The 72,089-nt window shown below is 45.2% G+C and overlaps 2 protein-coding genes across 3 annotated transcripts; both read left to right on the top strand.

The window, feature by feature from the left end:
- Window positions 1-31,936: 31,936 nt before the first annotated feature.
- Window positions 31,937-43,027, top strand: LOC112893440 (lisH domain and HEAT repeat-containing protein KIAA1468 homolog). 2 transcript variants are annotated; one of them, XM_025960769.1, is made up of 20 exons: window positions 31,950-32,362; window positions 34,498-34,650; window positions 35,191-35,369; window positions 35,671-35,778; window positions 36,152-36,322; window positions 37,838-38,374; window positions 38,464-38,538; window positions 38,617-38,745; window positions 38,824-38,898; window positions 38,976-39,185; window positions 39,368-39,520; window positions 39,600-39,823; window positions 39,945-40,062; window positions 40,146-40,284; window positions 40,364-40,565; window positions 40,640-40,745; window positions 40,821-40,961; window positions 41,044-41,167; window positions 41,291-41,407; window positions 42,377-43,027. In XM_025960769.1, exons 1-20 carry the CDS (start codon window positions 32,137-32,139, stop codon window positions 42,739-42,741), a joined length of 3,552 nt encoding a protein of 1,183 aa, XP_025816554.1. In that variant the 5' UTR covers window positions 31,950-32,136; the 3' UTR covers window positions 42,742-43,027. The 2 variants fall into 2 exon arrangements, 1 of the variants encoding a protein (XP_025816554.1); XR_003228816.1 differs by lacking the exon at window positions 42,377-43,027 and having other exon boundaries at window positions 31,937-32,362; window positions 40,903-40,961.
- A 968-nt stretch (window positions 43,028-43,995) lies between these two features.
- On the top strand, window positions 43,996-45,735 carry LOC112895119 (pentatricopeptide repeat-containing protein At5g66500, mitochondrial-like). Its single transcript, XM_025962999.1, has one exon. The coding sequence runs from the start codon at window positions 44,030-44,032 to the stop codon at window positions 45,395-45,397; it is 1,368 nt and encodes a 455-aa protein (XP_025818784.1). The 5' UTR covers window positions 43,996-44,029; the 3' UTR covers window positions 45,398-45,735.
- The last annotated feature ends 26,354 nt before the right edge of the window (window positions 45,736-72,089 follow it).

Genomic DNA, 72,089 nt, shown 5'->3' with positions numbered 1-72,089 from the left:
AGCGGTCTCTCCTCGATTCCGAGCTAGCACAGGTGCGTAAGGGGCCCTAGATGCTTCTCCACCCCTCTGTCCTCACCGCCGGCGCTCGCCATCGCCGGAGTAAGCCGGTCAACATCGTGCCTCTGCCTTGACCGGGGGAAGGACTGCGGGTTAGAAGAAATAGAAGTCTAGGGGGTTTTATGCAAAGGAGTAGACTCAGGGAAATAGTAACCGAAGGACCTCCTGTGTAAATTGTGCTGCCAACTTAGAAATGCTATATCTATTCAGGGAAAAATCATAAAAATACAAACTAAATTTTGCTGGAATCCTTAGATAAAGATCTACAACTTTACTTAAGGGATAAACTTCAGTTTCTGAATGTTTTGTGCTATACTTTAAAGGTTAATTTTAGTCACTTATAGGCTTAGAAAATGCATAGTAATTCATAGAAAAATGATAAAATTGTAAAACCAGTTGTGTTAAGTTTCTTTTAACATGAAGAATTTAAGAAAAATAATTATCCTAGTAATTAAGTATTATTTTCTTTATGTGCAAGTTTAATTAGAAATAATGTGTAGTTTACTTTGTATAATTAATATTTATACATTTAAATGTTAAAAAAAATCATGGAAATATTGTAGGGTACTGTTCTTTAAAGCTATAACCTGTTGTTAGAATTTTCAACCAAGGATTAGGTGTCAAACAAATTGGATATAATATAATTGGTCTATAATGTAATAGTAACATAAGTTTCATGTAAATAATTAATATAACAAATAACTAAAGTTATTTAATATAATTGTTAGGAACCACCCCACCTGTTGCTCCATGCCACTAGTTAGATAATTAGTGTAGCTAACCCTGTTGTTTAATGGGTTTAGATAAAACACATAATAGCCGATAAATGACTGCCCAGTACGGGATAGTCAAGTTATTTGTTTTAATGTAATATTCTTTTGTTTGGATTGCAACTTTACTGTGAAATAACATCAAAGTTTATGCATTCCATAACTTGCAACTTTGCATCTCATATAGACTCGACCACTCTCGCTGACAGAGATTATCAGCTAATCCCGGAACCAGAAGGAGGTTATTCTGAAGATCTCGGAAATCTCGTCGCGGAATTCTCTGAAGCCCCGAACCAGGGTTCGGAAGATATTAATTTGACTAACCCCAGCCCCACCAGCGAAGGCAAGCCCTGGACATAACCCCTACTTTATTACACTGCAATCTATACTATTTATATATATCTTTATGCATTAAGTTCTTAGGAGTTGTTTGGAAACCTTAGTTGCATAATTCCAGGAACCTATGTACTGAACACTAGAATTTGAGTCCGAATAGCTGCTCTGCTTATAGGACCGGTAGAAGTCGAGTGATTTCCTGTCACTCGCGCGATATATTGTAATGTTTACATCCTGTTATCAATATAAGGATGACGGACGGGAAGTTTTGTGAGGTATCATGGTTGAGATGATACCCCGTCTGTGTTGTTGAACTGGATAAGGCCGCAGTGTGTGGTAGCGGTGGTTAAGCATTTGAAAGTACTAGCCACATGCCGTGAAATATGGTAAGCGGTAAGCCTAGTAACCAATCGGCCCGAGGAGTGGACATACCCCCCACCACATGTATTTGCTTCTTTTGGTTACTTTGTTCGACGTGTAGGAATACGTGTTGCTGGGCAACCAGGAGTACGGGTTTTGTAGTCGCGCTACAGACGTACGTCCTGCACTTTGGAAGTGCGTATGGTCCTGCAGTCGCTTGTGGTGGCTCTGATCCACGAGTCGGAATGAAAGGCAAACGGTTGCTTCGGAACGACCCTTTGGTGTTCCAAGCGTGTGTGTTAGGTTTATCCTTGCAAGGTTTGAATTCGATTCAGAATCGTCCGCTTCTCACGATGGTTGAGACTGCTTGATCCCTTTACCACATAGAGTAACAAGAGCAACTATGTGATTATCAAAGATGATGTTTGATTAAAGATTCTACCATGTTTGAGTAGTTATAGGTGCTTACCTAGAATGGTTAATCAACTAGAATCTCAAAGCTAAAAGTTAAAAATAAGGATCTACTCTTTGTTGCTTTTCAACTGAAAACTTTACCCAAAACCTGAAAAGCCTGCATAAGTCTAGATACATGGCTAAATATACCATGAGACGAGTAAGCCTTGCTGAGTATTAGTATACTCAGCCTTGCTTTTGTTGATTTACCTCAGGTAATTTCACTGATGAACCAGCATTCATTACACCATAGCCCTACCCTTTGCCTGATGGTTGGCCCGTGGAGTGGGATCCGTCCCCGGTCAACTCAGATTCCGCCGAGTGATATTATGCCAGGGCTAGCATGATATCTGTAATAACGACGTGTACATTATTTACGCTTTTAAACTCCGCTGCGTTGGCTTAAAAACTTAAACCTGTTTTGTAATAATCTCCCTTCACTGGAAACTGATGATGTTTGGTGTACTGTTGTAATATAACTGCCTGTGATGTAAAGTGTAATAGCTTTTATATCTCTGGACTCGCCTTCGTGCGAGGTACCTTGTTTGATCCTGCATTCGGTGGTTTATCGGGACGTTACCCGACAGGCCAAGATATTATACCGTTTGAAGCACGAGGTAGCCCTCAAGAGAGGACTCGCGTACTTGAGCCGGTATAATTCAGGTTGGTTCTGCCACAAAAATCATTAAACAGAAGATAATACAAGGAGAAGGGAAGTATAAGTGCTTCTGAGTAGATCCAGAAGGAGTTCTATGGTTCAACGAACGTATCGTTGTACCTAAGGACCATAAGCTCCGTAAGCAGATATTGGATGAAGCCCACCTATCCAAATTCTCTATGCACCCTGGCAGTATGAAGATGTACCAGGATCTGAAACAGAACTTCTGGTGGACTCGTATGAAATGGAAAATTGCCAAGTATATCTCAGAATGTGATATCTGCCAAAGAGTCAACGCCAGTCATTTGAAAACCGCCGGTATCCTTCAACCTCTATCTATTCCTTCTTGGAAGTGGGAGGATATCAGTATGGACTTTATTGTTGGCCTACCCAACACTTCTCTCAGGCATGACTCCATTTGGGTAATCGTTGATCGATTGACCAAGACTGCACATTTTCTTCCTGTGCATACTACGTATAATGCCAAAAAGTATGCCGAGATCTACCTAGATCAAATCGTTCGTCTTCATGGAGTACCTAAGACGATCATTTCTGATCGTGGAGCACAGTTTATTGCTCGGTTCTGGGAGCAACTTCAACATGCTCTTGGAACTAAGTTAATTCAAAGCTCCGCATATCACCCTCAGAGAGACGGACAGACTAAAAGAATAAATCAGATTTTGGAAGATATGCTTAGAGCCTGTGTCCTTTAGTATGACAAGAACCTGGGACAAATGTTTGTCGCTGGCAGAATTTTCCTACAACAATAGTTATCAGACAAGCATTAAGATGGCCCCGTTCGAAGCATTGTACGGTCGCCGATGCCGAACTCCTTTGAGTTGGTCACAAACCAGCGAGCGTAAAATCTTTGGACCGGACCTTGTCACTGAAGCAGAAGAAAAGGTGAAGACTATACAGACTAATCTAAAGGTAGCTCAATCTCGGCAGAAAAGCTATGCTGATATACGAAGAAGACCATTACAGTTTCAAGTCGAAGACTTCGTATATCTTCGAGTATCTCCTACTCGAGGTATTCAAAGGTTCGGTGTAAAAGGGAAACTTGCTCCTCGATACATCGGACCTTTTGAAATTCTCAAAATCTGTGGACCTGTAGCTTACCGTCTTCAACTTCCTCCTCAATTAGCAGCCATCCACGACATCTTCCATGTATCTCAACTTAGAAAATGTGTCAAAGTCCCTACTGAGATCATCGATTCCCAAGCCATCGAAATCGAACCTGATCTAACCTATACCGAACATCCAACAAGAGTATTAGACACCAAAGAAAGGAGCACTAGAAGAGAAACCATTAGAATGTTCAAGATTAAGTGGAACCATCATATGGAAGAAGAAGCAACATGGCAAACCGAATCTTATCTTCAGCATAATTTTCCAGACTTCTTTCAAGCCAACCTCCGAACTTGATCATTCAAAATTCATTCTATTCCGGAATCTCGGGACGAGATTCTTTTTAGGAGGGAAGGCTGTGACACTCTGTTAATTAGTATTGTCACACCCTAAATTTTAGTATGATGTTGTGTGCAAAATGTGGTGAAAGTTTGTTTAAAAATTGAAATGCTAAGGAAAAATGGTTGTTTTAATAATTCTAAATTAATAAAGGTCCTTCAATGTTAAAAGGGTGAACATGAGAGGTAGAATTTAAAAGCATGAGGGTTGTTTTGTAAAAGTCAAGAACTTGTGTTTAAATCGCAAATGTAGGTGAAACTACACATGGGATGTAAATGTAGTGCAATTTTTAAATAGGATTTATGTAAAGTTTAGAAACTTTGCTAAGTTTTATATTAACTTCAAATCTTTAGCTCTTCTGTGAATGCACCTTAAAGAAAAGTTGTACATTTTGAAAAAGCCTGCATTTTTGCTTTTGGACCCATCTCCAATTGAGCACTGGTTTAAAAGTTACCAGAGCAATACAGTGGGGTCCTTGCACTTTTGAGATTTTGCAAATCTGCCCTCATCTTCTTCCTCGGGTCCCCGATCTCTTCTCTCTCTGCCCCGCGCGCGTGATCCACCGCTGCCGGCCGCTTCCCGAGCCGCTGCAGGCCTGCACCGCCCTCCTCTCGCCCACGTGTTGTCTTGCTGCCTCTCCCGCCGCCCGTGCCACCTCCGCTGCCAACCTTCGTTCTGCCACGTCGGGCTGCCGGACCCGAGCGGCCGCCACGCACCCGAAGGGCACGCCGGCGCCGCCCGTCGACCTGAGCCTAGCCCTGTCCCTGCTGTCCCTCTCCCTCTCTTCTACCGAGCAGTACTCTCCTATAAAGCCCGACTCGAACCCCATTTCCTCGCTTGATTTCCTCTTCTTCCCCCTCGCGACCACCGAGCCAACCGCTGAGCTCCTCGCCGGATTCCTCCACGGCTGCTCCACCCCGCCCAAATTCCAGCCCTCCAGCGCTCCCTCACCTCCTCCGCTAGCTCCCCGACCTGCTCTGGTCGAGCTTCCGGCCTTCCCTAGCCGGAATTGCCCCGACCGCGTGCCGCTCCTCGCTGGAGACGCCCGAGGACCGCCTCACCATCGACGACCCTCTTCCACCACTTCCTCGGCCAATTTGAGTACGGGAATCGCCCCCTTACCTCTCCCCGGTGGTTATGCGCAACTTGGTTGCCCGTGTTCACCGGCCCCTCGCCGGGAACGCCAGCACGCCGTCGCGGCCGCCGCCCCTCCTCGCCGTCGGCCATGTTCCACCCCCACTCACCGAGCACATCACCTCCCAAACAACACCCCGTGTTCCGTAGGTCATGTTGAGCCACCCCATCCTCACCGGGGACCTCGCCGCCGGTGGGAACGTGCCAGAGTAGATCGGCCGGTCACCATCGGGAGCTGGCAGGGGCATTTATGCGAATATTTTTCCTGTTCTAGGGACCCATGTGCAAGAAACTAAGGACCCCCCTTAAACGTTTTGTTATTTCATGTGAGCAAGGCTGCCGGCTTGTAAAATCGGTAGAAAATTGTAGGAAAATCCAAAAATTGCCAAACTAGTTTTGTTGGAAGCTAGAATTCAAACTCTACAACTTTTATTAATGAAGTTTGGTTTGAAACTAAATACTTTTGAATCTATTTTAAATTTAAGGTAAAATGGTATATTATGCATAACTTCTGCATACTAGCTTATTTTCTTGTGATTTTTGGTATGTAGCTTCTTTAGGTTATGTGTAAGCAAGTGTAAAAAATTTCATGCTTAGTGCTGTTTTGTAGTTTAAGTTCTTTTGAACTTGTGCAAATCAAATTTAAAAGGGTTTGAATTTAGTTAAGCATGTTCCTAAAGCTTATTTATTTAGATCTTTTTACCATAATCTAATATATTGATAATTAGTTCATAATTAGATTTTCAAGACTTTATAATCCTATTTACCTAACATTTGAATTTAAACTTGAAGTTTGAATTCAAATTCAAATGTTTTAGTTTCTGTTTTCAGTAATTCCAGTACTATAACCCTAACTTAAGTATAAACAATAACTTGAGATTAAACCCCCTTGTTTCATGAGTTCATGTGTGTTAATTATTGGATTGCAACTTTATCGTGAAATAAAATCTTTAATTCAAGCACCATCTCACTTAAATCATTGCATACCATGTAGAATCGACGACGCTCGACGACGGAGACTACGAGCTAGTCCTGGAACAAGACCAAGGGTTTTCTGAAGACCCAATAAACATCGCCGAGACTCTAACTGAAGCCCCGAACAAAAGTTCGGAAGTCTCTGACACTCCTGCCCCCAACCCCACTCAAGAAGGCAAGCCCCGATGCATACCCCAATATTTCAATTTATTACCATTTTACTTATATATTATATATCTTGCATTACGTCTAGGAGTTGAAATGAAACCCTAGTTGCATAAATCCTAGGAATCCAATGTATTGTACCCGAGTCCTTATCGCATAGACGCTCTGCTAAATAGGACGGTAAAAGTCGAGTGATTTCCTGTCACTCGCGCGATATAGGAGTTGCATGTTTACTATTCTGCAATCACTATAAGGATAATTGACAGGGTCATGTGCAGTATCATGACCTGGAGGTTTACCCCGTCTATTTTGATAAAAGTTGTTAAGGTCGCAGTGTGTGGTAGTGGTGGCTAAGCATTTGAAAGTACTAGCCATATACCTCGAAATATGGTAAAGCGGTAAGCCAAGTACCTAATTTGCCCGGCAAATGGACATGACTCCACCACTCGACTTTTATTTTATGTTTACACGCACCGACGTGTGGGAGTGCGTTCTGCAAAGCAGACGGGAATACGTCATGTAGTCGCGCTACAGACGTATGTCCTGCACAATTGGTGTGCGTACAGTCCTGCAGTCGCTTGTGGTGGCCTTGATCCATAACCCGAAATATGAGGGAAACGGTTGCTTCGGAACGATCTTTGGATATTCCAAGCGTGTGAGTTAGGTTTACCATGCAAGGGTGAAATTCGATTCAGAATCGTCCGTCTCTCACGAAGATTGAGACTGCTTATTTCTTCTGCCACATAGAGTAAGAAGTGTAACTCTTGATGGAATAATCTTGTTGAATGTTAATCTCTATCTTGCTTGTCTAGTGTAGGTGCTTACCTAGAATGGTTAATCAAGTAGAATTTGAAAGCTAAAATTTGAAAGTAGATCATACTCTTTGTTGCTTTTCAGCTGAAATTAAACCCAGAACCTTCTCAATGCCTTCATGAGTCTAGTTACCTGGCTAAGTATACCACGAAGCGAGTAAGTCTTGCTGAGTATTAGTATACTCAGTCTTGCTAGTCTATCTGTCAGGTATGACCTTCAAGAACCCCATGGATAGTTCTGCATGGCCAACTTCTGTTCCGTATGGCTGGTCCATGGAATGGGATCCGTCCCCGGCTGGCAGTGACCCTCCTGAGTGACACCAAGATTTGGGTTGAGCATAGTGTCAACCTTCGCGACGTGTAGTCTCGTGTTTATTCTCCTTCCGCTGTAAACCTGGACAAGCTGTTTAGCTTGTCGTTTTGAACACAGTTTGTATAAGTTTACATTAAGTTTGAAAAGGGTTTCTAATAATATTTACATTTCAGTAAATTAAAAGTTGATAAGTTGTGCTGTGATTGTAAACTCGCCCTCGTGCGAGGTAAAACTGCCTCGATCCTATTGAACCGTGGTTGTATCGGGCGGAGACCCGACAGACCAATGAGTTGTTCTGTTTGAAGTGCGTTGAGTTATTATCGGTTGTATAGCGATCACTAGCGCACTTGAGCCGGAACAATTCAGGCGGTTCTACCGCAGAACGCACCTGATCCACTCCATTGGACCCAAAGCTCATGTTTTGGTGCATTTCGGACCGTTTGGTTACTGCACGACAGTCGATGCAAACAGGCCGAACTGGTGCCATTAACGCACAATTTCGCTAAACATCGTTGCGTTGGAACTTTCGGAACGAACGCACCAAATCCACTCCATTGGACCGAATACTCATGTTTGGGGCGTTTGGGACCATTTTGTTACTACACGAAAGTCGATGCAAAACTGGCCGAACTGGCGCCATTACCGCACAAGTTCGCTAAACAAAGTCGCGTCGGAATTTTTCGCAACGTACGAGCCCGATCCACTCCATTGGACCCAAAAGTCATGTTTTGGGGCATTTCGGATCGTTTCGTTACTGCACGGAAGTTGATGCAAAACTGGCCGAACTGGTGCTATTATCGCACATGTTCGCTAAACAAAGTCGCGTCAGAATTTTTCGCAACGAACGTACCCGATCCACTCCATTGGACCCAAAACTCTTATTTTTGGGCGTTTCGGACCGTTTTGTTACTGCACGAAAGTTGATGCAAAACTTGTCGAACTGGTTCGATCGACTCATAAGTTCGCAAAATAAAGTCGCGTCGGAATTTTTCACAACGAACGCACCCGATCAACACCATTGGATCCAAAACTCATGGTTTGGGGCATTTCGGACCGTTTTGTTAGTGCACGAAAGTCTATGCAAAACTGGCCGAACTGGTGCCATTATCACACAAGTTCGCCAAACAAAGTCGCGTAACAATTTTTCGCAATGAACGCACCCGATCCACTCCATTTGACCCAAAACTCATGTTTTAGGAGCGTTTCGGACCGTTTCATTACTGCACGAAAGTCGATGCAAAAATAGCCGAACTGGTGGCATTGACGCACAAGTTCGGTAAACAAAGTCGCGTCACAATTTTTCGCAATGAACGTACCCGATCCACTCCATTTGACATAAAACTCATGTTTTAGGGGCGTTTAAGACCATTTCATTACTGCACAAAAATCGATACAAAATTGGCCGAACAGGTGCCATTAACGCACAAGTTCGCTAAACAAAGTTGCATCAGAATTTTATGCAACGAACGCACCCGATCCACTCCATTGGACCCGAAACTCATATTTTGGGGCATTTCAGACCGTTTCGTTACTGCATGAAAGTCGATGCAAAACTGGCCGAACTGGTGCCATTCTGGCACAAGTTCGCAAAACAAAGTCGCATCACAATTTTTCGCAACGAACGCTCCCGATCCACTCCATTTGACCCAAAACTCATATTTTGGGGCGTTTCGGACCGTTTCGTTAATGCACGAAAGTCGATGCAGAACTGGCCGAACTGGTGCCATTAACTCACAAGTTCGCTAAACAACGTCGCGTCAGAATTTTTCGCAGCGAATGCATCCGATTCACTCTACTTGACCCAAAACTCTTGTTTTGGGGCGTTTCGGACCGTTTCATTACTGCCCGAAAGTTGATGCAAAACTGGCCGAACTGGTGCCATTATCACACAAGTTCGCTAAACAAAGTCGCGTCGGAATTTTTCGCAACGAACGCACTCTATCCACTCTATTTGACCCAAAACTCTTATTTTGGGGCATTTCGGATAGTTTCGTTACTGCACGAAAGTCGATGCAAAACTGGTCGAACTAGTGCGATTGACGCACAAGTTCGCTAATGATGAGGACATCACCACAAATGATACATCCACACCTACACCAGTATCTGCTTCAACAACACCTCTTGGTCCTATTACTCGCGCTCGTGCTCGTCGGCTTACCCATCAAGTAAGTTCACTCTTAAGCTCAGGTTCATCATATTTAGAGAATTGAGACACGTGCACTCTTTTACTCAGGAACAATGGATTGGATCAAAAGGGAAGAGGCATCGCGCAGGCTGGATTCGGACTGCAGGACAGACACGAATTGTGACGGCTGCCACGACTTCATCCGGACTCCGTTTTGGTCGGTCGTGTACTTTCTGGAAAGCTTACCAAATCTACTTTCCAACAGATCCAGAATCACCTCCATATTTGTTCGGAGTCAACCGCAATCTTAGATTTACTACAGAGTCTTTTTCAGCCACGATGCTGCGTCACCCTAATTTGGCCCAACGGGCCGTGTATCAAGTTGAGTCCAAGATTGATGCGCCCTAGGGTTGGAACACGACCCCATCACCCTTGTGGTCGTTCTCCCACTTCTTTATAACCTTTAGCCGCCATCAAGAACACTCGGGTTTTGTTAGATGCAAGTTTAGCTTTTGCTACTTCCTTGTAGACGCGCGTGCTGATCCGCCGCCCGTCCACTTGTTTTCGGAACCCCATCAATATTGAGATTTGGTTTGAGACCTTCAATTACATCTCGTAATTTTAGTACTTGTTCTACTTGTTCTTTCTAGTTCTTCGATTGCTTGCAGGATGAGTGTCCTAGTGGTCGGGTGTCGCGCTCCACATGATCGCGGCAATCTAAGGTGCAGCATCCTTGGAAGGCTGTAGTCGGGCCGTGAACGTCGTCTCCTCCATCAATCGAGTTATTCCACGCCTCTCATCGAAAGATCAGGAACAAACCCTAACGGGTTCACATTAGTTGGTAATCAGAGCAAGGTTGTTCGGTGAGAGACTTCCAATCCTACGCTATTTTTATTTTCGTACAGTCCAGAAAAAGCCAAAAATAGTAGAAATTTTTTTTCCCACCGCAATCCTATAGACCCTTTTGAGCCTTTACTAGTACTGCTTAGTTAGGGCTTGTTGAGTTTTCGGCTGCATCGGTTGTGTCGAGTGGCTGGTCTTAGTTGTAGTCCTTTAGTGTTTCAAGTTCTTGTCACGTTTGGTCATGTACGCTGCCTTTTCATCACTATTTTGGCCGAATCAGAATATACTTTGGCTGTGAAGTTCGACTTGGAATCGGTTAAGCGCGTGTTGGCCGAGACCGACTTGAATTCGGGTAACCTATTCATCTTGCGGTTGCCGAATCTGAGTGTCTCTTTGTTATCAAGTCCGAGTTGGAATCGGTGCCTCTTTGTTATTAAGTCTGAGTTGAATTCGGTGCTGGTTGAATCTAAGTCCGAACTGTGCACTAGAGGCAATAACACTTCCCACATATATTTAAGTGTTCGGCCTACTCCAGAGAGAGAGAGAGAAAAAGTATGTGTGGTGACGTGCTCACTTGTATTCCTTTGTTCATGGAATCTGTTTTTGAGGTTCCCCTGAAAAAAGAAAAAAAAAGAAAAAAGGATCAGTGTTAAAAAGAAAGAAAAGAAAAAAAAGAAGCAAGGGGCTAATTCATTGCGTTTGTTTTTCCCTTCTGTTCGGAGTGGTGTTTTGTGACTTCCTTTGTGTCCAGGCTCGCATCTCTAGCACGGTCTAGACTAGGACCAGCACAGTACCACCGTTGAACGATTATTCAGCTTGCTTTTGTGACTAACATGGTGCTAGTACTTCCTTATTCCAGCCCACCTACAGCTCCACATATCCGACTACAGCTCCACAGGTCTTGTTGCTACAGCACTGATACACTTCATTCCACGGTTGTGGACTTGTTTGTTGCCATCCCCTTGTGCAATAGGTTGAGAGTGAGCGCCTTGCAGTAGCTACACCCTATTAGTTGTAGGGATTTTACTACTTCACTTGTTTTTCTTATTGTCCTTGTGTTTCTCACCATGGCAGGCTCCGAGGAGGAGGATCATAGCTTGCATCAGTCTCCACGTACCAGGGGCATCATACAACATTTTGAAAGGCAAGTGCAGCGGCACACAGAGGGACTTGATAATGATATGCAGGTGACGAATGACAAGATTGGACAATTGGAGGCTACGCAGATTGCAACCAACACCAAGCTTACGGGCCTGGAGACAGCGGTCGGCAATATTGACAAGAGTCTCGCTGCTCTTTTGCAGCGTTTTGATTAGCTCCATGCGAAGACCAACGAACAGCGTGATGATTGGGCGGATGAATATATTGCTGATACTGAACAGGGTGAACAAGACGCTCGCCATCGCCGCCAGCTACGCACTAATCGTAGAGGTATGGGTGGTTTTCGCCGCCGTGAGGTACGCAACAATGATGATGCTTTCAGCAAGATTAAATTTAAGATACCTCCTTTTGATGGTACATATGACCCTGATGCATACATTATTTGGAAAATTGCTGTTGATCAAAAGTTTGCATGCCATGATTTTCCTGAGAATGCGCGTGTTAGGGCTGCTACTAGTGAGTTCACTGATTTTGATTCTATTTGGTGGATAGAACATGGCAAGAAAAATGCTGATGACATGCCACAAACTTGGGATGCTTTGAAACAGGTCATGCGGGCTAGATTCGTTCCTTCTTACTATGCACGTGATCTGTTACATAAGTTACAACAATTGAGGCAAGGCACTAGAAGTGTAGAAGAATATTATCAGGAATTGCAAATGGGTATGCTACGTTGTAATTTAGTGGAGGGTGAGGAACCTGCTATGGCTAGATTTTTGGACGGGTTAAATAGAGAAATTCAGGACATTCTTGCGTATAAAGATTATACTAACATAACCCGTTTGTTCCATCTTGCTTGTAAAGCTAAAAGGGAGGTATAGGGACGACGTGCTAGTGCTAGGTCTAATGTTTCTGCAGGTAAATCTACATCATGGCAGCCACGCACGACTACTTCTATAGGCGGACGTGCACCTGTACCAGCTCCTTCACCGAGTCGTACAGCAGCATCTTCTCCATCCAGCGACAAGCCATGTGCTCCTCCCACCACTTCAGCAACCAAGACTATTTAGAAGCCAGCCGCTAGTGCTTCCTCGGTTGCATCCACGGGTACAACAAGGGATGTCCAGTGTCATCGGTGCAAGGGTTTTGGGCACGTGCAGCGTGACTATCCTACCAAGCGCATTTTGGCGGTCAAAGATGATGGTGCGTATTCCTCTGCTAGTGATTTTGATGACGATACACTTGCTTTGTTTGCTGCTAACCATGCAGGTAATGAGGGACCACCAGACGAACATATTGATGCAGAGGCAGCCGAACACTACGAGAGTCTCATTGTGCAGCGTGTGCTTAGTGCATAAATGGAGAAGGCGGAGCAAAATCAGCGACACACGTTGTTCCAAACTAAGTATGTCATTAAAGAGCATTCTTGTCGTATGATTATTGTTGGAGGTCGCTGCAACAATTTGGCTAGCAGTGAACTGGTGGAGAAGCTTGCACTCAGCACCAAACCACACCCACACCCGTATCACATTCAATGGCTAAACAACAGGGGTAAGGCTAAGGTAACGAGGCTGGTGCGCATTAATTTTGCAATCGGGTCATATCATGATGTTGTTGAGTGCGATGTTGTGCCTATGCAAGCTTACCATATTCTGCTCGGTAGGCCTTGGCAATTTGATACGGATTGTGTGCATTATGGTAGATCAAATCAGTTTTTGCTCTTGCACCATGATAAGAAAATTGTGTTGCTTCCTATGTCTCCTGAAGCTATTGTGCGTGCTGATACTGTTAGAGCTGTCAAAGCTAAAAGTGAGACCAATAAAATTGTCAAGTCGGTTGCTATTAAGCAAGATGAGATACGCTTGAAAAGGACTTGCTTGCTTGCTACTAAATCTGATATTAATGACTTATTGCTACCACTTCTGTTGCCTATGCTTTGGTGTGCAAAGATGCTTTGATTTCCATTCATGATATGCAGCACTCTTTGCCCCCTGCTGGCGCTAACATTTTGCAGGAGTATTCTGATGTGTTTCCAAGTGCAATACCAGCGGGGCTGCCACCAATACGAGGGATTGAGCACCAAATTGATCTGATTCTAGAAGCATCGTTGCCCAACCGTGCACCGTACAGGACCAATTCGGAAGAAACGAAAGAGATTCAGCGACAAGTGCAAGAACTACTCGACAAAGGTTATGTACGTGAGTCCCTTAGTCCTTGTGCTGTTCCGGTTATTTTAGTTCCTAAGAAAGATGGAACGTGGCGTATGTGTGTCGATTGTAGAGCTATTAACAATATCACAATTCGATATCGACATCCTATTCCACGTTTGGATGATATGCTTGATGAATTGAGTGGTGCTGTTGTGTTTACCAAAGTTTATTTGCGTAGTGGGTACCACCAGATTCTCATAAAATTGGGAGATGAATGGAAAACTGCTTTCAAAACTATGTTCAGGTTATACGAGTGGTTAGTCATGCCTTTTGGGTTAACTAATGCACCTAGTACCTTCATACGATTAATGAACGAGGTTCTGCGTGCTTTCATTGGCAAATTTGTTGTGGTCTACTTTGATGATATATTGATTTATAGCAAATCCATGGAGGCACATCTTGATCATTTATGTGCTGTTTTTACTGCTTTACGTGATGCACGTTTATTTGTTAACCTTGAGAAGTGCATCTTTTGCACAGATCGAGTATCTTTTCTTGGCTATGTTGTCACTCCACAGGGAATTGAAGTTGATCAAGCCAAGGTGGAAGCTATTCAGGGATGGCCTGTACCAAAGACCATCACACAGGTGCGGAGTTTTCTAGGACTTGCTGGGTTCTATCGTCGCTTCGTGAAGGATTTTAGCACCATTGCGGTACTGTTGAATGCGCTTACGAAGAAGGGGGTGCCCTTTTCTTGGGGCACCACACAAGAGAATGCGTTCACCATGTTGAAAGATAAGTTGACACATGCACCTCTCCTCCAACTTCCTGATTTTAATAAGACCTTTGAGCTTGAATGTGATGCTAGTGGAATTGGTTTGGGTGGTGTTTTGTTACAAGATGGTAAACCTGTTGCATATTTTAGTGAGAAATTGAGCGGACCTGTTCTGAATTATTCTACTTATGACAAGGAATTGTATGCTCTTATGCGCACATTAGAAACATGGCAGCAGTATTTGTGGCCCAAAGAGTTTGTTATCCATTCTGATCATGAATCTTTGAAACATATTCGTAGTCAAGGAAAACTGAACCGTAGACATGCTAAGTGGGTTGAATTTATTGAATCTTTTCCTTATGTCATCAAACACAAGAAAGGAAAAGAGAATTGCTGATGCTTTGTCTAGGTGATATACTTTGTTGACACAACTTGATTGCAAGATTTTTGGTTTGGACACAATTAAAACACAATATGTGGATGATGCTGATTTTAAGGATATTTTGCTGCATTGTAAGGATGGAAAAGCATGGAACAAATTCATCGTCAATGATGGGTTTGTGTTTCGAGCTAACAAGTTATGCATTCCAGCTAGCTCCGTTCGTTTGTTGTTGTTACAGGAAGCGCATGGAGGTGGCTTGATGGGGCATTTTGGAGCAAAGAAGACAGAGGATGTATTTGCTGGTCATTTCTTTTGGCCAAAAATGAGAAGAGATGTGGAGCGATTTGTTGCACGCTGCACTACATGTCAAAAAGCTAAGTCACGTTTAAATCCGCATGGTTTGTATATGCCTTTACCAGTTCCTAATGCTCCTTGGGAGGATATTTCTATGGATTTCGTGTTGGGATTGCCTAGAACTAGGAAGGGATGTGATAGCGTTTTTGTGGTTGTGGATAGATTTTCCAAGATGGCACACTTTATTCCATGTCATAAAACTGATGATGCTACACATGTTGCTGATTTGTTCTTTCGAGAAATTGTTCGCTTGCATGGTGTGCCAAACACAATTGTTTCTGATCGTGATGCCAAATTTCTTAGCCACTTTTGGAGAACTTTATGGTCACAATTGGGAACTAAGCTTTTATTTTCTACCACTTGTCATCCCCAAACTGATGGTCAAACTGAAGTTGTTAATCGAACCTTGTCTACCATGTTAAGGGCTGTTTTAAAGAAAAATATTAAGTTGTGCGAAGAATGTTTGCCTCATGTTGAGTTTGCTTATAATCGTTCCATGCATTCTACTACAAAGATGTGCCCTTTTGAGATTGTTTATGGCTTGATTCCTCGTGCTCCTATTGATTTAATGCCTTTGCCCACTTCTGAAAAATTGAACTTTGATGCTAAGCAACGTGCTGAACTGATGTTAAAACTGCATGAAACAACTAAAGAAAACATCAAGCACATGAATTCTAAGTATAAGCTTGCTGGTGATAAAGGTAGAAAGCAATGGATTTTTGAACCTGGTGAATTGGTTTGGTTGCACTTGAGAAAGGATAGGTTTCCTGTTTTGAGAAAATCTAAATTGATGCCTCGGGCTGATGGACCGTTTAAAGTGCTAGAACGAATTAATGATAATGCATATAAGCTAGAACTGCCTATGGATTTTGGGGTTAGTCCCACATTTAACATTGCACATTTGAAGCCATATTTGGGAGAGGACGATGAGCTTGAGTCAAGGACGACTCAAATGCAAGGAGGGGGGATGATGAGGATATCGCCACTAACGATACATCCACACCTACACCAGTATCTACTTCAACAACACATCTTGGTCCTATTACTCGCACTCATGCTCGTCGGCTTACCCATCAAGTAAGTTCACACTTAAGATCAGGTTCATCATATTTAGAGAATGGAGACACGTGCACTCTTGTTTTACTCAGGAACAATGGATTGGATCAAAAGGGAAGAGGCATCGCGCAGGCTGGATTCCGACTGCGGGATAGACACGACTTGTGATGGCTGCCACGATTTCATCCGGACTCCGTTTTGGTCGGTCGTGTACTTTCTGGAAAGCTTATCAAATCTACTTTCCAACGGATCCAGAATCACCTCTATATCTTTTCAGAATCAACCGCAATCCTAGATTTACTACAGAGTCCTTTTCAGCCACGGTGCTGCGTCGCCCTAATTTGGCCCAACGGGCCGTGTATCAAGTTGAGTCCAAGATGGATGCGTCCTAGGGTTGGAACACGACCCCAGCACCCTTGTGGTCGTTCTCCCACTTCTTTATAACCTTTAGCCATCGTCAAGAACACTCGGGTTTTGTTAGATGCAAGTTTAGCTTTTGCTACTTCCTTGTAGACGCGCGTGCTGATCCAGCTGCCCGTCCACTTGTTTTCGGAACCCCATCAATATTGAGATTCGATTTGAGACCTTCAAAATATTACGCAACGAACGCACCCGATCCACTACATTGGACCTTTTGGCGCGTTTCGTACCGTTTAGTTACTGCACGAAAGTCGATGCAAAACTGGCCGAACTGGCGCCATTATCGCACAAGTTCGCTAAACAAAGTCGCGTCGGATTTTTGCGCAACGAACGCACCCGATCCACTCCATTGGACCCAAAACTTATGTTTTGGGGCGTTTCGGACCGTTTCGTTACTGCACGAAAGTCGACGAAAAACTGGCCGAACTTCTGCCATTATTGCACATGTTTGCTAAAGAAAGTCGCGTCGGAATTTTTCGCAACAAACACAACCGATCCGCTCCATTGGACCCAAAACTCATGTTTTGGGGTGTTTTAGACCGTTTCGTTACTGCACGAAAGTCGATGCAAAACTGGCCGAACTGCTGCCATTAACGCACAAGTTCGCTAAACAAAGTCGCATCGTAATTTTTCGCAACGAACGCACCCGATCCACTCCATTTGACCCAAAACTCATATTTTAGGGTGTTTCGGACCGTTTTGTTACTGCACGAAAGTCGATGCAAAACTGGTCAAACTGGTGCCATTATTGCACAAGTTCGCTAAACAAAGTCGCGTCGGAATTTTTCTTAACGAACGCACCCGGTCCACTCCATTTGACCTAAAACTCATGTTTAAGGGGCGTTTCAGACCATTTTGTTACTGCACAAAAATCGATGCAAAATTGGCCGAACTGGTTATATTGACGCACAAGTTCGCTAAACAAAGTCGCGTCAGAACTTTACGCAACGAACGCACCCGATCCACTCCATTGGACCCAAAACTCATGTTTTGGGGCATTTCAGACCATTTCGTTACAGCATGAAAGTCGATGCAAAACAGGCCGAATTGGTGCCATTATCGCACAAGTTCGCTAAACAAAGTCGCGTTCGAATTTTTCGCAACGAACGCTCCCGATCCACTCCATTTGACCCAAAACTCATATTTTGGGGCGTTTTGGACCGTTTCGTTACTACCCGAAAGTTGATGCAAAACTGGCTGAACTGGGGCCATTATCGCACAAGTTTGCTAAACAAAGTCGCGTCGAAATTTTTCGCAACGAACGAACCCGATCCACTCTATTTGACCCAAAACTCATGTTCTGGGGCATTTCAGACCGTTTCGTTACTGCACGAAAGTCGATGCAAAACTGGCCGAAGTGATGCCATTATCACACAAGTTCCCTAAACAAAGTCGCGTCGGAATTTTTCGCAAGGAACGCACCCGATCCACTCTATTTGACCCAAAACTCATGTTTTAGGGTGTTTGGGACCGTTTCGTTAGTTGAGGAAAGTCGATGCAAAACTGGTCGAACTGGTGTCATTAACGCACAAGTCCACTAAACAACATCGCATCAGTATTTTTCGCAACGAACGAACCCGATCCACTCCATTGGACCCAAAACACATGTTTTGGGGTGTTTCGGACCGTTTCGTTACTGCATGAAAGTTGATGCAAAACTGGCCGAACTGGTGCTATTAACACACAAGTGCGTGCTAAACAACATCGTGTCGGAACTTTACCGAACGAACGCACCAAATCTACTCCATTGGACCGAACACTCATGATTTGGGGCGTTTCGGACCGTTTCGTTACTGCACGAAAATCGATGCAAAACTGCCGAACAGGTGCCATTAACGTACAAGTTCGCTAAACGAAATTGCATCGAAATATTTCGCAACGAACACACCCGATCCACTACAATGGACCCAAAACTCATGTTTCGGGGCGTTTCAGACTGTTTTGTTACTCCACAAAAGTCGATGCAAAACTGGCCGAACAGGCGCCATTATCGCACAAGTTCGCTAAACAAAGTCGCGTCGGAATTTTTCGCAACGTACGCACCCGATCCGCTCCATTGGACCCAAAAGTCATGTTTTGGGTCATTTCGGATCGTTTCGTTACTGCACAAAAGTCGATGCAAAACTGGCCGAACTGGTGCTATTATCACACATGTTCACTAAACAAAGTCGCGTCGGAATTTTTCGCAACAAACGCACCCAATCCACTCCATTGGACCAAAAACTCTTGTTTTTGGCCGTTACGGACCTTTTTGTTACTACACGAAAGTCGATGAAAACTTGTCGAACTGGTTCGATCGACTCATAAGTTCGCAAAATAAAGTCGCGTCGGAATTTTTCACAACGAACGCACCCGATCAACACCATTGGATCCAAAACTCATGGTTTGGGGCATTTCGGACCATTTTGTTAGTGAACGAAAGTCGATGCAAAACTGGCCGAACTGGTGCCATTATCGCACAAGTTCGCTAAACAAAGTCGCGTCGGAATTTTTCACAACAAACGCACCCGATCTTCATTGGATCCAAAACTCATGGTTTGGGTTATTTCGGACCATTTTGTTAGTGCATGAAAGTCGATGCAAAACTGGCCGAACTGGTGCCATTATCGCACAAGTTCGCTAAACAAAGTCGCGTCGGATTTTTGCGCAACGAACACACCCGATCCACTCCATTTGACCCAAAACTCATGTTTTAGGGGCGTTTCGGACCGTTTCGTTACTGCAGGAAAGTCGATGCAAAACTAGCCGAACTGGTGGCATTAACGCACAAGTTCGGTAAAAAAAGTCGTGTCGCAATTTATCACAACGAACGCACCCGATCCACTCCATTTGACATAAAACTCATGTTTTAGGGGTGTTTAAGACCGTTTCGTTACTGCACAAAAATCGATGCAAACTTGGACGAACAGGTGCCATTAACGCACAAGTTCGCTAAACAAAATCGCATCAGAACTTTACGCGACGAACGCACCCGATCCACTCCATTGGACCAAAAACTCATGTTTTGGGGCATTTCAGACCGTTTCGTTACTGCATGAAAGTCGATGCAAAACTGGCCGAACTGGTGCCATTATGGCACAAGTTTGCAAAACAAAGTCGCGTCGCAATTTTTCGCAACAAACGCTCCCGATCCACTCCATTTGACCCAAAACTCATGTTTTGGGGCGTTTCAGACCGTTCTGTTACTGCACGAAAGTCGATGCAAAACTGGCCGAACTGGTGCCATTAACGCACAAGTTGGCTAAACAACGTCGCGTCAGAATTTTTCACAACGAACACACCCGATCCACTATATTTGACCCAAAACTCTTGTTTTGGGGCATTTTTGACCGTTTCGTTACTGCCCGAAAGGTTATGCAAAACTGACTGAACTTGTGCCGTTATCACACAAGTTCGCTAAACAAAGTCGCATCAGAATTTTTCACAACGAACGCACCCTATCCACTCTATTTGACCCAAAACTCTTGTTGTGGGGCGTTTCGGACCGTTTTATTACTGCAAGAAAGTCGATGCAAAACTGGTCGAACTAGTGCGACTGACGCCAAGTTTGCTAAACAAAGTCGCGTCGCAATTTTTCGCAACGGACGCACCCGATCCACTCCATTGGACCCAAAACAAATGTTTTGGTGCGTTTCGGACCATTTCGTTACTGCACGACAGTCGATGCAAACTGGCCGAACTGGTGCCATTAACGCACAAGTTCGCTAAACAACGTCGCGTCGGAACTTTTCGGAACGAACGCACCCAATCCACTCATGTTTTGGGACGTTTTGGACCGTTTCGTTACTGCATGAAAGTCGATGCAAAACTGGCCGAGCTGGTGCCATTAACGCACAAGTTCGCTAAACGAAGTTCCGTCGAAATATTTCACAACGAACGCACCCGATCCACTACATTGGACCCAAAACTCATGTTTTGGTGCGTTTCGGACCGTTTGGTTACTGCATGAAAGTCGATCAAAACTTGCCGAACTGGTGCCATTATCGCACAAGTTCGCTAAACAAAGTCTCGTCGGATTTTTGCGCAACGCACGCACCCGATCCACTCCATTGGACCCAAAACTCATGTTTTGGGGCATTTCAGACCTTTTTGTTACTGCATGAAAGTCGATGCAAAACTGGCCGAACTGGTGCCATTGTGGCACGAGTTCGCAAAATAAAGTCGCGTCGCAATTTTTTGCAACGAACGCTCCCGATGCACTCCATTTGACCCAAACTCAAATTTTGGGGCGTTTCGGACCGTTTCGTTACTGCACGAAAGTCGATGCAAAACTGGCCGATCTGGTGCCATTAACTCACAAGTTCGCTAAACAACGTCGCGTCAGAATTTTTCGCAACGAACGCATCCGATCCACTCTACTTGACCCAAAACTCTTGTTTTGGGGCGTTTCGGACCGTTTCGTTACTGCACGAAAGTCGATACAAAACTGGTCGAACTAGTGCGATTGACGCACAAGTTCGCTAAACAAAGTCGCGTCGCAATTTTTCGCAACGAACGCACCCGATCCACTCCATTGGACCCAAACCACATGTTTTGGTCCGTTTCGGACCGTTTCATTACTGCACGACAGTTGATGCAAACTGGCCGAATTGGTGCTATTAACGCACAAGTTCGCTGAACAACGTCGTGTCGGAACTTTTCGAAACGAACGCACCCAATCCACTCCATTGGACCGAACACTCATGTATTGGGGCGTTTCGGACCGTTCGTTACTGCACGAAAGTCGATGCAAAACTGGCCGAATTGGTGCCATTAACACACAAGTTCGCAAAATGAAGTGACGTCAAAATATTACGCAACGAACGCACCCGATCCACTACATTGGACCCAAAACTCATGTTTTGGCGCGTTTCGTACCGTTTTGTTACTGCACGAAAGTCGATGCAAAACTGGCCGAACTTCTGCCATTATCGCACAAGTTCGATAAACAAAGTCGCGTCGGATTTTTGCGCAACGAACGCACCCGATCCACTTCATTGGACGCAAAACTCATATTTTAGGGTGTTTCGGACCGTTTCGTTACTGCACGAAAGTCGATGCAAAATTGGTCGAACTGGTGGCATTAACGCACAAGTTTGGTAACACAAAGTAGTATCACAATTTTTCGCAACGAACGCACCCGATCCAATCCATTTAACATAAAACTCATGATTTAGGGGCGTTTTAGACCATTTCGTTACTGCACAAAAATCGATGCAAAATTGGCCGAACTGGTTATATTGACGCACAAGTTCGCTAAACAAACTCGCGTCAGAACTTTACGCAACAAACGCACCCGATCCACTCCATTGGACCCAAAACTCATGTTTTGGGGCATTTCAGACCATTTCGTTACAGCATGAAAGTCGATGCAAAACTGGCCGAATTGGTGCCATTATCGCACAAGTTTGCTAAACAAAGTCGTGTTGGAATTTTTTGCAACGAACGCTCCCGATCCACTCCATCTGACCCAAAACTCATGTTTTGGGGCGTTTCGGACCGTTTCGTTACTGCAAGAAAGTTGATGCAAAACTGGCCGAACTAGGGCCATTATCGCACAAGTTCGCTAAACAAAGTCGCGTCGGAATTTTTCGCAACGAACGCACCCAATCCACTCTATTTGACCCAAAACTCATGTTATGGGACATTTCAGACCGTTTCGTTACTGCACAAAAGTCGATGCAAAACTGGCCGAAGTGATGCCATTATCGCACAAGTTCGCTAAACAAAGTCGCGTCGGAATTTTTCGCAAGGAACGCACCCAATCCACTCTATTTGACCCAAAACTCATGTTTTGGGGTGTTTCGGACCATTTCATTAGTGCACGAAAGTTGATGCAAAACTGGTCGAACTGGTGCCATTAACGTAGAAGTCCACTAAACAACATCGCATCAGTATTTTTCGCAACGAACGCACCCAATCCACACAATTGGACCCAAAACACATGTTTTGGGGTGTTTCGGACCGTTTTGTTACTGCACGAAAGTCGATGCAAAACTGGCCGAACTGGGCCATTACCGCACAAGTTCGCTAAACAAAGTCGCGTCGGAATTTTTCGCAACGTACGCACCCGATCCGCTCCATTGGACCCAAAAGTCATGTTTTGGGGCATTTCGGATCGTTTCGTTACTGCACGAAAGTCGATGCAAAACTGGCCGAACTGGTGCTATTATCACACATGTTCGCTAAACAAAGTCGCGTCGGAATTTTTCGCAACGAACGCACCCGATCCACTCCATTGGACCCAAAACTCTTGTTTTTGGTTGTTTCGGACCGTTTTGTTACTGCACGAAAGTCGATGCAAAACTTGTCGAACTGGTTCGATCGACTCATACGTTCGCAAAACAAAGTCGCATCGGAATTTTTCACAACGAACGCACCCGATCAACACCATTGGATCCAAAACTCATGGTTTGGGGCATTTCGGACCGTTTTGTTAGTGCACGAAAGTCGATGCAAAACTGGCCGAACTGGTGCCATTAACGCACAAGTTCGCTAAACAAAGTCGCGTCGGAATTTTTAACAACGAACGCACCCGATCAACTCCATTGGATCCAAAACTCATGGTTTGGGTCATTTCGGACCGTTTTATTAGTGCATGAAAGTCGATGCAAAACTGGCCGAACTGGTGCCATTATCGCACAAGTTCGCTAAACAAAGTCGCGTCGGACTTTTGCGCAACGAACGCACCCGATCCACTCCATTTAACCCAAAACTCATGTTTTAGGGGCGTTTCGGACCGTTTCGTTACTGCACGAAAGTCGATGCAAAACTACCCGAACTGGTGGCATTAACGCACAAGTTCGGTAAACAAAGTCGTGTCGCAATTTCGAACAAACGAACACACCCGATCCACTCCATTTGACATAAAACTCATGTTTTAGGGGCATTTAAGACTGTTTCGTTACTGTACAAAAATAGATGCAAAATTGGCCGAACAGGTGCCATTAACGCACAAGTTCGCTAAACAAAGTCGCATCAGAACTTTACGCAACGAACGCACCCGATCCACTCCATTGGATCCAAAACTCATGTTTTGGGGCATTTCAGACCGTTTTGTTACTGCATGAAAGTCGATGCAAAACTGGCCGAACTGGTGCCATTGTGGCACAAGTTCGCAAAACAAAGTCGCGTCGCAATTTTTCGCAACGAACGCTCCCGATCCACTCCATTTGACCCAAAACTCATATTTTGGAGCGTTTCGGACCGTTTCGTTACCGCACGAAAGTCGATGAACTGGCCGAACTGGTGCCATTAACTCACAAGTTCGCTAAACAAAGTCGCGTCAGAATTTTTTGCAACGAACGCATCCGATCCACTCTACTTGACCCAAAACTCTTGTTTTGGGGCGTTTCGGACCGTTTCGTTACTGCCCGAAAGTTGATGCAAAACTGGCCGAACTTCTGCCATTATTGCACATGTTCGCTAAACAAAGTCGTGTCGGAATTTTTCGCAACAAACACAACCGATCCGCTCCATTGGACCTAAAACTCATGTTTTGGGGTGTTTCAGACCGTTTCGTTACTGCACGAAAGTCGATGCAAAACTGGCCGAACTGGTGCCATTAATGCACAAGTTCGCTAAACAACATCGCGTCAGAATTTCTCGCAACGAACACACCCGATCCACTATATTTGACCCAAAACTCTTGTTTTGGGGCGTTTTGGACCGTTTCGTTACTGCCCGAAAGATTATGCAAAACTGGCCGAACTGGTGCCGTTATCACATAAGTTCGCTAAACAAAGTCGCGTCAGAATTTTTCACAACGAACGCACCCTATCCACTCTATTTGACCCAAAACTCTTATTTTGGGACGTTTCGGACCGTTTCGTTACTGCAAGAAAGTCGATGCAAAACTGGTCGAACTGGTGCGACGGATGCACAAGTTCGCTAAACAAAGTCGCGTCGCAATTTTTCGCAACGAACGCACCCGATCCACTCCATTGGACCCAAAAGTCATGTTTTGGTGCATTTCGGACCGTTTCATTACTGTACGACAGTCGATGCAAACTGGCCGAACTGGTGCCATTAACGCACAAGTTCGCTAAACAACGTCGCGTCGGAACTTTTCGGAACGAACGCACCCAATCCACTCTATTGGACCGAACACTCATATTTTGGGACGTTTCGGACCGTTTCGTTACTGCATGAAAGTCGATGCAAAACTGGCCGAACTCGTGCCATTAACGCACAACTTCGCTAAACAAATTCGTGTCGCAATTTTTCGCAAGGAACGCACCCAATCCACTCCATTTGACCCAAAACTCATGTTTTAGGGGCGTTTCGAACCGTTTCGTTACTGCAGGAAAGTCGATGCACCCGATCCACTCGCGTCAAAATTTTTCACAACGAACGTACCCGATCCACTCCATTGGACCCAAAACTCATGTATTGGGGCATTTCGGACCGTTTCGTTACTGCACCAAAATCATTGCAAAACTGGCCGAACTGGTGCCATTATCGCACAAGTTCGCTAGATAAAGTTGCGTCGGAATTTTTCGCAACGAACGCACCTGATCCACTCCATTGGACCCAAAACACATGTTTTGGGGCATTTCGGACCGTTTCGTTACTGCATGAAAGTCGATGCAAACTTGCCGAACTCGTGCCATTAACGCAAAAGTTCGCTAAACAACGTCGCGTCAGAATTTTTCGGATCGAACGCACCCAATCCACTCCATTGGACCGAACACTCATGTCTTGGGGCGTTTCGGACCGTTTCGTTACTGCATGAAAGTCGATGCAAAACTGGCCGAACTCGTGCCATTAACGCACAACTTCGCTAAACAAATTTGTGTCGCAATTTTTCGCAAGGAACGCACCCAATCCACTCCATTTGACCCAAAACTCATGTTTTAGGGGCGTTTCGAACCGTTTCGTTACTGCAGGAAAGTCGATGCAAAAATGTCCGAACTGGTGGCTTTAACGCACAAGTTCGGTAAACAAAGTCACGTTGCAATTTTTCACAACGAATGCACTCGATCCAATACATTTGACATAAAACTCATGTTTTAGGGGCGTTCAGACCGTTTCGTTACTGCACAAAAATTGAGGCAAAACTGGCCGAACTGGTGCATTAACGCACAAGTTCGCTAAACAAAGTCGGGTCAGAATTTTTCGCAACGAACGCACCTGATCCACTCCATTGGACCCAAAACTCATGTTTTGTGGCGTTTCGGACCATTTCATTACTGCACGAAAGTCAATGCAAAACTGGCCGAACTGGCGCCATTATCGCTCAAGTTCGCTAAACAAAGTCGCGTCGGAATTTTTCGCAAGGAACGCACCCGATCCACTCCGTTTGACCTAAAACTCATGTTTTGGCGTGTTTCGGACCGTTTCGTTACTGCACAAAAGTCGATGCAAAACTGGCCGAACTGGTACCATTATCGCATATGTTTGCTAAACAAAGTCCCGTCGGAATTTTTCGCAACGAACGCACCCGATCCACTCCGTTTGACCTAAAACTCATGTTTTAGGGGTGTTTCAGACCATTTCATTACTGCACGAAAGTTGATACAAAACTAGCCGAACTGGTGCCATTATCGCACAAGTTTGCTAAACAAAGTCGTGTCGGAACTTTTCGCAACAAACGCACCCGATCGACTCCATTGGACCCAAAACTCATATTTTGGGGCGTTTCGGACCGTTTCGTTAATGCATGAAAGTCGATGCAAAACTGGCCGAACTGGTGCCATTAACGCACAAGTTCGCTAAACAAAGTCACGTCAAAATTTTTCGCAACAAACGCCCCCAATCCACTCCATTGGACCCAAAACACATGTTTTGGGGCGTTTCGGACCTTTTCGTTACTGCACGAAAGTTGATGCAAAACTAGCCGAACTGGTGCCATTACCGCACAAGTTTGCTAAATAAAGTCGCATCGGAATTTTTCGCAACGAATGCACCCTATCCACTCCATTGGACCCAAAACTCATGTTTTGGGGCGTTTTGGACCGTTTCGTTACTGCACGAAAGTCGATGCAAAACTGGCCGAACTGGTGCCATTAACGCACAAGTTCGCTAAACAAAGTCGCGTCTCAATTTTCCACAACGAACGTACCCGATCCACTCCATTGGTCCCAAAACTCATGTTTTAAGGGCATTTCGGACCGTTTCGTTACTGCACGAAAGTCGATGCAAAACTGGCTGAACTGGTGGCATTAACGCACAAGTTTGGTAAACAAAGTAGCGTCACAATTTTTCGCAACGAACGCACCCGATCCAATCCATTTAACATAAAACTCATGATTTAGGGGCGTTTTAGACCATTTTGTTACTGCACAAAAATCGATGCAAAATTGGCCGAACTGGTGCCATTATCGCACAAGTTCGCTAAACAAAGTCGCGTCAGAATTTTATGCAACGAACGCACCCGATCCACTCCATTGGACCCAAAACTCATGTTTTGGGGCATTTCGGACCATTTCGTTACTGCAAAAAAGTCGATGCCAAACTGGCCAAACTGGTGCCATTATCGCACAAGTTCGCTAAACAAAGTCGCGTCGGAATTTTTCGCAACGAACGCACCCGATCCACTCCATTGGACCCAAAAGTCATGTTTTGGGGCGTTTCGGACCGTTTCGTTACTGCACGAAAGTCGATGCTGGGAGACGAGCTCCGAACTGCCTCCATACATGATGTACAACTTTTTGCGGAGCTCATCCCCCCGGACTCGGAGTCGGACTGGTGGAAGAGACCCTTAATATCCTTGTTTGGGGTCTGGTACCCCAACTCCCTCTCCGTCCCAGCTGCATCGGCATCGGAGACCTTCTCCTTGCCGAACCGCCACGGTGGGGAGGAGCCATCCTTGGAGGCCTGGTCGCGCCTCTTGTTGAGGCGCTCCGTGAGTTTCTGGATCTCGCGGCACTCGGTGGCGCTGTGGCGAGCCTTAGGATGAACAGGGACGACCCGGGGTCGGTGCGCTGTTGGTGTGGGCGCTTGCCGCGCGAGTTCTGGCCCCCAGCCGCTACCGCCACAGCGACCGGAGCCCCAGCTCGCGGCTTGTCCAAGCCACGGTTCTTTTTATTTCTTTTCTTGCCACTGCCAGGGGCAGTGACACTGGAGCCCCCTGTCTGTGTGGGCCCTCCTTGAGGGGCAGAGTGCCATGCACGGCCCTCTGCAGCCCTGTCGCATTTGTCCGCCAGGGCGAACAAGGTGGTGACGGTTTCCACCTAGTGTGTCGCCAGCTTCTCCAGCATCCTCTCGTCATGGACCCCCTGACGGAAAGCCGTGATGATAGATGCATCGGAGATACGCGGAATGGTTCCACGTACCTTGGTGAAGTGGGAGATGAAGGCCCGGAGGGTTTCTCCGGGCTGTTGCCTCACGGTGTGGAGATGGGCCTCCACGCCATGCTGCTGGTACGCGCTGGCGAAGTTCGTCGTGAACCATGCGCGCAGAGCTCTCCCCAGGATTGGATGGATCCCGGAGTGAGATTCATGAGCCATGTCCGGGCTGGCCCGGTCAAGGCTACATGAAAGTAACATGCCATTACGGCATCGTTACCCCCAACCGCCGTGATGGCGGTGATGCAGACCTCCAGGAATTCCGACGGGTTGGTTGACCCGTCGTACTTTTCCGGCAGGTGCGTCCAAAACTTGGATGGCCAGGCCACCGCTCGAAGGTGGTCTGCAAGCGCTGCGCAGCCCACCCCAGCCATCGGTGCCTGGCCGAGTCCTTGCGGCTTTGGTACAGCCGCATCAAGCTCAGCCTCGAGGTTCCGTCCCTCGATGCTGAGCCGGCGCACTCGCTCCTGCTCAATGGTAACACGGGCATGCTCTCCCGCACGTCTGCGGTTGAGCTCTGCTTGCAGGTCTTCGGTCCGTGCACTCCTCACCGATGAGGAGTGCACAGAGCCGGTTGCACCGCCCTGACGACGACGCTGCCTGGACACAGATCCCCCGCTGAGCCTGGGCCAACTTGTGCCAGGTTGAGGAGGTGGTCGACATCGTCACGCCATTGCCTCAGCGTGTAGGGCGAGGCCGCCGCGCCTGGCGGGTTGTGGAGCAGCTCCCTGGCTGCCATCAACGGCCCGTTTTGAGTGGGCTGCGACACGGCCTGGGAGAACTGCCCCGCAGCTCGCTGCTGCGCAACAGGTGCCACAACCCTGGATGGAGGACGGCGAGAGGCAAGCGGCGTGGATGATACCACTTCCTCCCCCATCGGGTGGTCACGGAGCTCAGCTAACTGAGGCATTGCGACCAAGGGCCTTGATCTTGCGCAAACCAAACTAGTCCCCTATCTAGCGCGCCAAATGTCGGAGGAAATCTCCAACCGGGTGGCGGAATGCACACGCCTAATCCTAGTCTAGGATGAGTTTGGGGGAAGTCTAGGAACGCTAGATCAAGAGGCCCATGAACACGGGGAACACACAGGGGTTTAGAGTGGTTCAGGCCGCCGGAGCGTAAAACCCTACGTCCACTTGTGTGTTGTATTGCTTGTGTGCTTGAGAAAAGCCTAAGAGAGCCTGTAAAACTTGTGTTCTAACGTGCGTGCTCATCCCTTTATAGGCTCAAGGGGAGCGCGTACACTGAGCGGGGTCCCGACAGGTGGACCCAGTGGCAAGTTAAATAATATACACACTAGAGCCTTTAATGTCACAGATACAAAGATCTTCCACTTCAGCTTCTTCCTGTGGTCCTCGATCGAGAAGTTGATGTGCGTATCTACAGCCAGGGTATGGTCATGTGACGCCTTACCGGCACAATACCTGCTGTCAGTGACATGCACAGTGGAAGACGTGTTGTCACTGTTGGGTCAATTCCTGCTGACAGGCGAAGGGGCTATGTTGACCTGCTGTGCCGTAGCCTCCGCGCACACTGTAGCAGCATACGCCGCAGCCCTCTTGCAGTAGATCATAATTACCCTTTGCTCACGCATGCGGCGCTGTGACGTGACTACACGCTGTCTGCCCGCGCCCGCAGCGCGGTGATGTGACGCGCCGCCTCAGTAGCAGGCGGGCTTACCGTGGTGTTAGCATACCTGCCCGACGTGTCAGTGGACAACCCACGCCTTGATCCGGGCACGCGCACCCCACCTACCCCGCATTTAATGCGGTAGTTGGGCTGGCATCCCGCAAAAGGCTGGCTGCCACCAGACACGTGGCAGAGCTGGCTTAGCAAGCGCTTCCTTAGGGGCACGTGGCAGTCCGAGTCCGGAGGGAAGGGAGGTCCGGGCCCTCGAGGCCGACCCGGGTGCATAGGCTCCCTAGGGGTCCGGCTTCCACACGTGGCGGCACCGGACCACCCTGCGGTGGTTCGGGCCAGTGGTGGCCGTTCCTGAGCATCTTGTCCTCGTGAGCTCATATAGGCGCCGGTCCTGCTAGAGCGTGGGGAGAGGTCCAGGAACCGTGTCCCTAGCTGTTAGGCCCGGGCCGCATGCCCCGTCACCCAAAGGCTTAGTGCGAGGTTACGGATAACCTCGCGCCCCTCGGGTTGGACATACTAGTAGGAGGTACTCCTGTCCGTATATACCGACAGCACTGATCGTACATGCATAATTATATTTTAATATCATGGCATGACATGCATTTTAATTAATTGTGTATGCGTGCAATTCATGCTAGTAATATGTTTGAACCAATTGCTAGAACTCTGTAAAATTCTTTTAGGCTGAAATTTTAACCATCTTCAAGGCATGTTAAAAGTTTATTTTGTCTAAACAATTAACTTTTGGCCAATGTAAAATTTGTAGTATAATCTTTGTACTTCAATGTGGTGTATTTTATTTTATTAAAAACTTTATTTAGTGGTTCAAAACTGCAGTCAAAATCTGGTCAAACCCCTGTTTACGAGTTTAAATTTTAAAATCTAGGCTGAGCTTCAAACCCGTTTTTATCCTAAATCCAGAGCTCAAATCAATTTTCGTCCAGTATCAATGTTGTAGATCTTTTCTTCCTCTACAACTTTTGTGTTGACCATTTTTCAAGTTTCAATGCGAAATTTGGAGAATTTTGTAGTCAAACACCATTGACCCAGCACATCTCTCCATTCTCTCCCCCCACGAAACAGAGCAGCCCCTCGACGGGGACAGCTGATTTACGGTCGCCCGTAAATAACCCCACGTGCGGTCGATCCTCCGACAGGGTTCCGGCATCAGCTTTTGTTTTCTAAAAGGTTATTATCGGCTGCGTGCAAATGATGGCGCACCCTGCCTCCCCATTCTCGATTTCTACGCGCCAACGATTCTATGTCTATGGGTATTTATCTATGGGATTCATCGCAGCCACGCTTGATAACCTCGCCCAACTATATTCTGACGGTGATCCATATAATGCAAATTATAAACAAATTTATATAAAAAAAGAAAGCAAAAGTTTGAAACAATATTTTTTTCTGAAAAGATTCCGAATATAAAAATGGAAAAAAAATTAAATTGGAGTAAAATTAGGAAAAAATTTCAGGAACACATTTTGAGAGCGAAATTCAAGGAATAAATTAAACGCACAAAAACTTTGTGAAAAAAAGAGAACACAAAAATACCTAGGCAAAAAACTTTTGGAAACAAACATTTGTGACAAGAATTTGAAAAGAAATTCTTTTGGAAAAAAACAGAAAAGTAATGAAGCAAAATTTGAAAGATATTTAGAGAAAAATATTGCAAAAATAATTTATAGTATGAAAAGTTGTAGGCAACAAAACATTGGAAGATAAAAATGGAAAGCAAAAGGTAATCAACAAGTTCTGAGGAAAGGTAAAAAATTATGAAGAAAATTTCTAAAATAAAAAAGTTGGAGTAAAACTTTGGAAAGATAAAAAACTGTGAACAAATATTATTGAACGAACTAAATAAAAGAAAAATAAAAAAGAATTTGATGGGGCTGCTGCTGCGCCCCGCAAGAGCACTGATCGCCGCATGGGAGAATTGGACGGAGAAAAGAGAGAAAAATAAAGGGCAAACAAAATGAGAGAGAAGAGGGAGGATGACGAATCATCGGCTCGCAGTACCGGACACGCGTCCACGTCCTGATTAGGTGGGGTGGGGTACAAGGTGGGGTACTGAATTGATCTGCTAAGAACCTCTCTAATTCGGGAATACCGACGGGATTATACCGAGAAAAAAAGGATCCGCTAATTCGATCCCGATTTCGCCGAATTTTTCCGGATTTTTTTCTGATTTCATTTTTTAAAAATACGGTATTCGATCGGTAAAATCTGTCGGTGGGTGCAGGATTTTCCCGTTCCCGCATTCATTCCCTAACGAGGCAGGCCTTCTGGTGCCACGCGCAGGCCACATGGCATCCGAATCAGGCGTTTGCGCGCGCCTCGATCCCCTCCGTCCGTTCCCTCCCCGACGCTTCTTCCCAAATCACCGTCCCCTTCCCCATTCCTTGCCACCGGCCTCGAGTCGCCCGCGCGAGATCTGCCTCCCACCGCGGCTACATGCCACGCAACGACGCCCGGCGAGCTCCCCCGCGATCGAGGTAGTCCCCCGCCGGATCCTGAGAAGGATGGAGGCGGCGGGCGGCGGCGGCGCGGACGAGCGGTGGGCGTCGCTGTGCAACTGCGTGGTGAACTTCCTGCTGGAGGAGCGGTACCATCTCACGGCGCTCGAGCTGCTGCAGGAGCTGCAGGAGGACGGACGCCACGCGCACGCGCTCCGCCTCCGCGCCTTCTTCTCCGACCCGGCGCTCTTCCCGCCGGACCTCGTCGCGCACGCATCCTCCGCCCCACCAGGTACGTTCCACGCATCCCATTTCCCCGTCTCGCACCGCGCTTGGCCTCACGCTGCGGCGCTCACACGGTGGTCCGGTGGCTCGCTGGCTGGATCTCGAGGGATCGTGTGCGCCAGTGCTGCCTACTTTGTAATTGCGCCCTTCTTTCTCTCTGACGTGCGGGTCCACCCAGCTTCGCCTCTCCGTAATCCGATTCGAAATCGAACTCTGTTCCACTCTGTCCCTTTTCCTTTGCGCGGTGTTGCATTGGTGATGGTACAGCTCTGTTCAGTTGGTGTAGTATTGTGGTGCTCAACTGGCATTTTGACAGACTTTTGGTTGGCATATCCATGGCTGTTATCCGCAGTGCTGTATGTATTCGTATTAACAACTTCTATCAGGTGGAGAAGTACAAAAAATGAACCTTCAAGGGAACGGAGGCTGTTGAAAGAAAAATTAGGGGCAGCAATAGGGTGGTAAAGGCCTCAATGATTTAGGCTAAGAATTTTAAGGATCGGGCTCAATAAAGGCCGGGCCAAAATACTACATATTTTTGAACTAAAATTAATTAAGGCCAAGTTGGATTGTGAAGGAGGCATAAGAGCCATGATCCATTACCACCCCTAGGAATATATATGTCAAGATTCTAACTTTTATGATGGCTTCTCTAGTGTTCTTTTGTTCTTTTTAAACTGATTCACATTCATTCAATTGCAAACACAGATATGGGTTCACTGTGTACCCTTGAGAGTTAGAAAACGGATAACTGTAAGTGAGGCGCTGTAGGAGCAGACATGGGTGACAGACATTAGAAGTAAACTCGGTTGGCTCGGTCTAGCAGAATACCTTGAGCTATGGGAAACATTGTTAGCCTGAGCAACACAGAAGACATTCATCGCTGCAGACCCGAGGCCTCAGGACTATTTTCAACTAGATCAGCTTACAGAAATTATTTTGTTCGCTCCATCACTTTCGAACCGTGGAAGAAACTCTGGAAATCATGGGCTCCGGGGAAATGCAAGACCTTTGTTTGGCTGGCCATTCGGAATCGCTGCTGGACTGCAGATCGTCTGCAAAAAAAGAGGTCCTCCACATCTGGAGCGCTGCCCACTCTGTGACCAAGAGGAAGAAATGGTCCGGCACATCCTTACTTCTTGTGTTTTTGCAAGACAATTCTGGTTCGCTATTCTGCAGCCCTTAAACTTGGCTAACTTGACGCCCACCAGCAGTGCCAGTTCCTTTGCTGAATGGTGGAAAAGATCAGAGAAGAGGCTTCAGAAGCAACACAGGAAAGGTTTTAATTCCTTATGCATCCTTGGAGCCTGGATCCTATGGAAGCATAGGAATGCTTGTGTTTTTGATGGGTTGGCTCCAAATCTGCAGATTGCAATTCAAGTTTTTAAAGATGAATCCCAACTATGGCAATTTTCTGGGTCAAGGGGCTTGCTGCCCTTCTTTCTTAATGCAATGATACGCAGCTCTCCTGTGTATTCGAGGAAAAAAAAGGGGCTTACTGCCCTATGCCTTGAAATGGGGGCGATGCAAGCTTAGTGTTTTGGTCTTGTTGGTCTGGTCCTTTGTGTGTGTGTGTTTTTGTAATAGTCTCACTTAGAACAGTACGTTCCTCACTCTGGTCCAAGGTGAGGAATGATTTTTCTTGTAATTAGACCACTCTTTCTCTCTTAATACAAAGATACGCAGCTCTCCTGCATGTTCGAGAAAAAAAAGCACAGATAAGGCCATGCCATCTGTAGAACAGCAGCACATATGCTTTCTATTGTGTTAGCTCTGATGACAAGCAGATCCTACTTAGTAGGTATGAGAAAGGAGACAACACCACAAAAATATATGGGGCATGTGTTTTTGAGTGGCATTTTGTCAATTGGATAAAATCCAGTGACTTTGATAATTAATTACAAAATATATAGGCTTCATGGTTTTAGTCTTTCAATAAAATAAACAGTTGGCTAGAATTAGATAAGTGTAAGTTGTAACTAGTTGCTTGACTGGCTCTTGGTAATATTCAACTATCCTATTTACTTGGCTTAATTAGTTAAGTTTTTTTGGGCGTCCAGGCACCTAATTTTTTCTCAGTTGCTTGCAAGGTACCTGCTTTATTAGAGGATTGAGTGATTGAATATATGTTTGCGTTGACAGGTGCTGATCCACAGAGTTTGTTAGAAGAGAAAGTAGCAGCACAAGAAAAATTGGCGCTCGCAGAGTATGATCTGCGACTAGCCAAAGAAGACCTTTCACAGTTGAAGCTTGAGTTACGAAAGCAAAAAGAATCATCTCCTGAAGATTCAAATGGTTTGTGAGCTTGAAATTATGGCTAATGTGATAGATGACATTGCAGTATTCTGTACCTTTTTATGCTGTAGTGCTGAACAAAAGCAACCAGTTTTGGGATTAGTGTTTTGGGTTCAGATTTCCTTCCTGTTTTGTGCACCTTTATGTCACTTTGAGTGGAATGTGACACCTGCACAAGAATAGACTTCGCTTGTTGCATGGAAATATGGAAGCTATAGGGTTCAGTGTGAAAATACCATGGAAACAGATTAAAGGCTTGCATTTTATACGCCTTGTGATTAAGGTGTCTATTTGAGTATTTTCAATCAACAAAACTAAACTGAGCAGACAGTATTTGTTTTGGTCACTGTGCCCATAACCATACTCGAGTGATATTTGATATCTTACCAGAGAACTCTGATATAAAAATGTTTTTAATATAAAGAAAGTCAATATTCCAACTAATAAGATGCTCTTATATTCATTTGTGTTATGAGGTTCATAAGCAGATCAGTGATCATTTTGAATTTGCTTGACATGATTCACAAATTCGGCATACAGGGGTCCTTTTGGGTGCTTCTACATGGGAAGGATCCATTAGCCAGCAAGACAAACGGGATGTGAAAATTTCAGCATTGGGCCCTCTAAAGGATAATGAACGAAAAGATCTTAACTGTGCTGTAAAAGAATACTTGCTTTTGGCAGGGTATCGACTTGCAGCCATGACATTCATTGAGGAGGTCTGTATTATCTATGTAGTGCATTTTTTCCTTATACTACTTACGTTAATGTTTACCAGCTTGTTATTTTTTTTCTTAAAATGGACATTGATATTTTGCACTGTTATACTCGTATCTTTTATAAAAAAAATTAGCGAGTAAGGACGCTATTTTGATTTGACCAATGAAAACAGTTCTATGTATATTGGAGGCGGAAGTTAATGAAATTTGATTTGATCACTCTAATTAAAAAATAAAATATTTCTGAACAGAGGGAGTATTTCCTTATCAATGACTTGTACTCTCAATCATCTTATTGCAGGTTCCTGATCAAGACCTTGATGTCTGGCCAAACAGTGCAGCTTGTGTTCCTGATGCCCTTCGCCGTTATTACTATCAGTACCTTTCATCTACTGCAGAGGCTGCAGAGGTAATTTTTTACATCAATTTGAATCTTATTTCAAACTACAGATTGGTGCATTATATAGTATCATATACAACCACGGAAAAATATAAATAATGCACTGGATATTTTCTCTTTCCTGTTTCATGAAACCTCCTGCTATTGATAGGAAACCTTGATGCCTTATTACAGATTTTGAATAAAACATTTAAGAATCGATCAGCAAAAACCTTTACCATTTGATACGTTGGACTAGGACAAAGTTCATGGCATAGTTCTGTACTTCTGTTCCACCTTTTTCCTTGTCACTTTAAAAGTTCAAGCTTTACTTTATCTTGTGCTTTCACTTGGAAATCTAGAACTTCTAAACAGGGTCGTTCAATTCTGTAACGTATTGCAGGAAAAAATATCCATACTTCAGGAAAATGAAACATTACTTAAGGACAATGAGCGACTCAATGCCGAAAAGGACTCCTTGACGAAGAGCAGGGAATCAGCTAATAGTCAGGTTGCTGCTTTGAGGAAGTCTTTGGAAGCTGCACACAAGGATATAAAAGAGAAGGAGAAAATGGTAATATTCTCTTAGAAATGATGATCCAGATGATCCTTAGTATAAGGGTCCCTTTGGTTCAGCTTTGGTTCAGCTGTGAAGGTGCTTTGGCTTCCAAAATAAGCCAAAAGCCAAACCAAAGGGAGTTGCTTCCTCCTAGGTGCTTGCACAGAAGCTGCTTTTCCGTAATTCATTTTCCACAGCCACTCTTGGGGTGCTTTTAGCGGCTGTGAGGGCGAACCTTTCAGCGAAATTACCAGCAATGCAACTGCTTATGAGCGTACCAGTTCGTTCTTTCTTTCCCCCTACACCTCTCTCGCTCACTCCCCCGACGCAGCACTGTCCTCCAGCGGCGGGGCCCCTCCGCCTCCTCCCATCGAGCCCGCGGAGGCGCTCCTCCCCAACGCCGCCAGCGCCCCTCCCCACCTCCGCCGGCACCCCTCCCCCACTCCTCCTCCTCCCCAGCCCTGGCTCCCTCCCCGCCTGGATCTGCAGCCCGGCGAGCTCAAGGAGGACGGCGAGGCGGCGGCCGCGGGGTCCGACGGCGGCAGCGCGAGATCTGCGCTTGGGGCCCTGGCGGACCAGGAGAGGCGCGCCGCCATCGTCCGGGCCGGGGAGTAGAGCGAGGCCACGCGCCGCCCATCGATGGAAAATGAAATGTGGTGGCCGAAATCCGATGCCCAGCAACATGAATCGATTGTCGCATGGTTGAAATCGAAGGCTGATTGCATGAATCGATGCCTGGTAGAGTGAACTGATGGCAAGAATCCATGCATGAATCAATGCCTGGTAGAGTGAACTGTTGGCAAGAATCCATGCATGAATCAATGCCTTGTAGAGTGAATTGATGGCAAGAATCCATGCATGCCAGTGGACATCAGACGGCAGCGGGATTTGACGCCGTAGCCAGCGCCATTCGCCGCCCCTGCCGCGACAATGCATGCTCCGCCCGCACTTGGCCTGCAGCTTGCCGGCCGCCACGCAGAGTTCGCCGTACCCACCTGCTCACCGTTGTGAGCCTTCGGCCCTGCCGTTGCCGTGCTAGTTGGGCGAAAGTGGATGGGAGAGAGAGCATGATAGAGAAAATAGAAAGGGGAATGAATAAGAAAGTAAACGGAGAAAGAAAATTAAAAAAAATATTATTGGTTAATCTTATATTCATTAATCATTTTGCATGCGATCAATTTGCATATCAACATTATCTCAAGCCTAAAATGGTGAATGCAAAAATTAAAAAATAATAACATTTCCTTCCTAAAATGGTAATTTGCATGCGAATTAGTGAACAAACCAATGATTTACAATCAATTTGAATATCAACAGTCTCTCAGCACTTTAGGGGCATTATAGACATTTTCCAGCAAACCTACAGTTTCATAGCTGTTCCAGCCAAACAGTTTTCAGCTTTCTCACAGCTCACAGCTCACAGCAGCTTTTTCCACAGCTCACAACCCACAACAGTTTTTTTTCGCAGCCACAGCCCAACCAAACACACCCTAAGTTTTTTGAACTTTCCTAACCTTCATATGATTTAAGGTTCAAGACTTGAGGCAGTCACTGGATGTCCAAAGGAAAGAGCTGAACGACTGCAGAGCTGAAATTACATCCCTTAAGATGTACATTGAAGGGGCTCAATCAAACAAACAATTATTTGTTGGAAATAGTGATGGTCTGGAGTCTCATTCCATTGCTAACTCTATGGGAGAATCAGCATCGTTGAATAATAAAGATGGAGACTCAAAAGGATCAGAATCCATAACAAATAAGCTAGCATCAGCAGTGAATCTAACTGAGGATACACAGAAAGATCGCCAAGTGATAGAAAATAGTGCTGAAGTTCCCTCGGTTTCAGAAGCTCCAGTTTCTTGCTCAACTGATGAGAATGGCGGCTATGGTACTTCAGAAGAAGATAAATCTGTGTTGAATATCTCATCGGAAAATGCAACTTCTAATAGTGATCTGCATGGAGTTTCCATGATTGGTAAAAGCCAGGCGAATTCCGACGGGATATCTGTGTATTTATCTACTGATAAATTAGAGAGCCCAAGCAAACAAAAATCTTCAGATAAGATGGTTAGTATCCTAGTAATTCTGCTTTGTCTATAAAGCACGCTCGTTTACTTCTATTGGACTCATTACGATGTTCTTATTCATTCCTGTAGGCTTTGGAGACTATAAAGATAGTTTCAGATGCACTTCCGAAGATTGTTCCTTATGTGCTCATAAACCATCGTGAGGTTTATTTGTAACCTTTGTAGTTTGAATCCATCTTCATTTAAGTACAACTAATGTTACATAATTCTACATGGTTACAGGAACTTCTTCCATTGATCATATGTTCAATAGAAAAGCATCCAGATAGCGATGTACGGGATTCCTTGACCCATACATTATTCAACCTGATAAAACGGCCTGATGGACAACAAAGACGCATCATAATGGATGTATGCTGCTCTGAGTGTATAAATTGTAGCATCATTTTTTTTGTATTTATACCTATTTTCCTTGTCATGTGGCTTCAGGCTTGTGTAGAGTTGGCTAAGAGCGTTGGTGAGATGAGGACAGAAACTGAGCTACTTCCACAATGTTGGGAACAGGTATTTTACATTTTGTGATAGATTTTCTAGCTTTCTTTAGCGCATGATCTTACATTTATTAATCTATCGGTGTTTAGATAAATCACCAATATGAGGAACGTAGATTGCTTGTTGCTCAATCGTGTGGAGAACTTGCTGTTTATGTTCGCCCAGAGATACGGGATTCCCTCATTTTATCTATTGTGCAACAACTCGTCGAAGATGCTGCAACGGTTGTAAGGGAAGCTGCAACACATAACCTGGCATTGCTTCTTCCTTTTTTTCCGAACCTGGACAAGTATTACAAGGTTGGCCTCACTTATGCTTGTAATCAGTAATAAGTACAAATTTGATTTCACAGAATTATTAAGCTGTGGAGCAGGATAGGACATTTGTTTAGTTCAGAATTGAGAGCTTGGAGAGTTGCACATTACTGAAGGCAATATTAGTATTCATAAGTTCTCTGGTTCCCTTTGCTTTCTTTTGCTAGGTTGAGGAGCTAATGTTCCAATTGGTCTGCGACCCCTCTGGGGTGGTTGTGGAAGTCACACTCAAGGAACTTGTTCCTGCTGTAGTAAGGTGGGGAGGTAAACTGGATCAGATATCAAGAGTGCTATTGGCTCATATCCTGGCATCTGCTCAGGTATGCTTGCTCATGAATATTGGGAACTTTCTATTTTCTATTAATGCTATGTATCCTTATAACCTGTTACCTTTTTCAGCGGTGTCCACCTATTTCGGGGGTTGAAGGTACAATAGACTCTCATCTTCGTGTTTTAGGAGAACAAGAGCGCTGGAACATTGATGTCCTCCTTCGAATGTTGACTGAGTTGCTACCATTTATTCATCAGAAAGCTATAGAGACTTGTCCCTTTGCATCAGTTGATCCAACAAGCTCTACACCAGAAAACTTCTTCTCAGCATCCTGCCTAAAACTATATTCAACGTAAGTTCTCCATTTTGATCTTATCTTTTAACTATTCTAAATAAGAATTATGCAATAGACCATTTGGTGAACAATAAATAAATTCATTCACTGATTTACCACATCTTGGGAAACTTGACAGAGGTGATTCTGAGTGGTCAACATTTGAGTGGATGCACACTGATTGCCTTCCCGATTTGATCAAGCTTGCCTGCTTGTTGCCCGTGAAAGAGGATAACTTAAGAACCATTATCACGAAGGTAAAATCTAGCAACCACACCTCCCATACACATGGGATTATCATCAGGTTTAGTTCTGATCAATCATTTCCTGATAATTTTAGTACCTCTTGGAAGTATCTGGGCGCTACGGCAAAGATTATTTGGAGCACATTATGCTACCAATATTTCTTGTAGCAGCTGGTGATATTGATAGTGGTGATTTTACCTATTTTCCTCTGTCAATCCAGCCAAAAATTCGTGGTAAGAACCCATCTACTTAAAAGTTGAGGCAGTTTGATATAGTTGCTTTGGTCATACCTTTGTATTGATTGTATTACAGGCTTGCGTCCAAAAACTTCGACTGCTGAAAAACTTGCGATCATGTGTGTCTTCCCATTGTTGTTGTCTGGTATTTTGGGTTCTCCTTCCAGTCATGAACAGTTAGAAGAATATCTGAGAAAAGTACTTATCAAAAACACCAAGGATGGTTCATTTTCTATGCATCATACTACAGAGATCATTAACACAGTTCGGTTTCTTTGGTGAGTAATTGGATTAATCAAAAACATGTTGCTGCACATGCTTTTTTCATGGATCTGACGATTTATGGTTGTAGCTTATTTGTGGAGCACCATGGAGTCATCTTCAATATTTTGTGGGAGATGGTTGTGAGCTCAGATACCACCCTAAAAATAAATGCTACTGCTCTACTGAAAGCACTTGTAAGTTTTCCTGTACATGAATGATTCAATGATCTTCACTGTTTTTTATCATATTCTATTTGCTTTAAAACACAGGTACCCTATGTTGATGTGAAAGTTGCATCAACTCATATTTTGCCAGCACTTATTACTCTTGGCTCTGATCAAACCTTGACAGTAAAATATGCTAGTATAGATGCATTTGGAGCTGTTGCTCAGCACTTCAAAAATGACATGGTAAAGAATGATTCTTATTTTCTTTTGTTCAAACCTTACATACTTTGTGTATTTCGTTTGGTTCTTAACTATGCTTTGTCAGGTTGTTGAGAAGATACGCATTCAAATGGATGCTTTTCTTGAAGATGGATCACATGAAGCTACTATTTCTGTTATTCGTGCACTTGCAGTGGCCGTGCCTCATTCAACTGATAGGCTACGTGAATATATCCTTCTCTGTGAATTCCATGTTTACATCTTGACTCAAGTTTTGCATGATCTTTAGCTTGCCTCTGTGTTCAGACATCCTTTTTATCCATTTGCTTTCTGTTTTCTTTGACATGACGTACATCTTTTAACCAAGATATTTAAGCTGACGAGCATCACACCTTCCGGTGATGATATTGAACGGCGTCGTGACAGAGCAAATGTATACTGTGAAGCGCTGCGGGCTCTGGATGCTACAGGTTGGTCTGACCTAGTGACCTGAATATAGCATTCCGCCCCTTACCCTTACTATACATACCAAAACTGCATTTCAAGTCTGCCAGAATCATCTTTGGCATTGTTAATTCCATGGTTTAGATAGAGGGCTAGAAACTAGAATCTGCTCGTTCCAGTTTTCACCCTCGATATTACACATAACCAGAAAGAACTCTTACGATGGAAAACTGGGTTGGTTTCTGGCACAAAAAGCAGTCGCTTGGTCTCAAATTTCAATTATCAAATTCTTTTGCATAATGGAAGTTAGGAATATAAGTAAAAAGCTTTCTTTAACCTTGAAAAGTGCATGTTGGAAAACTGTAACCCTGCAGTTTCCTAACCTCTGGTTAGTTCATTATGTGCACAGTTCAATAATATTTTGAACAAATCTTGCCATCCTTCACAAATTGAATAGCTCTGTTAGAAAATATGCTTTGGTTTCATTTGTACAGATTAAAATATGCAGCACCATGCCTGTAGTTACAGATTAGTAGCATGCTAATGGTAGCAGTTTGGAATAACAAAATTCATTTGTTGTCTAACAATAATAACATATTTCTACATCAGAGGGGAAAATAAGCCATGATCCTAAAAATAGATTTATATATGTATGCTGTCGCTTTAGACTATATTTTGCTTCATCGTGTTAAAAATTTGATGATAAGTGTAGGTGGACAATATGGTAACATATTTCATGGAAATGGTAACACTTTGGTTTTTGAATACAATTCAAATCAGTTTCCAGTAACTAGCGCTGTAGTTGAGGATTTTCCAGCTTCCCTACTACCACTCAAATCATACACGAGGGCAATCTAGCCATACAGTCAGATTACACTCTGACTTGGCTATGCCTTGGATTAATTTGGAAGCAAAGAAGGAAGAAAGCGACTAAAGTCTATTAACCATTTGATTTCTGCTGGTTTTTATTTTATTTTTTGCCTTGGTAATTGCAGATCTTCCTTCTACAAGTGTACGTGATCTGCTTCTGCCATCAATACAGAACTTGTTAAAAGATCCGGATGCTCTTGACCCTGCACACAAGGAGGCAATAGAAATCATAGGCCGTGAACGGTCGGGAGGTACACTGGAAAGCCTGAGCAAGGCAATGGGGGCGCATCTTGGGATTGCATCCTCCGTCAGCAGTTTCTTTGGCGAGAACAGCCTCCTTGGCAAGAAAGAAGGTGGCGAGCAACATGACCCTGCTACCACCTCTGCCCCTGAGCCCAGCCCACAGGCTCAGCCTGAGAGCACTAGGTTCGGTCGCATAATGAGGGGCGGCTTTGGAGATATTTTGCGAGGGCAAAGCAAGGGACAGTGACGCACCCAATTTGCAATGAGCTGTTACATAAATAGCTGTCAATACCGCATTCTTTGTTCGTTGTTGTAGTAAGCTGACACTGACAGGATGGAATTTCCATGCGGAGCGAAAAGTGATGTGACGTTACTGCAGTAATCTAGCACCAAAATTCCTGTATAGAGGAAAGATATAGCATTTTGCATGTATTTAATTAGTTGCATAGTTATAGGACTCTTACTGTTGTATCCTTGTTCCATTTGTTCATATCAATAAAAGATAAAAACACCTCGATATCAGCAACTGCCAATCCTGCCTGAATTTGGATGTCAGTCAGCGGACGTCATGTAATTTATCTGGAGCGATGGTAGGAACGGTGGGGGTCTCAGCGCCAAGCGCCTATGCAAACTATGATCCGGTTTCTCCTCCAAGTAAATAGAATTGGTGATGATCATAAGTAGTGTTATACTTGAAGGGTGATTCATCAGTAAGTTCCAGATCTGTTGCTACTAAAGAGTGGACAATGGTAGTTGGCACCATGAGGGTTACGCAAATGGAAACAAATATTGTCGCTGTCAGTTCCTTGCTCTCCACAGCTTGCTGACTTCGGGCCTGTTTGGTTCTGCGGAATTAAACTTTAGTCCCGTCACATCGATTAGAAATATTAAATATAGTATAATTATAAAATCAATTATATAAATGGAGACTAATTCGTGAGATGAATCCATTAAATCTAATTAGTTCATGATTAATTAGGCTTAATAGATTCGTCTCGTGAATTAGCATCGGCGTGTGCAATTAGTTTTATAGTTAGCTTGATGTAGCTTTGGTTAATTAAACGCAGTAAGAACATCAGCAACGCAAAAGAGCGATTGAATTGCAAAAAAGAAATAATATTTTTGTGGAATCAATGGAATCTACTTTTCAGCCATTCCATATGTATCAATAGATCGCATACATGATACATATCACAAAACATGTTCCTGCAAAATTGTTGAATTTGGTCTTTGCAATTGTTATACTAGATTTCATGAATTTTGTTATATTGAGCCTTCAAACTATTCTGCCGTATGAAACGTAAATAACTGTAGATGTAAACTACAGTGGCCAAAACCACAAAATGTACATGAACAGGAAATAAAGTGGAAAATATGTCTGTTGGGTCTAGATGATTAATGAGCAGTAGACTTGTTGTTTGCAAGAACTGGCACTATACCCTAGTCACGTTTTGTTAATCATGAACACGGTATATTCCGTTAGCCTCTGCTGCTGTGTTTATGCGGGACGCCGGCGGACTCGTTCTCTCGATGAAATGAGGAGCGCTCCGCGGCTGCCGCCGATGTCCACCCTGCTCCGGCTCCTCTTCTCCCACCCCTCCCTCTCCACCACCGTCCATGCTGTCCTGCTCAAGTCCTCCTCCCTCTCCAGTCCCATCCCGATCCCGGCCACTGCCCTCCTCACCGCCTACGCGAACGCGGGGCTCCCAGGCGCCGCGTCCCGCCTGTTCGACGAAATGCCCGCGCGGGACGCCGTCGCATGGAACGCGCTCCTCGCCTGCCTCGTCCGACACGCGCGCCCTACCGCCGCAGCCGCCGCATTCCGTGACATGGCCGCCTCCGGGTTCCCACCCACGGCCGCCACACTCTGCACCATGCTCAAGGCATGCGCCGCGTCGCGCGCCTTCCGCCCTGGCCGCCAGCTCCACGCGCGGAGCGTTGTCTCGTGCCACGGCGACGTAATCATGGATACGGCCCTTGTTGATCTCTACATGAGCTGCGGTCTTGTCGAGGACGCCATGAGGGTGTTTATGCTCACGAAGTACCCAAAGGATGCCGCACTGTACAATGCTGTTCTTTCCAGCTGCGTGGAGAATGGCTGGTTTAGGGAGGCTTTCTCGATGCTGAGGTGGACCGAGCTCAATGGAATTTCGCTGACTTGTGCTCTCACAGCCTGCTCAGCGACAGCAAACTTGGCTTATGGTATGCAGGTGCATTGCAAGGCTCTTCGTTGTGGGTTTGATTCTGACACCATAATATGCAATGCACTTATTGATATGTATTCAAAATGTGGGAGGACAGTCGGCGCACGGATAGTGTTTGACTGGATGGCTGGCAGAAATGTGGTTTCCTGGTCAAGTATGATTGACGCTTATAGTCGCCACGGGCATGGTGTGGATGCTTTAGATTTGTTTAAGATGATGGAGAAAGCTGCACCCATGGTCTTGCCAAATGCTATTACATTTCTGGTGGTTCTGTCAGCCTGTGGACACTGTGGTCTTGTGGATGAAGGTCGGTCCATGCTACATTTGATGAAAAGCAAGTACGGGATTGATCCACAACCAGAGCACTATGCATGTTTTATAGACATGCTAGGCCGTGCAGGACAGATTGATGAGGCGTGGAATCTATATTGTAGTTTAACTGCAAGCCAGAATAAGTGTTCCAGTGCCATCTATGTCGCTATGTTGAACGCATGCAGAGTTAACATGGATGTCGTAAGAGGAAAGAAGGTAGCTGTGCGGATGCTAGAGGTCGACCCACAAAATCCTAGGATTCATGTCTTGATATCAAACTTTTATTCTGCTATTAGACAATGGTCTGAATCAGATGAATCACGGAGGGTTATAGTGGAAAAGGGTCTCAGGAAAGAAGCAGCTAGTAGTCATGTCTCTGTTAGCTAAAAATTGATTTTGCACAAATCTTGAAACAGCTAACACTTAAAGTGTGGCAAAGCTTGGAAACAATGGTGTCCAACCAAACAGGTCCTTAGTCCAAGTAAATGCCACAATTGGTATATCAAGAGTTTTAGGGCATTTTTCTAAACCATTCTTTAATTTTCTTGGACATCAGAAATTATTTGAAAATTGGTGGTATATAAGCCTTATTAATGCCAAATGGTGCAGATGCATCTAGCATACTTGTGTTAGCAGAAATATGCCACTGTGATCTTAATATTCATTTGTGCATATTGTCACATTTGTTGCCAAGCTCACTGTTGTGCAGTTTGACATGATTATTGGGTGCCTCTTTTGTTCTCTTACTATTATCTGAGTCAAGGATGAACTGAGGAATAATATGCTTGTGTAAACAATACATGAGAATGAATTTGAAGAATCTGTTGTCGATTCATCTTTTTAACCTGATAATATGGCTCCCAAACTCCTCATATTACCAGTTTTACTACATCTGATCCTTTTCTTGGCTAAGGCTTCAGAAAACAAATGAAATTACCTATCAGATGCTTTACTGTTTTGATTGCTAGGCATGGCCATGGCTTAGCCATGTGATGCAAAATGATGGATCTCCTTCCAGAAGTTTCTAATTCCGAGCACGAGAAATGAAAGACATGAAAAATCTCAATTCTCTATGGCTTATAGGAGATAGACATGATATTTTCAGGAGCAACAAAATCATAAAAATCTTTTCTTCTTTAATGCAATAGCTATATTTTGATAGAGTCATTTATTAAAGTAATGAAAACCATTATAGTGATGGTTCGGAAATCATTGTTCCATCGTTTAGATTTAGGTATCTAGATTTTTCCTTTTTATGTTTAACTCTTTTCCCTAAATGATCTTTAAATGGCTATAATATTCTGGAAAAGTCCCTAATAATGTTCTATCCGAAAATACTTCACCAGCGAGTTTTTCCTGTTTTGCTAGCGAGTATGTTATCTACTAACAGAATAAGGAGCATGGCCATTATAGCTGGGTAATGAATCTTTAAGTTAGCGTCATCTACGCTCTGATTGGTTATATTTTCAATATCTAATTATCTATTGCTGCATCGTGGACTTGTTTTACTTGTATGGGTTTTTTTAGTGAAAGAAGACTAAGGCCCCCTACTTGGTTTTCTTGATCAACAACAAAACAAAGCACTTTTGTTTTTTTCCATAAAAAAAAGGATTGAAAATTTGAATGGTAGGCTTATTTCTTATTGCCCAAATTTATTGAATGTTGTCCAAATGGTGCATTGGAAAGTAAGATAATGCTTTTATAAAGACATGTTAGTTTAGTTTTTAAGAATCCACTGATTGACTGAATCCAGGGACAACAAAGCTGCACAAGTCTGAAAAGCTCAACAAACTTCTCATGTGGAGCATTTTACTGAACTTTGGTTTCGTTGGGGATGTATATGCATGTGTGCTTGCCCATAAGGTATGACCTCGGCGTGTACAAGGGTCCTTAAACTTTACTTTTCAAGTGGGATCTGCTTCCATTACTGATCTCATGATGTTTCTCAAGATTCCAACTCCCAAGGCACCATTGGCTTACTTCATTCCAGCAAGATAACATGTCAAAGTAAATTGGTTCCTTGGCCCTAAAAAAAGTTGAGCTTAGTTTTTTGGCCCCTTTTCATTTGAACTTGGTTATCTGGCACAAAATCAAATTTCGTTTGGGTTTTTGACCCTTCCATTAGTATGACAAGCTAACGGTGTTAATTACAACATGAAATGACTTTTTTACCGCTGGCGCCAAATGGAATGCTACAACACCTAATGAGTTGCCTCGGTCATCTGGACATGCTCGGTGCCGTCGCTCGCGGTGCCCGTGGCCCTAGCTGGCGTGACCAGCGGGCATGCCCGTAGCTCCTCCCTGGCTTGTGTAACATCCCAGATTTTTCTAGAATGTTAATTATTGCGAAAATATGGGTTTCAAAAAATTTTCATGCGATGTGCGTAATTAGCTAGATAACTACAAGATTATCTCCTGTGACCTTCCTGAATTCATAGATTTAAAATTCAAAAGTTTAAATTTGAATTGTTAGGACGAATTAAATGCTAGTGTGATTTGGATTTTATTTGGTTTCCAATTTGTTCATTGTGTGTGGTTTTATATTTGAATATTTGAATTGCGATTCAAATATAAAACCTGAAGCTAGAACTAAGCTAACGTCTAATTTAGGCTCTAACTCTAACCTAGCCTGCTAATTGTACTCGAGCCCAAGCCGGACAGCCTGCTAACACAGTCAACCCGCTAACTATCTCAGCCTTCTCAATCTCAAGTGCTCCTGGAAATCTTCTACTCGATTTATGACTTATTTCTCCGGCTCTTCGAATTGAATTAATTTTATTTGATTCAATTCTGAGAAATAAATTAAATCTTTTGCATCAAGTTTCGGCGAAATAAATTGCTGTCAGTAAAGGGCCTAAGTCCAGGTGTCGTGGATGATGATATTCTCTGCTTGCTGCTGCTGCATAGGAAAACTTTGAGCCTTTCCTTGTTATTTCTATATACCAGTATAGTCCATTTTAAAGCTTGCATATGGATGGTAACGTGAATCTATCCCATTCCTTGGGGGTAAATCATTAGTTGCATTCCTTGGGGGTAAATCATTAGTTGCAGATTCGAAGTTGAAGCTCAAGACCGATCATGAAGATGCTACATTGGAGGGTTGCGTTGCTTTGCTCAAGGCTGCCTATGGTGAAGATCGGAGGTGAAGACTTGATGCCTAGCTACCGCTTCGTAGGATTTCTGCTTGTCGTTTAGCCCAATGGGCTTGTACCATATCGTGTTCCGAGTTGATTCGGACGTAAGTATTAAATATTATACTCTTTTTATCGTTGTATGAAAATGATATTACACTGTACATGATAGCGCTCGATCCAGAAACTATCACAAAGGTACGGGGAGTCGGAATCTCAAAAATGAGAACCCGGTTTGTTTCAGCTCGCACGGCCGACGGCCACGCGCCGCCGGAGGCCATGCCCGCGGTGCCCTAGATGGCGCGGCCGGCAGCCAGTGCCGACGCCAGCTAGGCTGTCCTGCTCTGTCGCGGAAGTGGTGGATCCGGCACCGGCACAGGTGGATCCGCCGGCGGGACCTCGTCGGAGCCAGCCATCTCCGTCGCCGGTGGCGTTTGGTGCTTGAAGCCGGCGCCCAAATCCCCATGGGATTGAAACCGCGCTAGGGTACATGGAAAGAGGAATCGCGAGGGGTATTTTGGTCTTTTTGAGCGCGCCCTATGTGCTGGCTAACTGCAGCTGTAGACGGAATGGACGGAAGGGCCAAGAACCCAAATGAAATTCGTTTTGAAGCCAAATAACCAAGTTGAATAAAAAGGGGCCAAGTAACTAAGCTCAATTTTTTTTTAGGGACAAGGAACCAATTTACTCAACACTTATTGATCCTATTGTTCTGTAGTAACGCAAAAACAAAGTGTCAGATATTACTGCGACTGATTTAGTTTCTTTTATGTTTGATTTGGACTCCTGTATCCTTTAGGTTCGAATGATAGGAAGCCTAGTTGGCTACTAAATAGGTGTGGTCCATTGTGGCCCTAGATCTTTTCATAGGAGAAGCTATGCAGTATCATTGTGGCGATATCCTGCTTTAACAATGCAAACATATCATGCTGATTCTGGATATTTCTTCTTATTAATATATGTTGGCCAATTGTTCGGCTCTTTGGATTTGCTGCTCCCTTTTGAAATTTCATCTTAGTTGTGACTTAATCTCAATGTTTAAACATCATTCAGTTGTGGTATAATTATTTGCACCGTAAAGCCCTATATTTATTGCTGAATATTTTCACAGGGTAAGAAAATTGTAGTGGTGAAACTGAGGTATATGAACCTCACGATCAAAGGTCATGTCCTTTCTTTGGTCCAATATATGATAAGTGGTGCCAGCTGGAAAGAAACCCAATTGCATCTCATGTGATTAGTTTTGATGATACGTAGCTTATGAAACCAACCTGCAACTGCAATCACTCCAACCTCACTGTGCCAACAGGATATATTGACAGATCATGCATTGAGTCAGTGCGATCCAAGTGCGCAGTTAGCCTGTTTGGTTCTTGCATTCCCTTGGTATTACATATTACTCGGGTGACCATTCTCGTCCTTGCTAAAGCTACGACTTTTATCACATTATCACCATCCAATTATTGAGATATACTTGAGTTTACACTTGTAGGAACTGGTGGAAGCCCTTCGCTACTATTTGGTCCCTCGTAAATTGGCGATACATGAACGGGACATTGTCCTTTGCCCCCACGTGTTGCTGCTGCTTTGCCAACTGACTGTTGGGCTGGTGAAACTTTGTTGTTGCAGAGACTTGGATAGGTCCCCACTCCTGCTCCATACAGTTCCCACAATGTCTGATTCCTCTGTGATGTTCCTTGGCACCAGAAACCACCTTTTTGCACTGTGGAACTTTTCTGGTTAAAGCAGACTGCATCAGCTCATCTCAGATGGTAATTTTCTTCATGGAAAATCCTCAAGTTTACCTGAAGGTTCCATGAAATTAAAATTTGCGGCCATGAACTTTGATCGGTATTTCAGTGTTTGAGGCACTTTCATGATGTTGCGTACCATTTATTATTTCAAGTACTACTAGATGATAAATTAGCCTTATTGTCTCTGATAATATGTCTGTGCCAACTCCCCAATCATTTATGCCATGCCCTAATGGGCCCTCCATCGATAAAAAAGTGTTTATGCACTCCATCTTGTTTGGTACATGTGCACTGAATATATGCTCCTTTATATATCACATCAGGAAAGTTCAGAAGCCTAGTCTTTGCTGGTTGTCTCCTCATCCATCTCCATCTTCTTACCCAGTAATTGCAATTTGCTCCTAGCTTTCAACTTAATAATAATATTATATTCCTTCAGTGCCAAGGCATTATGTTTACATATTCATAATTTCCTTTTGCAGGTTAAGACGGCAGATGAACATTTGTCCTTTTGCTTGCAAGGTACATCGCAAATATTTCCTGTACCCAAAATCTACATTTCTTTCACCATTCAAGAGGCTAAAATGTTGCTTCTTGTTGCAAGTTGGACACCACCGCATTGCTCCTATGGGGGCTCATCTTTGGTAATGTCGCTTTCGGAAGACTGCCTTTATCCATCAGATGCCAGGTGGTACTGGCTGTTACGTGATGATATGTCTTCTTTATTTTAGACTCAGGTAGCTTATAATCAGATGGCTTCTTGTGAATCCGCATCTGAAGGGTCTCCTCACAGGGGATTTCGGGGTTGTTAGGTTCCTAGACTACTTGAAAAATCATCGATCACCAAAGGATACCGTACATCTAAATAGATGAGCGTCCCAGGGAAGTTCCTGAGTCCTTGGAGAGGACTCTGGTTTGAGACAGCCTAGAGTAGTTCAGGATAGCTTGCCCGGTAGGTCTTTGAGGGACTAGTGTCAATCCATGAGACAATATCGAAATTATCATTTAGACATCCTAGAATAGTTCAGCATAGCTTGCCCGGTAGGTCTTTGAGGGTCTAATGTCAGTCCTAGAGATCATAATTGCAATTATCATTCTTAGCATCATCACTATCTTAGTTGTTAGGTGGTCGTTAGCTAAAAGACAATTAAAAATCAGGACATAGGTAACCAACATATGGAAAAAGTTCTACTAGATTTAACAAGTTATATTTATAGCTTCCTCCAATAATAGATTCGTTATTATGTGTTTTCCTTGCAAAATTAAAAAAAATTGCAGCCTCTTAGTTTTCCTAGCCATTGCCACAGAATGAATTTGCGGAATTCTTTGTTATTTTTTGAACAGACCAACTCGATAGTTTTTTTTTTCTCAAACACTCAGGAAAACTGCGTATCATTATAGTAGGACCAGTTTTAATACAAAATCGCTGTGGATGAGCATCTCTTCTATGGCCATCTACTCGATATTCAATTAGGCATTCTTTGGAACACATAAATGCTATTGGATTTTAACGAATTGCATAGGAATCAATTCAGTTCCTACTGGATTTCAAGGAAAAAAATGTGCAGTTAGAGATGAAAACGAGGGTAACAATGCAATTGTCCCTAAAATTTTAGGTGCTAAACTTGGGTAACACACCTTAGGCCATCTCTGGTGGGCGACTCATGGTTCGATGTGGTATATGAATGCATAATTGAAGATGAAATCAAAACATGGTTTAACATATGGTTCTTTTGAAGAATCTGTTTTGTAATCAGTCATTGCACTTTTTGAAAATGGTTTTTAATTGAAAATTTATCTTTTATATATTTTTGAATTATAAGTTGAGTTTAACAAAGAAATTGTGTGGAAGGGATATACTTTATTCATCCCCAGCTCTAGTAAAGTCTAAATTTGCAAACTTTTTAGGTATAGCAAGAATTGAACCTATACAATTGTAATAATTTTCACTTATACTTTACCAATGAAGATTTCACCATGCTTATATTCCATTTTCACTAGTTAGAAAGTTTGCAAACAATGTACAAATTAGCTAGTAGAGATGAGGATGGGTATGACATACACCTCTATCAAAACTCATTACCAACCTCAACTTAATTTAACAGATACCACACAAATAAATTTATGTATGTTATATGTTACCAACGGATTTTTGAAAACCATCTGATTATATCAGAAACGAAGTTTTCAAAAAAAAACTTTTACAGTTACTCGATACATCCCAAATCGTTTTAGTATAAAAAAATCGTATGTAATGTATAAGAAACAGTTTTAAACTCCAAATGTAATATTTGATTGTCACTGGCGGATTTACCACAGTGGAATTTAGGTGAATTGTGGTCTTTAAAACAATTTGCAATATGTATATATATTCAAAATTGATTTTGAGAACCGTTTGTAATGATCCATAACCGATTAGCATGCACTTTTTTGTGGTAAGTGATGGAAGATGGTTGCACAATACTTGCAGCAGTAAAGATAGTTGCAAAAGCAATTACCAAGTACTGTCGCACATTTAGGACCCGTTTGGATACGTCAGGGCTAAAGTTTAGCCCTATCACATCAAATATTTGGATACTAATTAGAAGTATTAAATATAGACTAATAACATAACTAATTGCATAACCTCTAGGCTAATTCGCGAGATGAATCTATTAAGCCTTGTTAGTCCATGATTAGTCCAAGTGATGCTACAATAAACATATGCTAGTCATGGATTAATTAGGCTTATTAGATTTGTCTCGCGAATTAGCTCTAAACATATGCAATTAGTTTTATCATTAGCCTATGTTTAATATTTCTAATTAGCATCCAAACATCCAATGTGATAGGGCTAAACTGTAGTCCTTGTGTTGGTGTTTCGATCACCAGCTAGTAAATTGCGCTGCACTTCCCAGTGGCTCGATTGCTAACAATCCAAGGCAAGGATTTAGACTGGTTTGGGCGAATGCCCTATGTCTAGTATGGGGTGGTGTTCTTCATGTTCCTCATGTTCGAGTGCTGGGTGCTTACAATGGAGCGCTTGCAAGCAGCGTGTGTGTGAGAGTGTCTTCGTACAGCCTATCTGTGAGAAGCCCAGCTCCGCTTTATACATCGGGTGGGCTGGGCTACAATGCGTGAGAGAAGGGGGTGCCTCCTCCCCCCCCCCCCGAGGGTGAGGTTGGCTGTCCTACACGTGTCATGTCCGAGGTCTATAGTTGAACGTGTCTTGCCGCTTCCCAAAGCCAAGTCTCATCGCCCGGTCCGTGGCGCCGCCTGACACGTCCTTGACTCTGTTCGCCATCCTTGTGGCAGGGGATGGCGCCATCATCCTTGTGGCACACCACTCCTAATGCGTCGGGGTGGGCGTCCCGTCTGGTCGGCAGGTCCAACCTTCCTCGCCTCGATCGGGAGGTCGGGCGCCTCTACTACCATTGCCACCGGGTCTGTGGCGGGGCTGTAGGATCTAGGATACCGACTACAGGGGGGATGAATAGGCGGTTTGAACTAAAATCACAACACTAGTAAAATTTGATTAGTAACACAAGAGAAATTCTATTTCTACTTAACTCTATTCTAGATGAAGGTTTGCAACCTTGGGTGACAAGTATCAATACAATCTCTAGGAATATAAATGCTCAAAGTAAATTGCAATAAATAGCTTGAGCAAGAGAAATAACCAAGTACACAAGAGATCGAATTTTTCTCGTGGTATCGATGACTTGCCGGTCACCCCTAATCCACGTTGAGGTGGATTCAAAGCTCCAACCGCTCCTCTATCAAGTCACACTTGATGTATGAGCTGACTTTGTCAGTGTTTTACCGGCTGCCCACCGAGGGATATACCCAAGGTGGTAAGTTTAGGTGTGGAGACGCCGAGATCAGGAACTCGAAGGTGCAAGGAACACAAGACTTAGACAGGTTCGGGCCACGAGGTGCGTAATACCCTACATCCTGTATGGTGGTTTGTATTACCTTGGGTGTAGATGTTGTATTTTGAGAGGGTCCCTGCCCCCCTATATATCCGGGAGATAGGGTTACATGAATCCTAGCCCAATACTAGCCAAGGAATCGTACCCGAGTATAACTCGAGTAGTTTCCTTCTGTACCGACTAGCTTTATCTCCTACTGTTAGGAGTAGAGAACAACATGTTGGTGCTTTACCGGTTGCCCACCGAGGGGTATACCCAAGATTGTAAGTTTAGGTGAGGAGACACTGAGATCAGGAACTCAAAAATACAAGGAACACAAGACTTAGACAGGTTCGGGCCGCGAGGTGCGTAATACCCTACGTCTTGTATGGTGGTTTGTATTGCCTTGGGTGTAGATGTTGTGTTTTGAATGGGTCCCTGCCTCCCCTTATATATCCGGGAGATCAGGGTTACATGAATTCTAGTCCAATACTAGCCAAGGAATCGTACCTGAATACAACTCGAATAGTTTCCTTCTGTACCAACTAGCTTTATCTCTTACTCATACGAGTAGAGAACAAAATAAATAAGAGATAAGACAAGCTTTATCTCCTAATCTTGTTTAAACTATGTTATGTACACAGTTCTGTAGCCCCGAGTCTGATAAGCCCCCGAGCTCTTCGTAGCTGAGTACTGCAGGCTTCTCGAGTACTTTCGAAGTAGTCTTCGGCTTTTCTTGAAGCTCCATCTTGAAGTTATTCTTCGAGTACTTTCTTAGCTGCATCGAAGCTATGAGGTGCTCATGCCCCGAATTACTTCTTTGGTATAGTGTGCGATTGAAAAATTGCACTCCATATGGAGTAGCCCCCGAGCCTTAGGTTGAATCGGAGAATCAGACTGAGGGTCACATTAGTCTTGAATCTTCCTTACTTACTTCTCAAATTCAAAAAAATAAGTAGTCGATGCCACGTATCCCGTAGCCCCCGAGCCTTGAATCCAAATCTCACAGATTTGGAAATAAGGATCCAAAAATCTTGGCGTGTAGTGAGAAAATATTCCTATGGTAAATAACTGGTGTGATGGTACAAATGATGGAAGTTAGATCTGGAATTCAAAAAACCCCTTTTTTCAGGACAATTAACCCTAAAAAAATGATTAATCGAATATTTTATCTAAACAATCCACCAAATGACCCCTCATCTTCCGAATATCCCCTGAAACGACTCTTCAACTTCGAAACAGTAAAACTGTATCTGGCCGCTGGTTATTTAACCCCACGGTAACACCGAGTAAAAACTGTGCTTCCAATCTGCAATCCGCCAAGAACTTTCCAAATCCCCCAATCACAGCCGCACTCCGCCTTCACCCCCTTAGAGAACCCCAATCCCACCAAATCTCTCCGCCCCTTTCTCCGCAGCCCCCGAGCAACTCGTGGCGAGCGGATCCAGAAATGGCGCCCAAGAGATCTGAGAAGGATGGGAAGAAGAAGAAGAAAGAGTCGCAGCCGCCGTCTGGAGAGTGGACTCACAGTAAGTGCTCCAACAATGATCTCAAAAAACTTATTTCAAAGGGTTAGCTCCAAGACAAGAGTCTTGTCAACTGGTGCCCCTCTTTTCGCGAACCTTTACCCATGAAAAATATAGACAAAATCGTCACATTTTACCATTTTGCCGAACGGGGTCTGGCCCTCCCCTCTTGCTCTTTTTTCCGTGGCCTTCTTTATTTCTACGGGCTTGAGCTCCATCATCTCAACCCGAATTCCATTTGCCATATTGCAATCTTCATCCATTTCTGTGAAGCTTTCTGTGACATTCTGGTACTTAGGATTAAAACACACTAGATTCTAGTATAAAGTGTGTATGTTTGATCTTTTGTATGTGTGCTAAAACTTTAATGCAAAGGCAAAAGGATATTTTTATGATTCTGAAAAATTTAGGTCCTTTGGTGCAAAATGGGTGAGAATGGGAGGTAAAAATCAAAACATATGAAGGTTGTTTTGCAAAAAGGCAAGAACTTACTTTTAAACCACAAATAGAGGTGAAACTACCCAAAGGATTCAAGTGGAGTGTAGATTTTAAATAGGATTTCTCCAAAATTTGAAACTTTGCCAAGTTTTAAGTTAAATTCAAATCCTTAACTCTTTTGAAACTAAACCTTAAAGCAAAGTTGTAGATCTTGCTGAGGTCTACATTTTTTTTGGGCACATTTTCATTTGAGCTATGGTTTGAAAGTTAACTTAGCTTTACAGTTAATTCCGTGTACTTTTGATAATTCGCAGATCAGTCCTGTCTTCTACCTCCAGTTTCCCCCTCCTCTGTTCTGTTTGCGCCCGTGACTCCACCGCCCACCGGCCGTTTCCCAAGCTGCTCGCTGACCCCGCGCCGCTCTCCTCCACACCACGTGGCTCCTTGCTAGCCCGCCCGCCGCCCGCGTAGCCCCTGCTGGCTCTCCCCCGCCCCGCCACGTTGGGCCGCCGGTGCCGAGGCCGCCACGCGGCCGAGGGTGCCCGACGGGGCACGGCGGCGGCGCTGTCGGTCTGTGGCCGGCCGCGCACCTACTCTCTCCCTTTCTGCCGCACGACACCCCTCTACAAAACATCGACCCGAAGCTTCCCTCACTCACCTCCCCTTTCTTCTTCCTCACGAGCGTCAACCGAACGCCGAGTCGTCCGCCGGACTTCCTCGCTGCTCCGCCCTACCCCTTCTCAATTCCAGCGCCGCAAAGCTTCCTCCCCACCCCCGCTTGCCCCTCGACCCACCCGAGCCGCCCCTGCCACCGGAGAAGCCCGAGGCCCCTCAACGTCGACGATCCCCTTCCGCCCCACCTCCGGTCGAAATAGGTACCGAAACCGCATCCTCGCAACTCCACGATACTCATGCGTGCTCCATCTTTTCGCGTTCGCTGGCCCCTCGCTGGGAACACGGGAGCGCCGCCACAGCCGCCGCCATTCCTCGCCGTCGACCATGCTCCGCCGCTCTTCCTTGTGCCCATCACCTACAAATGTGTGCACCTCGTCCCGTAGATCGTGTAGGACCCATTGGCCCCTCACCAAAACCTCGCCGCCGGCGAGAACACGTCGGTCAAACCGGCCGGCCGCCGTCTTGGCCTGGCAAGGGCCACATTGCAATTTAGGTTTTCATTTTAGGGTCCCATATGCAAAACCCGAGGGCCTCTCTGCAAGTTTCTTTTTTAGTCTTGTTTGCAAAAGCTATCAACTTGTAAAATTGATAGAAATTTGTAGGAAAAGCCAAAAATTGTCAAACCAATTCTGTTATACTCTTGATGTTTAGCTCTACAACTTTGGTCAAAAGAGTATGGTTTGAAACCAAATGCTTTTTAAGTTATTCTAAAGTTTAGCAAAAAGGGTATCTTGTGTGTAACTTTTGTATTTTAGCCTCTTTTCATGTGATTTTTGGTGTGCAGCATGTTTAAAGTGTATGCCAGATAGTGTAAAAATTTTACTTTAATTTCTGTACTCTAGCTTAAACTAATTAGAACTTATGCAAATTAAGCTTGAAATGGTTTAAGTTTATTAAAACATGTTCCTAAGGTTTTCATGCTTAGATCTTTTTACCATATGATGTTCTTTCATTATGTAGTTCATAGTAAATTTTTCAAGAATTTATGGCACTGATTTGCCTAAGAATTAAATGTAAACTTGCAATTTGAACTTAATTCAAATGCTTTAGTTTCTGTTTTTAGAAAATTATGAAAAATTCATAGTAAACTCCTCTGTTAGAAGCAAGTTTACCCACAAAAATTCAGGGCCATAACCTTTATATATTTCAAAATAAAAATCAATCTTGTTAATCTCATTCAATTAATCCAATTGGTTAGGATAATTGAATTGAGATACAAATAGTAGGTTTGAATTCAAATTTCTTGTTTTATGATGTTGTGTTTATCAAATTGTTGGATAGCAACTTTATTGTGAAGTAAAATTCTCAACTCAAGAACCACATAATTCAAATCATTGCATATCATGTAGAGTCAACGACCCTCAATGACGGAGATTACGAACTAGTCTCAGAATCCGAGCAAGGGTTTTTTGAGGATCCTACGAACGTCGCCGAGGTTATAACTAAAGCCCTGAACCAAAGTTCGGAAGTCTTTGACATCCTGACCCTAACCCCGCTCAAGAAGGCAAGCCCCGATGCATAACCCAGTATTTTAAATTATTACACTTATACAGTTTCTACTTATATATTTATATTATGCATTAAGTCTAGGATTTGAAATGGAACCCTAGATGCATGAATCTTAGGAACCTATGTATTGTACCTGAGTGCTTATCGAATAGATGCTCTGCTAATAGGACCGACAAAAGTCGAGTGATTTTCTATCACTCGCGCGATATAGGAATTGAATGTTTACTACTCTGCAATCACTATAAGGATGATGGACGGGGTCATGTGCAGTATCATGACTTGGAAGGTTACCACGTCTGTGTTGATAAAAGTTGATAAGGTCACAGTGTGTGGTAGCTGTGGTTAAGCGTTTGAAAGTACTAGCCACATGCCGCGAAATATGGAAAGCGGTAAGACTAGTAACCAATTGGCCCGAGGAGTGGACATACCTCCCACCACTCGTAATTTGGTTTTTCACACGCACCGACGTGCGGGAGTATGTTCTGCACAGCGGACAGGAGTATGGTCATGTAGTCGTGCTACAGACGTATGTCCTGCACATTGGATGTGTGTATGGTCCTACAGTCGCTTGTGGTGGCCCTGATCCACGAGTCGGAATGAAAGGCAAACGGTTGCTCCGGAACGATCATTGGATGTTCCAAGCGTGTGAGTTAGGTTTACCCTTGCAAGGTTATGAAACTTGATTCAGAATCGTCCATTTCTCGCGGAGATTGAGACTGCTTATTTCTTCTGCCACATAGAGTAAGAACAGTAACTCTTGTTGGAATAATCTTGATCGATGCTAATCTCTACCTTGCTTGTCTAGTATAGGTGCTTATCTAGAATGGTTAATGCAACTAGAAGCTGAAAGCTAAAACATGAAAGTTAGATCATACTCTTTGTTGCTTTTCAGCTGAAATTAAACCCAGAACCATTACAAGCCTTCATAAGTCTAGTTACATGGCAAAGTATACCATAAAATGGGTAAGTCTTGCTGAGTATTAGCATACTCAGTTTTGCTAGTCTGTCTTTCAGGTATGGCCTATGTGAACCAAACGGATTGTCCAGCCTGGCCATCCTCTATTCCATTTGGCTGGTCCGTGGAATGGGATCCGTCCCCGGCCGGCAATGACCCTCCGGAATGACGCCATAATTCGGGCTGAGCGTGGTGTCAATTTTCGCGACGCGTGTAGTCGCGTGTGAATTTCTTCCGCTACGACTCTGAACAAGCTGTTTAGCTTGTTGTTTTAAACAATGTTTGTTTAAGTTTACTTAAGTTTGAAACCGATTGTAATAATGTTTAATATTTCTGTAAATTAAAGTTGATGAACTGTGGTGTGATTGTAAACTCGCCTTCGTGCGAGGTAAACCTACCTCGATCCTGTGTAACCGTGGTTGAATCGGGCGGTGACCCGACAGACCAATGGGTTGTTCCGTTTGAAGTGCGTTGAGTTAGTATCGCCTGTATAGTGATAACTAGCGCACTTGAGCCAGAATAATTCAGGCTGCTCTGCCACACTTTCCTTGGAATCGAACCCCATTGGGATCTTTTTTGCTTCCTTTTCCGGATAAAGCCCCAACCCACAGCTAAAAATCTATCCGTTGTAGGGGGCGCTGGCATCCAGCTTAGGCAGCAAGCCGGCGATAGGTAACTTTCCTATAAATTCCCCTCTAACATTCCTGAATGGAAGAACCACTGGTTCTACATCGAAAACCATGCCCCCAGCTTCCTGAAAAATCCGGCAAACCCCCTATCGTGAGGCCAGAGTGGAACACCGAGCTCTCCAAAGCAGACCTGGACCAAGTCGATGAGTTGCTAGCCATCATAGCAGCTCACAAAGAAATAGGGTGATTGGAGCATCCGTAATGTTTTCTTTCTTCAAGCGCCGGATCCAGCCAATCCAACAACGCCACACCTTAGGCTTCGAGTACATAGGTGCTGAAGATCCCTCTCGGATGTGTGCAGAAGAATTGACTGACGACGCCGCACTCATCCGGGTTAGGTGAGTGCTGTTGGACATGGACACTGTGCCCTATGTCCCGCCGTTATTTTCTGCGCAAAATCCTCCGAAACCGGTAAGTATTCGACTACTTCTTTTTAGGACAACTTATGCTGTTCTGCCACTGCTAGCTTAAAATCTTCTGCAGGAACACATAGAGTTATATTGGAGCTATCCACCGCAACCCGACATCCCCCGACCGGACCACCTTCTCCCCAGCACCGCAGCCGAAGCGAAGAAGGCTCAAGCAGCTGAGGCTCTGCCCGACAGTGAGACCACTGAAAGTGGGAGCCCCCTAGCTGAAAGTGAAGTCGAAGGGGAGGAGAGAAGGAACAACTCCCCCGGACCATCCGTGGAGTTGATCGAAACTCAACCTTTGGTCCCGCAGGGTCGTCAGGTAGTGCGCAAACGGAAAGCGCAAGTAGTCGAGTCCTCCAGGTATGAATTTCCTGCCTTGTTGAATTGTCAAATATCGGTATTGTTGCACGCTAACACTATCCTTTTGCAGTCCATCTGCTTCTCCTCTCGACCCCAAGTGCCAAGAGGTGGGAACGGACCCATCGACTACCGCGACAGGAGCGGTTACCATTGCCATGGCGGGCACCGCGCCACCAGCTGGTGTGACCCGCCACCAGCAACGAGTACCGTGGTTGAGACACCATGGGCTCTGAGAGTAAAGAAAGCTGTCATGAAGAAATCTTCGCTGTAAGTATAGATCTTTTCTTGCATAATGAACATCCTGTTCTGCTCGACTTGTGTAATAATATAACTGATTCTGCTTCATTAGGTCTGCAAGTGACATGAGGCACAAGCCGAAGCCTGCCGCATCTACCCCAGCCCCCGAGCCACCAGCCCCAGAGGAGCCCGCGCCCAAGGAACCAGCCCCCGAGGTGGACACAACACTGCCCGCCCTGCCACCCCCCGAGCCCCAGCAAGCGAAGCCAGAGCTGGTGGTGAGGAACAAGTCGAGGCCCGTGATGCCGCTCCTGCAGATGGCACAGGTAAGTGTCTGACCGCCCACGGCTAGCTGCTTAGACCACAGGCATTACATACTGAATGCATCTTGACTTGAAGGTGCCCAACAACCATCTTCTGAAGAAGCCACAGGGACCTCAAGGAGCCCTGGCGATCTGCTGGTGGCCGGACACGGATACCAGTACGTCATCACCACAGATCTGGTGGATGATCCGATTCTGACGGACAACAACATCCGGAACTTCAAGAAATCTCCAAAGAGATGTACAATTTTACCCTGTTAAGGCGTGATTACTCTTCTGCTAGTATACATTGTAGAGTTGCTTATCTTAATCTTCCCCCTTATGCAGGATGTGATCAAGCACTCACAAAAGAAGACTAAAAAACTTAAGGCAGTCATGAGTGGCCACCAGGAGCTCGCTGCAAAAGAAAAACTCATATCCGCAGAGAAGACAAAGAACATTTATCTTCAGAGAGAGCTTGACAAGCTGAAGCTGGAGCGGACGCGGGAGACGTGGCTTCTGAAGAACGATCTGCGCAATCTCGAGTAGGCCAACTCCGAGCTCTAGGAACAACTTAAAGGACAGAAGAAGGCGCACCAAGGCAAGTCCTTTCTTCCCCCGAGTACTTTTACTTAATAATCTGTCTTGAATTCTGAAAATATCTTCACCGCAGAGCTTAGGAAAATCTTAACATATAAAGAAGAGCTGCTTACTGACGTGAAGAATATGCTGTATTGCCGAACAGATGATGTTAAGAGGCTGCAGAAGGTGATCGCCGACACTGAACAACAGTTCGCTGGCTGCCTTCAGCAGATCAAGACGCTGGGCGAAGAGAAGGAGCAGCGGCAAAAGGAGCTGAAGGACCTCAGGGGGGCCGCCTAGAAGCTTTTGGACATGGTGGACCCACAAGAAGATGGTGAAGCAGGCGAGCAGCCCTTGCTGGGGTGACTTCTCGGAGCGTCGCAGAAAGTCGTCAGTTTCCTCACCGAAGCCCCGATCGCGTGTGTCAGCCACGCTTTGTCCTTTGTAAAATCCTTTTAGCCGGAGGCTTGCCTAGAGGCATTCGCACAGGGTGTAGCTGCAGAGTGTTCTGAAGAACAATTCAACGAGTACCTCGAAGAGGCCCAACCTGTAGCAGAAAAATAGTAAAAAGTGTACTACAGGATTGAGATGTAGTGAAAACAAGTACTCTTTTTCCTTGTATATAATTGTCTTTGATATCTCTACTTGTATATGCCTTGACTGAATTGTCATCCAAGTTCAAAGGCTAAGTAGTAGACACTACCCCGGGTGCAGCGACCCTGGAGGTAGTCGAAGTAGCTCCAAGTAGGAACCTATCCAATAAGTTAGACATAACCTGATCGAACGGGTCTAACCAGTTATGAAAGAACACGAGCATCATCGCGAGACTGCCATGCTTATGGCAAGAAAATCGAAACTACCCCGAGTGCAACGACTCTGGGCGTAGTCGAAATTGCTCCTCATGTGAGCTCGTCCAACAAGTTAGGTATAAACCAAACGAAGGGATCAAACTTGTTGGGAAAAATGTGATCATCATCGCAAACGACCATCAAAGGTCATGGCGAAAGTCGATTCATATAAAGCATGAACGTGGCTGTAGCCTCCGTCAAAACTTATAACAAGAAGTCAATAAAACATGAACGTGGCTGTAGCCTCCGTCAAAACTCATGACAAGAAGTCGATTTATATAAAACATGAACGTGGCCGTAGCCTCCGTCTGTTAATAGAAAAATTTACATTCCGAATTTTGTGACACGTAGCCTCCAAATTGATTCGAAAGAAAAAAAATGCCTAGGCGTTTAGAGAACAGCTATCCCCGCACGCCTCCTCATGGGTAGAACTTGCGCAGGATGTAAATATTCCAAGAATTCGGGACATCTTGGCCCCCAGGGTATTGAAGTCGATACGACCCTAGTCTTGTAACCTGCTTGATGACGAACGGACCTTCCCATCTTGAGTTGAGCTTGTGTAAGCCGGACTCATCTTGGATGCAGCGTAGGACCAGATCGCCTATACTGAATGACTGTTCCCTCACGTTGCGATCGTGATATCGCTGAATCCCCTGCAAGTATCGTGCTAACTGAATAAGAGAGGTGCAGCGAGCCTCTTCGATAGAGTCAAGCTCTAACTGCCTTGCTTCATCTGCCTCACCTTCATTGTACATTTCAACCCTTGGGGATTTCCACATGATGTCGGCCGGTAAGATAGCTTCAGAGCCATAGACAAGGAAGAATGGTGTTTGTTCTGTGGCTTTGGACGGCTGAGTCCTAAGCTCCCAAACGACATGTGGCAACTCGTGTATCCACTTTCCTCATTTCTTGCTATTTTCATCATAAAGTCTCTTCTTGAGACCATCAATTATCATGCCGTTCGCCCTCTTGACTTGACCATTGGCCCTTGGGTGTGCAACAGAAACATATTTGACCTCGAAGCACGTATTTTCACAGAACTCTCAGAACTGGTTGGCCATGAAGTTTGATCCCAGGTCCGTGATGATGGTATTCGGGAACCCGAAGCAATGCAAGATGTCAGAGATGAAATCAACAAGTCGATCTAGTGTGCGCTTGGCTATCGGCTTGTACTCGATCCACTTGGTAAACTTGTCGATAGCCACCAATACATGGGTGAAACCACCCGGTGCTGTTTATAAGGGCCCAATCATATCAAGGCTTCAGCAAGCAAACAGCCAGGATGGCAGCATGGTGATGAGACTGTGAGCTGGAATGTGAGATTGCTTGCCAAAGAATTGGCAGTTTTGGCATCTCCGCACAAGATCCTCAGCATCGGACACTGTGGTGGGCCACTAGAAACCAGCTCTGTATTCTTTCCCCACCAGCGTTCTTGAAGCCGCATGGTTGCCGCAAACGCCCTCATGGATCTCCCGCAGTATGTCGTAGCTGTCTTCTTTCGTGACGCACTTCATGAGCACACCTGATCGTGCGCCACGCCGGTAGAGCTTACTGTCAACTAGGACGAACCCCTTACTTCTACGCATGACACGAGCTGCCTCTGCGCTACTTGCGTCCATCTCGCTGGTTGTCTTTGATCCCAGATGAAATCGATATAAGCCTCTTTCCAGTCCTCTCCAAGCATCGTAACCTCCCGATCAGGTTGTTGAAGACCCGCATCGGTGGTTACCTGAGGTGAGAACTTGATGGATGGCTGCTTTAACTCCTGGACGAAGACTCCCGCTGGAAACTGTGCACGAGTAGACCCCAGTTGGGACAATATATCTGCGCCAACATTATGCTCCCATACCACATGATGAACCTCCAGGCCGGAAAATTTGTTTTCCAGCTTGCACACCTCGTGTATATAAGCGTCCATCATCTCCTTGTTGTAGTCCTACTCTTTGTTGACTTGCTGAACGACAAGAAGTGAATCACCGTATTCAAGAAGTCGCTTGATGCCTAGTGATATCACCAAACGCAGCCCGTGAAGCAGTGCTTCATATTCGGCTTCATTATTGGATACCTCCCAAAGGATCTGGAGGACATACTTCAGTTATTTGCCTCTTTGAGAAATAAATAGGACTCCAGCACCGCCACCATCGAGCTTAAGAGACCCATCGAAGTACATGGTCCAGTGCTCTAGCTTGTCGACTGGAGTTGGAATTTGATTCTCTCTCCACTCAGCCATAAAATCGACTAGAACTTGAGACTTGATTGCAGGGCGTGGCTTGAAGTCGATAGACAAAGCCCCCAATTCCACTGCCCACTTTGATATACGCCCCATGGCATCATGATTATGGAGAATATCTGCCAACGGAAAATCCGTAATCACAGTGATCTTGTATTCGTTGAAGTACTGGCGCAACTTCCTTGATGTAATCAGAATTGCATATAAGAGTTTCTGAACTGCCAGGTATCGTACCTTGGATTCAGAGAGGACCTCGCTGACGAAGTACACAGGCCTCTGCACTCCAAACGCATGTCCTTCCTTGCTACGCTTGACTACAATGGCACTGCTGACAATATGAGTGGTCGCCGCAATGTACAGTTTTAGATCTTCTCCCGGCAATGGTGCTATAAGGACTGGAGGAGACTGAAGGTGATGGTTGAGGTCTTGCAAGGCTCGCTCGGCCTCCTCCGTCCACTGGAACTTGTCTTGGCATTTCAGGAGCTTGAAGAAGGGTAGTCCTCTCTCCCCGAGCCGGGAGATGAACTTGTTCAGGACTGCCATACATCCTGTTAGCTTCTGCACATCTTTGATTGTGGCCGGAGCTCCCATATCAATGATGGTTGTGATCTTCACAGGGTTGGCTTCAATTTCTCGGTTGCTGATGATGAACCCGAGCAATTTTCCTGATGGTACTCCGAAAATGCATTAAGTTGGGTTGAGCTTCCACCAAAATCTGCGTAGACTGCTGAACGTCTCTTCCAAGTCTGCACTCAGGCCATCGGGATTCTTGGTCTTGATGACCACGTCATCCATGTAGGCTTCAACGTTCTGATGCAACTGATCAGCAAAGCACATCTGAATCGCGCACTGATAGGTTGCTCCTGCGTTTTTCAACCCGAAAGACATAGTTTTGTAGGCGTACGTCCCGAACGGAGTGATGAATGCAGTTTTGATTTGATCTTCCTCCTTGAGTGCAATCTGGTGATACCCTAGATAACAATCAAGCAAGCAGAGGAGTAGACAACTCGCCGTCGAGTCGATGACTTGATCAATGCGCGGTAGCCCGAAGTGATCCTTTGGGCAATGCTTGTTGAGATCAGTGTAATCAACGCACATTTTCCATTTATTATTCTTTTTCCTTACAAGGACAGGATTAGCAACCCACTCTGGATGAATCACTTCTTTAATGAAGCCAGCTGCGAGGAGTTTAGCTATTTTCCATTTAATTGCTTCACGCTTGTCGTGAGCAAATCGTCGAAGGCGTTGCTTTTTGGGCACAGCCTACGGATGTACATTCAGACTATGCTCGATCAGCTTCCTGGGCACCCCTGGCATATCCGCTGGTTTCCATGCGAATATGTCTCAGTTGGCCCGGAGGAAATTGACGAGCGCGAATTCCTATTTCTCATCTAAGCCCGCGCCGATGATGGCGGTCTTGGATGAGTCACCGTCCTAGAGCTGGATCGACTTGATAGCCTCGTTGCCAGTCGACTAGATGCTCGACTTGCTGGCCTTTCTTGAAGGGATCTCCAGCCCGGCCTGGGAGAGCTACTGCGTGGCCGCGAGTACTTCCCCTAAAGCATCTGGCACATGCGTAGTCGAAGCATACTGGATCGCCTCCCGATTGCAATCATATGACTTCTTCAAGTCGCCTCAGAGAGTGAGTACTCCACTTTGTCCTGGCATCTTGAGAAGCAGATAAACATAATGCATCACTGCTATGAATTTAGCAAGTGCCGGTCGGCCCAGTATGGCATGATAAGAAGATTCAAAGTTAGCAACTTCGAATTTAATAAACTCGGTACAATAGTTCTCCCTCGTGCCGAAGGTGACTGGAAGAACCACCGTGCCAAGTGGGTGCGCCGCATTACCTGGGACAATGCCGTAGAAAGGAGACTTGCTTGGAACCAGCATGTCCGTGAAGTCCAGACCCATCTTTCTCAAAGTGCTGGCGAAGATGAGATTGAGACCACTCCCGCCATCGATGAGCACCTTGGTGAGCCTGACTTCCACCACCACCGGATCCAGGAGCAGGGGGCACTTACCGGGCTCCAAAAAGCTTGTCCACTGATCATCCCGGGAGAACGAGATGGGCACCTCTGACCAGCGGAATGGTCTTGGTGCCACCGGCTCGACGGACATGATCTCCGGAGAAGCAGTTTTTGTTCCCGCTTGGAACCGAAGTCTCCATCTCCCCCGAAGATGACGTTGACGGTCTTTGAAGCATCCTGGAACTTCATGTTGTGCGCTTGGTCTCCTTGGTCGTCGTCTTCGGGTTCTTTGTCCACTGGCTTCTTGTTCTTCTTGCCGCCATCGGGATTGCTGAATATCCTCCGGAGGTGGTAGCAATAAATTGCCACATGATTGGCACCTGGATGCCATGGGCATTTCTTCTGTAGGAGCTTGTCGAACTCTTCCTGCGTTGTTGACTTCTTGCCTCGTGAGGGACGATCCATAGCCACGATGAGATCATCTGGCTTGCATTTTCGGGATGGACCCGAATAGTCCCGCTGGCTCTTGTCGTTGCGGTTGTCATTTGGACACCTCATGTTGCTATCATTACGCCTCGGGAACCGCTCCTGCATCTTCACTTCCTGCTCGGACCAGTCATGCGTCATGTCACGAAGCCCCGCAATAGTTTTTGGTCTATTCCGCCCGAAGTCTCTGTAGATGCCTGGGTCGGTGATGCCATTGTAGAAGCAGTCGATGATGTCTTCCTCCGAGATATACATAATGGTAGCATGGACATCGAAGAAACGGCGTGTATAGGATCGCAGGAGCTTGTTACGTTCCTGTTTACATTGAGCAACATCGTGACGAGTACCTGCGCAAGTGATCGCCCCCTGGAAGTTGTCGATGAAGACCTTCTTGAGCCGCTCTCAGGAGTCGATCGAGTTGTTGTTGAGGCTCGCCAACCACGTGAGCGGCGCAAGGTCCAAAGCCATCGGGAAATGGACGACCTTGGTAATGTTGGAGCCCCCCGCGACTTCAATGGCGATGGAGTAGCAACATAGCCATTGCTGAGGAGCTTGCTTGCCATCATACATGGTGATGCTGATTGGAAAATGGTTGCTGCAGTCAGTACCTTCTATCTCAACTACTTCGCGCTCTCTGTGCCTGGAATCGATTACAGACCGCGCACCGCGTCCTTCATTGATTCGCTGGCGCAGGTCTTCTAGAGGAGGCCGATGATTGGCCTGTCGCGGGTTACCCCTAGGAGGTGGCTGCTGCCTCCCGCCAGGGGCCTGACTCCCGCGAGCATTGTCATTGTTGCTGCGCCGAGGTCGGGGACGGCCGGCTGCCGTTCAACTATGAGCCTGGCTTCGGCTTTCGCCCAAGCGCTGCTCCCTGAGGGTAGACGTCGGGTTTTGTTGATCAAGCTGAATCCAAGCCCTCTGTGCGTAACGAAGTGCTTGACGCATGTTTGGATTGTTACTGCGCTCGAGTATGGCTGTAACCCTGGCGATGTTGGCCACCGGAGTCCTGAAGCCCCGCTCGCTTACGCCAGCAAATTCGGAGTCAAGCTCGCGATGCATGGATCGCATGCACTCATTGACCCTCCTTCAGTGGGCTGCGCGAGCTCTATTCCTGGTCCTCCGTGCCCCACGATCGGAGTCATTTTCGTCGCCGGTGTTGGCTGTGGCCTCATCTTCGAATATCGCACCAAATTCGATGATGGGCAAGTCACCATCATCCTCGCCTTCTTCCGCCATCAGCACCTGGTGTGAGATGAGCTCATCAGAGCTCGCGTCGACTCCTCCGCCATGGTGGCTAATGGCCTACCCTCCTGAAAAGGCAAAGGCTCGAGGTGTGCCACAAGTTGGTCTTCGGCCTCGAGTAGATCGGAAAGTTTCATGCCCTTCCAATGCACGAAACGCCCCTCCGGAGTGGAGGTGATCATCAGATCGTTAGCACCAAAACAACCTGAAGCCCCCCGACGTGCGGTGGCTTCGGGCTTTCCGAGTTGGAGTAGAGAGTCCAAGTCCTCCTCCAATGTGGAGAAGGACTCGAAGATGTTGGCCTCCTAAAGATCAGTGGCCAAATTGCATAGACCGAGTCGTGATTGGCTACGCGAGTCCTTAGATTGGAACATGTCCTACCCAAGGAAGGTTGTTGGAGTGTTGGATGAAGTTGCGCTGGAAGCAGACTCCTCCTCGGTCATCGTAGCGGATCCATGAATTGATAAATTGTCGAGATCATCAACGAACTTGTCAAGGTCGCTATGAGGACCCACCGCGGGAGTTTTTGGCTTCATGTCGACGAGGAATCGACGGAAACTGTGCACACCATCTGCGACGCAGACCCACGAGCCAAAAACAAATGTCATGCCCTGAGAGGGTACTGACCTAGTGAACCGGAAAGATGCCATCGAGTTCGCCGGTGGATCTTCGATGCGCTCCCCTACCTGGCGCGTTAGCTGTCAGTGTTTTACCGGCTGCCCACCGAGGGGTATACCCAAGATGGTAAGTTTAGGTGAGGAGATACTGAGATTAGGAACTCCAAGGTGCAAGGAACACAAGACTTAGACAGGTTCGGGCCGCGAGGTGCGTAATACTCTATGTCATGTATGGTGGTTTGTATTGCCTTGGGTGTAGATATTGTATTTTGAATGGGTCCTTGCCCCCCCCTTATATATCCGGGATGTCAAGGTTCCTAGTAGAATTATAAGGTAGGAGTCCTAGTAGGATTACAAGGTATGAGTCCTAGTAGGATTACAGTGGAATCCTAGTAGGAATCAGACTTTTTTTTCCTCACGGGTAGCTTCCTTCGGTATCCAGGGGATCTATCCCTGACAAGCCCCCGAGCTCTTCATAGCTGAGTACTGCAGGCATTTCAAGTACTTTAGAAGTAGTCTTCGGCTTCTTCTGAAACTCCGTCTTGAAGGTCTTCTTCGAGTACTTCCTTGGTTGCATCGAGGCTATGAGGTGCTCATGCCCCGAATAGCTTCAAGTCTTCTTTTGTATGGGGTGCGATGGAAAATCGCACTCCATATGGATAAGACAGGCTAAGCTCTTCATAGCTGAGTACTACAGGCTTCTCGAGTACTTTTGAAGTAGTCTTCGCCTTCTTTTGAAGCTCCGTCCTGAAGTTCTTCTTCGTGTACTTTCTTGACTGCATCGAAGCTATGAGGAGCTCATGCTCCGAATTACTTCTTTGGTATGGTGTGCGATTGAAACATCGCACTCCAAATGGAGTAGCCCCCGAGCTTTAAGTTGAATCGAAGAATCAGGCTGAGGGTCACATTAGTCTTGAATCTTCCTTACTTACTTTTCAAATAAATTCAAAAAAAATAAGTAGTCGATGCTACGTATCCCGTAGACCCCGAGCCTTGAATCCAAATCTCTCAGCTTTGGAAATAAGGATTCAAAGGTCGTGGCATGCAGTGAAAAAATATTCCCATGATAAATAACTGGTGTGATGGTACGAATGATGGAAGTTATATCTGGATACGAAAAACCCCTTTTTTCAGGACGATTAACCCTAAAAAAATGATTAATCGAATATTTTATCTAAACAATCCAAAAAATGACCCCTCATCTTCCGAATATTCCCTGAAATGACTCTTCAACTTCGAAACAGTAAAATTGTATCCAGCCGCTGGTTATTTAACCCTGCGGTAACACCAAATAAAATCTGCGCTTCCAATCTGCAATCCACCAAGAGCTTTAGAAATCCCCCAATCAGAGCCGCACTCCGCCTTCATCCCCTTGGAGAGCCCCAACCTAGCCAAATCTCTTCGCCCCTTTCCCCACAGCCCCCGAGCAACTCGTGGCGAGCGGATCCAGAAATGGCGCCCAAGAGATCCAACGAGAAGGATGGGAAGAAGAAGGAGTCACAGCCACCGTCTGGGGAGTGGACTCACAGTAAGTGCTCCAACAACGATCTCAAAAAACTTGTTTCCAAGGGTTTGCTCCAAGACAAAAGTCTTGTCAACTGGCGCCCCTCTTGTCGCGAACTTTTTCCCATGGAAAATGTAGATGAAATCATCACATTTTACCATTTTGCCAAATGGGGTCTGGCCCTCCCCTCTTGCTCTTTTTTCTATGGCCTTCTTTATTTGTACGGGCTTGAGCTCCATCATCTCCACCCGAATTCCATTTGCCATATTGCCATCTTCATCCATTTCTACGAAGTTTTCCTTGGAATCTAACCCCATTGGGATCTTTTCCGCTTCCTTTTCCGAGTAAAGCCGCAACCATAGCCAAAAATCTATCCGTTGTAGGAGACGCCAGCATCCAGCTTAGAAAGCAAGCCGGCGATAGGTACCTTTCCTATAAATTCCCCTCCAACATTCCTAGATGGAAGAACCACTGGTTCTACATCGAAAACCATGCCCCCAGCTTCCTGAAAAATCCGGCTAACCCCCTGTTGTGAGGCCAGAGTAGGACACCGAACTCTCCAGAGGAGATCTGGACCAAGTCGACGAGTTGCTAGCCATCATAGCAGCTCACAAAGAAATAGGAGTGACCAGAGCGTATGTAATGTTTTCTTTCTTCAAGCGTCGAATCCAGCCAATCCAACAACGCCACACTTTAGGCTTCGAGTGCATAGGCACTGAAGATCCCTCTTGGATGTGCGCAGAAGAATTGACTAACGACGCCGCACTCATCTAGGTTAGGCGAGTGCTACTGGACGTGGACGCCGTTCCCTAGATCTCGCAGTTTTTTTCTGTGCAAAATCCTCCGAAACCGGTAAGTATTCGATAACTTCTTTTTAGAACAAGTTATGTTGTTCTGCCACTACTAACTGAAAATCTTCTGTAGGGACACACAGAGTTGTACCGGAGCTATCCACCACAGCCCGACATCCCTCGACCGGACCACCTTCTCCCCAGCATCGCAGCTGAAGCGAAGAGGGCTCAAGCAGCCGAGGCTCTGCCCGGCAGCGAGAGCACTAAAAGCGGGAGCCCCCTGGCGGAAAGGGAAGCCGAAGGGGAGGCGAGAAGGAACAACTCCCCCGGACCATCCGTGGAGTTGACTGAAACTCTGCCTTTGATCCCGCAGGGTCGTCGGGTAGTGCGCAAACGGAAAACGCATGTAGTTGAGTCCTCCAGGTATGAAGTTGCTGCCTTGTTGAATTGTCAAATATCGGTATTGTTGCACGCTAACACTATCCTTTTGCAGTCCATCTGCTTCTCCTCCCAACCCCAAGTGTCGGTGTTTTTACCGTTGGCCTACCTAGGGATACCCTAAGGTAGGTGATTATTTGGTGAGAGATCGCCGGATCTGGAACTTGAAGGTGAATGGAAGGACACAAGACACAAATTTAGACATATTCGGGCCGCTAGAGTAGCGTAATACCCTACGTCCTGTTTTGGGGTGTTGTATATTGCGCCCTACGCTTGGGAGTTGAGCTGCCTGTTGGCTGCTCTCTGTTGGTTCTCTGCCTATCTAGGTATCTCTGCCCTCCTTTATATATCCCAGGGGACGGGGTTCCTAGTAGGATTACAAGGTAGAAGTCCTAGTAGGATTACAAGGTATGAGTTCTAGTAGGATTACAGTGGAATCCTAGTAGAAATCAGACTTCTTTTTCCTCATGGGTAGCTTCCTTGCGGTAT

This window comes from Panicum hallii, chromosome 5 (genome assembly GCF_002211085.1).
Source record: "Panicum hallii strain FIL2 chromosome 5, PHallii_v3.1, whole genome shotgun sequence".
Lineage (NCBI taxonomy): Eukaryota > Viridiplantae > Streptophyta > Magnoliopsida > Poales > Poaceae > Panicum > Panicum hallii.
The sequence above is the reverse complement of the archived record's forward strand: the minus strand, read 5'-3'. Positions and strand labels throughout refer to the sequence as shown.

Excerpts from the sequence above, each read along its gene's own strand:
- LOC112893440 (XM_025960769.1), top strand. The coding sequence starts at position 32,137 with ATGGAGGCGGCGGGCGGCGGCGGCGCGGACGAGCGGTGGGCGTCGCTG. Across the intron at positions 38,539-38,616 it reads TGCTCATAAACCATCGTGAG|GAACTTCTTCCATTGATCAT; the intron begins GTTTATTTGTAA and ends ACATGGTTACAG. Across the intron at positions 39,521-39,599 it reads ATATCCTGGCATCTGCTCAG|CGGTGTCCACCTATTTCGGG; the intron begins GTATGCTTGCTC and ends TACCTTTTTCAG.
- LOC112895119 (XM_025962999.1), top strand. The coding sequence starts at position 44,030 with ATGAGGAGCGCTCCGCGGCTGCCGCCGATGTCCACCCTGCTCCGGCTC.